Here is a 72,089-nt window from a genome sequence, read left to right as displayed (position 1 = left end):
TGTTCATTTAAGCAGAAGCTTTATTACTCAATCTCTCTTAACAAAATAAAAACAGCACAAAGAGTGCTCAGTTTATCAAAAAGCCTCTTGACCTCCTGATTTTCTCCCTCAGGTGGTGCCCCTGTGTCAGGGGAAGGGGTGTGGCATATGGGGCACTGACAGGGAAGAGTCAGAACCCTCAGATGCTATGTCTTATGCATCTTCCAGTTTCCAGGACAGTGTCCCACTGAATTTCTATCTTTCCTCCTGGCATTCATCGCTTAAGTGTAACTTTTGCCTTTTGCTCCCATCATTCCATGGAAACTGTCAAAATCACCAATGGCAGCCACATTGCTAACCCCAGTGGTTTATTCTCTGTCATTATTTATGTGACCTTCAGCAGTGTCTGTCGCAGTTGATTTCCCCTTCTCTTTGATGCTTTTCATTGATGTGGCTTCCAGACCTCCACATTCTCCTGGTTTTCCTCCTACACTCAGAAGATTCCTGTGTCAATCTGCTTGGACGGGTCCTAATTTTATTCCTGACCTCTTTCTACTGGATGCCCAGGTTGCTCTTCTGAAGTCCAGTCTCATATTTCTAATAGTTTACTTGACATCGCCACTTAAATGTCTGAGAGAAAACTCAAACCTACCCCAGCCCTGCATTACTTATAATGTTCCTCTTCTCAGCCAATGGCAACCTTATTATTCCAGTTGTTCAGGTAAAAAATCTTGGGGTCCTGAGGCTCTGCTAGTCCATGACCTTGTCTCCTGCCCAACAGGGAAGAAACATAGACCAGGATTTTTTGCCTCTGGGATTCACAGCACTTCCTCCTTTCTTTCTTCACAATGTCCACTCCGCTATAGCATCTAAGCAGTTTACAGTGTGCAAAATTGTCTTGAAATCTAGAATGCTAGGTAATCTTGGGGTAAACTTATATACAGCTTACAGTTAAATGTGAATTTTGTAGTCTGAGATGACCTGTTTCATTCAGAATCGATTATATGCATAAATTGTCTCTTACAGACTTGTGTAATAGTTTCAACTGGCCACATTTACTTGGCCTCCTTTTGGCCTTCTATGGGGTCACAAACTCAACAAGTTTAAGACATTATCTTTCCAATAAGGAACACCTATAGCTGTGTCTCACTTCTTCTGGAAATAGCACTTCTATGAGTTTGCCCCAGCTGGCCTCATTTGATTGGTTCAGGGATGTCAACGTTGCCCAGGCTAAACCAATCACAGGATTTCAAAACCGTAGTTACAAGTGGTCAGTCTATCGAGCTACGGGGTGGGTCATTTAGAAACGTTTAGAAGTTTTGAACTTGGAAGCACACAGAATATAAGCCAGAGAGTAAAACTGGTAACTCTCTGCACTTCCAAGTTCAAAAATAGAGAAGGAGCCAAGTTCAAAAGCAGGGAGAACTAAGTACAAAGATAGAGACGTAATCTATGAGAAGTAAAACTAGGAAGCTGTTGGCAGCCACATGTTCACCTATGTTTAAAAAAAGTACTCTGGTGATATTCTAGTCTCTGGATCTAGTTTTTCCTGAGGCCCAGTTGTATCTATAACCATCCAGCAGGTATTAATGAAAAATCTTTTACTTTATATTACAGAGACCCATTGTGAGCTAGCCTAATGGAGAGAAAGGAATTTATTTTCTTATACGGTTGGGAAGGATATTGAAGTAACTAATATGATCAAATAAATAAATGCATGAACCAGGCCCCTATTTATACCTGGAACCGACCCTTCAGAACTGCTAGCTCTCTCTTTTTATCCACCTCTCATCTCTGCTTATATCAGCTTTTGAGTCGGTTTCAACAAAGCAAAGGTGGACTGAGCCTGGACAGGTGGGTAGTTGATGGTCTGTAGACCTGAAAAAGTAGAAAAGTGAGCTCTTAATCCTGCTCCAAATCGGTTCCACTGCTTCACCAATCCATCTCTGCTAATGGTGACATTCTGGGAACATTTAAGCAATCTGTGCATCAAGGTCCTCATCTATAAAGTGAAGATGCTAACAACATCTAATAAGGTTATTATGAAGATTAAATGAGTTGGGTTTGGCAAAGGGCTTAGAATAATGCCTGGTATAATCATGAATCCCTGAAATAGTAGATAAGTATTTAAATAATTCTTCAGGCCAAAACCCTTCGAGTCAGCCTTGCTTCCATTATTTCTCTCATACCCTATTTCCAATTTGTCAGGGAAATAGTTTGAACTTGACTTTTAAAATACATATTTGTATCTGGCCTTGTCTTATCATCTCTACAGCAATCACCCTGGATCAAGCCTCCATCAACCCAATCTGAATGATTTGAGGGCCTGTTTTCCTGCTCTCACTCCCGCCAACCATCCCTGCCCCCCACCACCTGCAGTCAGTTCTTGAAATAACAACCAGAGTGAGCCTTTTTGATCATTTTTAGACCATGTACACTCCTCACCTTAAAACCCTCCAGGGCCTCCTCATTACCCTAGAAGTAAAAGCCAAAGTCTTTACAATGGTCTACAAGGCGTCGGCTCTCTCCTCTGGGTTCTCCTCTGACATCATCTTCTGTGACATTCCCTGAAATCAGTCTAGCAGTCCTCCCCATTCTAGAATGGAGTGAGACAGGGAGTGTAGCAGGCTTGCTAAAACAAGAATGGGTGAGAAAGCAAGAATGGACATAATGAATGCAATGGGTCCAGGAGCAGTGGGTAGAGTTCCAGTAGTCCAGAGCAAAAAAGCTAAGGGTCAGGTAGAGTAGGAGCAGGTCAGGAATTTTGTCCAAAGCAAACCAAGTAAGAATAAGATCTGTACCCAGCAACCTGGAAATGGGCCTGATACAGAGAAGGGAAGAACACTGCAGAGAACCTGGCAACCTTGAGTGCCCCTGAGTCTTACGTGGAAATGGGCCAAGTGTGGTCTGGCTTTGTTGTGGAAGTTAATGTTTGTTGGGAGCAGCTTGGATGAGGGCAGGGGTTAACATAGCAGAGAACTAAACTGTGGTGAACAGGGCCCTTGGGAGAATCAGCCTTGATCTAGCTGATGGATAATCGTCCTTTCTCTTCAGAGACAGAGAAGGCATAGCCCAAGAGCAGATATACTGAGTGTGCTCTTTAAAATATTGTCCTGATAGGGCCAGGATTATAAACCAAACAAGGAGATAAAAACAAAACAAATCCAAAACAAGTCTTTTGTTTGTCCAGTTTAAAAACACTGTACTAAGAGACAAAGCTCACAGCAAAATTTACTGGAATCCCACAACAAAATCAGTGTGGGATCACTGTTGTCCTAGAGCCTAGCCTCATCTCAGCCTCTTCCCTTTTTCTGGTACTGATCTCAGGCTGTTGTTTCTGTTCCAGTCTGTATATGTACATTTTATCTTTGCCTCTCAACCATAAGCTCATTGTTACTTGCTTGTTTCTAAGAAGCAATACTCCTTACTTAGCTGTGATTCATTACTTAATACCTGCTTTGCTCAGGTACCTATGCTTTAGGTACCTAAAGCATAAATATTATGGCTCTAGTATTGTAAATATTTCTCTTGCTGCCCCTTTGTCACCTGCATCTACCCCATGCTGGTTTCTTCCAGACCAGGTTACCTTCAGAGATACACCGCTGGAAACAGACTCTGTGCAGACATTTCATGAGAGGATAGAATATTCCATCACTGCACATCCAGTCACCAAACAAAAGATTCTGGAGTGCTGACAAGGTCGAAGCTTGGTCTTGCACAATGAAAACTTGGACTAGCTGAGAGCTCAGGACCTGGTGATGCATCGTTTCTACTCACATGTAGCTGATGTTGTTGGTTCCCCACAGCTCCTTGCGCAGCCTCTGTGTCCTTCCCCTAGCTGCTGAGAGTACAGAAGCTGAGGTGTAGAGCGACACAGCCTTCTCCAGATAGCTGCCCTTGGGGAGTGGGAGCTGCCTCAGCTAGAGGTACTTGGGAAATCACGCCTTCCTCCCCCCATCCATCTGTCTAACTTAGATTTAAAACTTCACTTTTTGTGTGGAATGGAGTTGGGTGGAAGGATGCTTCCCCCCACTAATCACTACACCTGGTTCTCTGAGAAAGGTTGTGGTATGAGTCTGTGATTTTGTGCTGAATGGGTGATGCCAATTAAAATGATCTTTCCTTCCATCTTTCAATAAAATCTACCTGGTGACTTGGAATTTTTAGCTAATTCAAGCAAGAAAATCTTCCTCCAACTCTGATTAGGGAATTATTTCCAGATGAGAGCTAGGATACATCTTCTTGGACAAGCTGTCAAACCCATACCTCATCAAGTGTGCCTTACTCCGGTAATGACTTGCATCCCTTTGAGGTAACTCATAAAATAAAGGTAGGAGGTAGTATGCTAGTTCCTCTCATCAAATTGCATTGACGTGAAGCTCTAGAGAGAGGTATGGGATTCTGTTGCTATAGCAACTGCTTCACTGCTCAAGGGGAAAACAGGACAGCAATTGAAGTCTGTGTTAATAGCAGTTCTAAAAATAATCAGTAATGTGTTGAAATCAGGTAAAAGGCCAGGAAGCAATAGGTAAAAATTATAACCATGCAGGGTGGGATTGAACAATGAGGTGCTGCACAAATATTATTATAACTATAATATACTTTAAGAATTACAGGAATGGTTGGTGACAAATATGTGTCTGAAGAGAATCAATTATTTTATTTGTTCATTCATTCAGGTGACTGTTGAATATGTATTATATGCCAGCCACGAGGTAAGACCTGGAGGTCAGAAATATCAGGACTGTCTCTATTTTCTAGGCTCTCATGGTTTTATGGGCAATGGAAAAAAATCCACCGTGCTTATAATGTTTGTTTTGTTTGCCTACCCAACACGATTCTATTTCCCTCTTTGTAGCAGTGAGGACATCAAGGATTTCTGTGGGGCTGATAGCACATCCAGCTCCAGGGACAATTCAAAATCGTTTACTACAGTTAGTAGTTCAGCAATGAGCAAGTAACTAAGGTGTGAACCTACATCACTTTCTTTTATCTATAGTGATTGTCTTTAGCACATACCTCAGAAGTCTTGTTTGGTGGTTGTGAGATGCTTACACTATTTTTTATCTAGACATGAAAGAGGGATCACATAGAGTCTGTTGCTTCTGGAAGCCACCTTGTGATTGGGAGGAAAGCCAGCCATCAGACAAGGGCACAGTCAAGAAGGACACAGAGAAATAAAGCCAGATGTGGCTGCCCTGCCCTGGAGCCTACTCTATCCCTGGGTGTTTTAGTAACACTGGCCACGACACTTTCTTTCTGTGGAAACAAATTGGAGTTTGAGTTGTTCCCTGAAACCAAAACAGGTGTTCAACTAATTATAAATGGCAATAGCATGGCATAAGTGAAATAATGTAAGTAAGCAGAGGGAATTATTGGATGTACAGAGGAAGAATACATCAGAGGGAAAAAGAGGAGATAACTACTAAATCTTGGAGAAAGGACTGTGGCAAAGGTCAAAGAATTTTCCTACATTGTGAGGCAGAGATTCAGCTTTTCTGTCAGCATAGCTCCTGATTGTCCAGCTCTAGGACTGCTGGCTATTGGAAAAATGGGTCTCTCTTAACCTCTGTGCACAGGTGGGTGTATCAGGTATCTAAAGAGGCTTATGCTCAAGTGCCCTTCACTTACACTTTGCTGGAGTGAAAGTAACAGCCCCAGTTGCACATAAGCAACCGGGCTGCCCTGGCTGGAATAGAGCCTGTTGGTATTTCTGGGCTGTGGGTAGAGTGAGGGCAGGCTCTTCATACTATTTCTACATTTTCCTGTTCTCCAGTTACCAGTCTGTGGTGGACCCCATCAAGTACCTAGATTTTACCTTTGACCCCAGTGATAAGGAGGTGAACTACTACTTGCTCTCATCTCTGCCTTGAACACTAAGACTTAGGCTTCATGTCTATCTAGCACTGCACATCCCCAGCCTGGAATAGTGCAGAAAACAGCTGAGACCTGGCTGAGCTAGACCAGCTTCAGCAGAAGGGGTGCGTGTTTGTGACTTATATCACAATGTATACAAAAAATCAAAGCATCATATTGTACCCTTTAAATATATACAATTTTATTTGATTATTATATCTCAAATACAGTTGGAAAAAATAGAAAAAAAAGAAATTATATGAATTACAAAATAATAATTGTTAAGTCTAAAGATGAAGGTGAAAATCTAAGGGTTTTGTGGCCTTAGCTGCAGGGCTGCAGGGCCAGTAAATAAAAATCCAAAACCCAAAACACCAAAACGAAAAAACAAAAACAAAGATGTGAAATACATGCTTCAATTGAAAGTTCAGCAACCTGAAATTTAGTTCCTCTTCTGCCTCTAACATTAAACAATCTGGAGCAAGTATTGACCTAGCATTATTTTTTTACACTGTCAAACTGTTTGGCAATATGGAAGTCAGCAAGAAAGATTTAAAAATAACTCAATTAAGAAAATCTATCTTTAAAATGATGGAATGATGTATATCATTTGGTAATCCTGCAGATATATAACAACACTAAATAAGAAAGTCTTAAACAAAATGAAAAGATCATTTAATTTGAATTCAAATTCTGATTCTGGCTATGACTTGTCCAACTTTCCTTAGCTCTCAAACTCCTTTCTCTATAAAATCAGTGTGTCATATTAATCCACCTCTCAGACTTCTGTTCCTACAATTCCACAATAAAATACAACTCCACTCCAATTATTCAAACTATATTGTTTCCTTTATGTTTGTATTAATCCTTTTTGGGTTTTGTAGGATTTCTTGCATCTGGAAAATTCTTGGCCATTTTTTTTTTCTTCAGATATCACCTTTGCCACATTCTCTCTCCTTTCTTTGAGTACCTCAAATTATACTTGTTTTGAACCTTCTTACCATGTTTGAGAAATCTCTTATGCTCTTTAACTGCCAGTGCTTTAGTTGCATGTTTTCTTCTGTCCTACCTTTCCATTTACAAATTCTCTTTTTAACTTTATCTATTTGGTTTTTAGTAAGCTGAATATGAGGCGTTTATTGATAGTTTATTTGACAGCTCTCTTGAGTTCAATGCTTTTTTGAATCTTTGGACTGACATCTTTGCCAGTTTGCAAATCCTCTGTCATTGTCTCTTCAAATACTGTTTCTGCCATATTGTATTTCTCTTTCCTCTGGATACCTAGTTACATGTTAGATCTTTGAACTGCTCTCATGTATTTCTTAAACACACAGTTTTTGTTTTACCCATTTTTCTTTCTGATTCTCAGCTTTTATGTTTCCTTGAATTTGTTTTTGTTTTCACAAAACTTGTTTTGCTTTGTCTAACCCACATTTAAAGCCAAATAAATAATTTTTATTTCAGATCTTTTAAAAAAATTGATTAACAGTGTCCATTTGATTCTTTTTTATAGTTTCCAATTTTCTGTAGAAATTCTCTCACTCATTTTTTTTGTTCATATATTGCTTTTCTCTTTTACTTATTCATCTTAGCATTTTGAAGTCTGAGTCACCTATGGATCTCTTTTTCTACCTCTCTTTTTAAAAAAATCACTTTTTATAGCTCATAAAACTAAGGCATTTCATGAAAAATGAAATCCATTGTACAATATGTAATATAGTCAAAAATCTTGAAATAGAATTTGTCTTTTTTTTTTTTTTGAGAGGACATCTCTCATATTTATTGATCAAATGGTTGTTAACAACAATAAAATTCTGTATAGGGGACTCAATGCACAAACATTAATCAACCCCAAGCCTAATTCTCAACAGTCTCCAATCTTCTGAAGCATAACAAACAAGTTCTTACATGGTGAACAAGTTCTTACAAAGTGAATAAGTTCTTACATGGTGAACAGTGCAAGGGCAGTCATATCACAGAAACTTTAGGTTTTGATCACGCATCATTAACTATGAACAATCAAGTCAGATATGCTTATCCATTTGATTTTTATACTTGATTTATATGTGAATACCACATTTCTCCCTTATTATTATTATTATTATTTAATAAAATGCTGAAGAGGTAGGTAGATGCAAGATAAAGGTAGAAAACATAATTTAGTGCTGTAAGAGGGGAAATGTAGATGATCAGGTCAGTGCCTATAGACTAAGTATTAATCCAAGCTAGACAAGGGCAACAAAACATCCACGGATGCAGATTTCTCTCAAAACAGGGGGGGTGAGGTTCTAAGCCTCACCTCTGTTGATCCCCAATTTCTCACCTGATGGCCCCCCTGCAACTGTGCCTGTCTTAGGTTGTTCCTCCCTTGAGGAATCTTACCCATCTCTGGCTAACCAGCCATCTTCCGGGGCCATTCTACAGGGAAATGTAAAGTTGGTAAGTGAGAGAGAACAATATTCTTTGTAAAGGTTAGCTTTATACTTCTTTGCAGATTTATGCCCTGTGGCTTCTATGCCCAGCAGTTGTCTTGAGGTATTTTTACCACTTGGAAAAATTATGATACTCAGTAATTTTCGATATGAGGCATGAATTCTACTAAAGGGATGTAATTAGGAAGGAAGAAGAAAAGCTATATAAGTAGCAGGCGGACGAAAACATGGGAAGATTGATTATTTCTTTGACATATTTTCTTGTAGAGTAACATAAGCATGCATAGGTTTTAAACTACTAATTAAATTGCGCACATACATTAACATAATAGGAATACAGCTACATAACAAAAGCATACCTACAATTACCAGCCATATCCAGTGAAACCAAGAAAACCAGTTAGATACCTAGGCATTTGTGAAAACTTATCAATAATATGGTGGATATTGTCTAACTTAATTTGAATAGTTTGAGAAAAATCAGACAAATTAAAACAACACATTCCTGGGAACTGTTCACATCCCCATATGTTCTTTTAACAATAGATAGTCTACAGTCACACGATTTTGGAGCACTGCAACTTGCACTTCTCCTAATTCTTGGTTGTGTTCTGACAATATAGATCCAGTCAAATTTGTTGTTTTACTGTATGCACAGGCCAGCTTAGATGTCTCCTTCTTCATTCCAATGGCAAGTCCAGGAACTGGTGGGATGAATGCAGCTACAACTGCAACAGTGCCAGGATCTTTGTTGAAGTTTTCTGATGATCATCTTCTGGAATGACTCTTCCAGAGGATGTTGATGTAGGATGTTCTTCATATCGTATCTTAATTCATTTTCTGGGTAGCCTAATTAGGCTTTGATCCTCTGTATAAACACAAACAAACCCTTTGTCCACACTTTGATATGACCTTTATACCATTGTGAAGAACCTATTGGAGACCACCACACAGGAACTGCTTTTTTTTTTTTAAGAGAAAGAAATATTATCAGAAAAATGTACTTCCATAGCTGATCATCCGCCCCCACCCCACCTTCGCGAGGTGCTGGGTTCTCGCAGGTGTGGATGTAGTCTGGCTGTTGTCCTGTGTCTTCTGGTCTCTCTTTTAGGGAAAGTTGTATTTGTTGTATTTTCAAATATATATGTGGTTTTGGGAGGAGATTTCCGCTGCTCTACTCACGCCGCCATCTTGGCTCTGTCCTAGAATTTGTCTTAACCAGCATTTCCCACATTAATAAATAAACATTACTCCTCTTTAGAGGACCTGAAAAGATTATCCATATTAAACATACTGAAAATAAACATTAAAAACCATTAAATGATGGGAAGTTCTAAATCTCTCTAACCTTTTTGGATTTATTAACTAGTACTCCAGAGTAAAAATAATTGTAGTTCCACATTTCTTTATTGACTAAAGTAGATTTCCAATTTTGGAAACAGATAAGAATTAACGTTATTTGGTTTTAAACAGAATTTTATCTTGATCATAAAGTTAAAGATGTAACAAGAAAATAATGACATTACCATCTGAAGGTTGCCTCAATCTACTGTTCACCATTGAGTCAGGCATTCTTAAAATATTTCTAGCAGAAAGTCTAAGGAAGTCATGGATTTTTTTCATAAGAACATCAGGAAATCACTAATACAATGAACAGAAGAACCATGGCAGAAGGATATCTCATTTATGTAGAAGTGGGAATCATTGTGAATTTCTTTTTCTTGTTTAGGTAACAAGATCATAATACTTTATAGTGTAGCATTCTGTAATGCTTAAAGAATAATATATGTAATCAGCATCACAGTACTCTTAAAATAAGAAAGACTGCTGTAACTCTAACAGGTACAAAGTTCATCCTTTCAAGCAAATCTAGTTAACTCTTTTTATTCACTAGGACTACTTCATATAGGCTCATGAATAAGCCACACTTTACAAAAGGCTCTTATCTACATCACATGTCTTAGGATAAGTGTGTTTATACTTTGAACAGTAATGTGAATACTATAAAGATATACTATGCTTGGTGAGATTTCCTGCCTGCCTTCATGATATCTTTAGTCTTTTCTTACAGTGAACAAATGGTGTTTTAAGAAGTCCGAATCTGTAAGTAATCTCCTGGCTAAACTTGGAGCACTTCATTAGCAGTTAAAAATCTGAGGAGCAGCCATCTTTTCCTGCCTTCTAATGCATGGTCCAAAGAAAATTATGCAAATGAAAGAGAAGGACAAAGTTTTCAAGTCTTATTTCATAGAACTGTGGGGATGCCAGCCAAGTGTCTTCTGCGAATAAATTTCTAGTTGTCATTGCAGGAGAAGCCACCAGTAGCCCACCACGTGGCCACTTCAGGACAGGAGGGCCGTGACTTGCACAGATGCACAGAAGACTGTGGTGGAGTGGTGGCCACCTGGGCATGGGAATCACCAGCGCCAGGAGCTCTAGTGGCACAGTGCCCAGAAGTTGGTCAGGCAGTCAAGGGGCATGTGAGGGCATAGGAAGTGGCACTGGACCAGGCTTCTCCAGAAGGCTAGAGCCGGCGGCACACCCAGCTCCTTACTGGCTTGGGGGATGTGCCTGGATCTCTTTCTTTCTTTCCTTTTCTCTTTTTATTGGTCATTTGCTTCTATTATTTTTAGCATGATTATAATTTTTAGTTGCTTTTCATATTATGGATGATAAACTGTAGATGCTCTGTATTATATTCTTCCAGAAAGGGTGAAGACTTTTAGTCATGAAGAGCTTCACTGAATGACCTTGACCCAGCCAAGACTCGGTTTTAAGCTTTGTTCTGCCTGACCTATTTTGGCTTTGCCTTGACTCCCAGGGGTGGCCAATAACCCTGGGAAGGCCCCTCCCCAGGTCTCAGGTCTGAGTGTCCTCCTTCTTGATTAACAATCTTTAACACCCCACTGCTGTATTCAGTTGCTGAAATCCAGTTTAACCCCTGAGTGTGTCTGCTGTTTACTTATCTCTTCAGGCTTGCCTTGCACATTCACAGCTCAGAAGCTGATCAGCAATTTGAAGGAAATTCGAATGCACATTTTTGGGCAGTCTTTCTGAAGTTCCTTTCTTTCCAATTTTTGCTCCTCAAATTTCACCTCCTTTGGCATCCCCAAACTCAGTCTCTGTCTCCCGGAACCTAGGAGACTGCTGTTTTCTTTTTGGGCCTTTTCATCCTGCTGCAATTTGGAAAATGCCCTCTGGAAAATTCTGAGGTAAATGTGGAGTACATCCCACGGGCTTCCTTTTCTCAAGGATTCTAGTTGCCCCTTGTTGGGTCAGAGACCCCAATTTTATCCACTGAATTTTAATTTCAACAGTTTGCTTTATCATTTCTGAATGTTATTTTAAAATTTAATTTTAATATGTACGCAATCATTTTGAATCCCTTCTTGTCGCGTGCATACTTTGTCTTCCTTTAAACATTTACATATGCCAAATTTATACTTGGATTCTGATAATACTAAAATTTCTCTTTTCCTCTCTTTTTTTTTCTCTTGTATACTTGGTGATATCTTATATTTACCTTATATAAACTGATATCAATTTATGGAAGTTTTACATTTGGAATCCTTTTTTGAGACCATGTAAAACAGTGGATTATATATGTTTTTCCTTATTTACCCATTTTTTTATCACAATTCTAATCTATATCACAAAATAAATATCCCTTATTTATCTGATTTTAAAGTAGGAGAATATGTAGCCTGACATACTGCTGAAGCAGAATTTATACATTTGAATTTTGAATTACACTTTCCATAGAAAACTTAGAAAATTAGTAAAAATGTGTAGTGATAGATTTAGATTCTCCAAATTTCTCGGACATGTAGAAGTTTTAGTTGCAGACATGCCAAACCCATTTTATTAAACTTTAAAAAGCTTATATATTTTAAAGGGAAAGTTGTACATCTGTTAGGTGAAATTCAACTACTTTTAAAGGATTTTTTTGTCTTAAGGAAAAGGAAAAGGTCTTTTCTTTTTTTCTTTTTTTTTTTTCCTGGACAAGGGAATAAGTGAAAATAGCTTTGGTTCAGTTTGAAACTTATGATGATGAATTGGTAGGTGAATTATTCATCAAACTAAAATGAATAATTTATAAAACGAATCAAACCAGTCTAGTACCATCATTTGGCAGATAACAAATTTGGCCTGATTAGAATTGTTATATTTGAGGCTGTGTGTAGGCACGACCTACCTAACTATATTGAGACAAGACAATTGGAAGAATTGAAATCTGAAACTAGGTGTGTCTCTTAGGTTTGGGCAGATTCTAAGGGTGGTAGCCAGGGAGGAAAGTGGAGAAGGGATTCAGCTCAAAGATTTAGAATGGCGTCCAGTCTGGAAGGTAGGATCCTCTCTGCAATTTGGCTGCTAGACCACTGAATATCTTCTTCACCGCTACATCCAAAGTGACTGGATAGTGCCTATCACATAGTAGCTACTCCAAAAATACTTTAAATTAAATAATAATAATAATAATAATATAGGAGTCTAAAGATGCAGCAACGAACATCTCAGTCTCTGATGACCCATTACAAGTCTCTCCACAACAGGGAAATACCTGCCAGGAGAACTGGTTAGCTAAATTTGCCAAGTAATTGGGTGACCTCTCCCCTGATTAGTGTGCAGATGGGCATAATGAACTCTGACTCTCTCTTTGTTCATAATGAATGAATATTTCTAAGGTCTATTTTTCCCCACCACAGAATCCCTATAATGACAAAATTAACTTTTTCTTATAAGGTGCAGGCTTTTATTTATGGATTCATCTACTCCTCACATGAACCCTATGAGGTGCTATTATTAAGAATAGTAAAACTAATATTAAACTATTATACTATTGTTGTCATCAGTCATTATTGTTCTGATAATATTACCAGAGGCCTAGGAGGAGTGTGTCCAACTAGCCCAAAGTTGTCAATTGTCTGAGGGGAAACACTTCAATGGGTGATCAATACTTAATACTTTATAAGACAAATGCCCTCGATTTCAGTTACATGGCCAAGGACCCCCCCCTTACTATAACCTTACAGTTATACAGACTAATTACATAGATCAATTCTAAATAGCAAAGCAAAAATGATGGAATATTTGAATCTAAAGTAGCATGCAGAGTGCACTACTGATTTGAAGTCCCTTGCTAAGCACAGGAGACAGTGAGCAAATTTTGGATAATTTGCTGCATTATTACCTTAGTAGACTATCAGGTAGTACCTTAGGTATCAAGACTGATAACTATTTCTTGAACCTGAAATTATGTGTTGATCAGTGTTTTACCCATCAGAGTTTTCTACGGTCTCGTTAGAGAGCGCCCATCCATTAGCATGAGCAAGCGAATGAGTCCTTACTTCTTACTGTGTAGTGAGCACTACGCGAAGTGCTCCACCTACAACATTCCATTTAATGCTTAGAACAGCCCTGTGAACTAGACATGATCATCTTCTCCAGGTGAGGAAACTGCAAAATGAAGTATCTCTGTGTCTCAGTGATTCAGGCTGCTGTCACAAACTACCATAAGACTGTGTGGCTTAAACAACAAAGTTTGTTCATCACAGATCTGAGCCTGGGCAGTCTGAGGTCAGGGTGCTGGCATGGCTGGGCTCTGCTGAGAGCCTTCTTCCATTCTTCTTTGCAGTGGCTGCCTTGTTGCTCTGTCCTCGCCTGGCAGAGAACAGAGAGAAGGGAAGCAGCTCTCATGTCTCTTCCTACAGGACACTCCTTCCACCATGAGGGCTCCTCCTCCATGACCTGATCACCTCCCACAGGCCCCGTCTCCTAATACCATCGCACTGGTGCTTAGAATTTCAACACAGAAATTTTGAGGGATATAAACATTCAGGCCACAACACTTGCCAAAGCACCTAGCTGAGATAAAAATATTTTGCTTACAAGTTCCTCAACTCAACTGAATGAAATGTAGATTTATTGTCATAAACTATATTGTCTGGCTATTTCCATATCATAAGCAATTAGTGCAAAGACAAAACAAGGAATATTGCCTCTGAGCTGGTGATTACCTCAATCAAGCTTGCTTCATTGCCCAAAGAATGGCAAAATTACATGCATTCTTAACCAAAGCATTGGTTATTTCCTGTGCAAAAATAATTGGGGTGTTATATTTAGGGAAATGACATCTCCATTCTTATATAAATATTTAATTTTCTTGTATGTGTGAGACTGCTTTGTAGCTACTCATCTTTTACATTTCAGAACCCATTCTAGGCTTCTTGGCAAAGCTTTTTGCCTTATAATTTTTGCCTATGTTACACGTTATGGGCATAGGAACCTGATGACTGCCTTTTGGAAAACTGATTTTACTATAAAAGTTACCTTCATGGGTGCAGAACTGGTGACAGTCTGTAGAGGATTTGACTTCTTCCTGCAATTTTCCTTAGACAGTCCCTCCACATTCAGCCACAAGTACTCCTGGTTTTCTTCCCATGGGTTGTGAATTGTAGTCTCTCTCAAATATCTTCTTTTCTTAATATCTACCTGCTATGGCCTTGCTTTGAGTAAGGGGCTAGAATCTGTAGGGCTGGATAGGTGAGGCTAGCTGGCTGGGTAGAGGATGTGATATTGGCAAATTGTGCATTTTCCAATCCAGTGGATGAACTGTCAAGGAAGAAATGGAGTCTCATAAAGAGGGAAAGGTATAGAATAACCTTATGTAAATCACAGGAAGATGGGCATTTTCCTATCTTCTTCTTGGCTTACCCCATTATTTTGGGGTACCTCAACTAGGGCAATGGTTCTTAAACTGTAGTATGCATCAGATTACCTGCAGGGCTTTTTACAATACAGATTGTGGAACCCTTTCTACAGAGTTTTAATTCAGTAGGTCAGGGGTAGGGTTCAATGATTTACATTTCTAGCAAATTCCCAGGTGAAGCTGATGTTGCTGGTCCAGGGCTACCCTCTGAGAACCAATGGTCTTGGGACTGTGTTTTATCATCTTGATATTTTCATTCATTCATTCGGTATTTATTGAGATGATACTGAGCCAGGCAATGCTTTAGACACTGCATACCCCCACAGACCCCTGCTTAGGTACTGGCATTTAGTAGATCTTAAGTAAATATTCATTGGCTGTGCAACCTAGAGTACCCTGAGTCTCACCAGCCTATGGGTACCAAGCAGTCTTCAGTGGGAATGACTCAGCTGCACTGACTCTTACCCTCTCCTGAGCAAAACAAGGCCCCCAGCACCTCACAAAAGGCCACACAATTATGCCACAGAGATGCGAGAGCTTGCCATCCAGTCAGCTCTACTTACCACAGGAGCCTCTCATTGATGTTTGCTCCTATTCAGCTACTTACCGGAGACTCCCCGCTGAGCCTGTAGCTGTTGCAGCTGCCTACTTTGGGAACCGTGAGGCCCACACCCGGGGTGCTGACCACCGGTGCTCCCCAAACTGCCAACTGAAAGTAGTGGGGAGAATGGGATGCTCATATTTCCTGTACCACAGTTCCTTGCCTGGAAATCAAAGTGTGCTGCTGTCTCATTATCTCACAGAATAATGCATGAAGACGCCACCATCGGCGTTTGCTTGTATTTCTTCCCTGGGGCTTGCATCTTAGGGCTGGGGGAGTGGGGCAATGGGCAGGTGGGCAGAGTATGTGATTTTAACACATGCTGTCTTTTCTAATCCAGGTTCCCTGTCAATTCATGAAACATGCACGTGTAGTTTCCACATCGACAACTTCTCAGACATGCTGCACTGGACCAAATCACAGTGGGGGACACAACTGAGTCTCAAAACTACCAGATACAAATGACAAAAGGACTGCACATTTCTTTTTCTACCTCCTTCTCCTGCACTTTTAAGGTGTTTGTTTATAACCCCAATGCATTTCTAATATGCTAGTTTTAATCTAGTCTAGCCAAGGGGCCTTCCTTCCTTCAAATGTACTCTGCAGCTTATTTTTTTACACATAGGTGAGGAGAGGAGATTATTTGTAGCTCTGCACTAGTTTTCTGCAAGGAGTCTAAGGATTGAGGCAACTTAATTCAATCTTACTCCTCTACCCGGGCTAAGAACCACCACTCTTGGGTGGCTGTTCCCCAGAATGACCCAGGGCTGGTGTGTCTGTCCTGCTTCTGTGTGTGTGTGTGGCCCGGGAGCAGGCCTGGCAGGCAGAGTATCAAGGCCTTCCACACTCACAGCTAAAATAAAGAACTTTGTCTAGATTGTCCGGGGGCTTTTAGAAGGAATTCAGGTAGTCTCCACCTCAACCTAATTCTCCTCTTACTCCCTGATAACTGTATGCACATCTGGACATTAGAACTATAAAACAAATACTAATTATTATAGCATGCATAAGTCACCTAATTATCCAGAGGTGAAATAAGAGTCATATAATTCAAACATATGTCAGTTGAATGTCAGACATTTGATCTGTTTCCTGTCTTAGGCTCTGTCCATGTGAATATTGCTCAGTTTTTTGGTCATGTGGCAGAACCATCCTCATATCCATGTCAGTTTATATAAAGGGAATGAACATTCTCAGGGAAATGAGGCTGATTTGGAATATTGCAGGAGGTTTCCACACAGGGAAATGGCAGGGAAGCTTCCCCCAGGTAAAATAGTAGAGAGAGGGGGGAATAGCCAATGTAGTGAAATCTCAGGCACTTCCTACCCTAGGAACCTGCCTATGTGGTTCTCTCTTGGTTATGGGAGAGATTAAGCTATGGCACTCAGTGTCAGATTTGTAAGGCTAGCTCTGCGGAGACAGGTGATTTTCTTTTAAAGTGCTTATCTGAACACAAGCAGATGTAGTCATATAGGTCACAGGAAGGATGTCCTTTGGAGTGAATAATTACATGTCAGATAAAGGTGCACACATTTCTATCAAATATAACACAATAACTATAGCTTCTTTTGCACATGGTTTTAAAGACATAATATAAAATATTTAAGGAACTACAAACTTCTTGGTACACATTAAACACCTTTATGACAAATTTTCAAAGACTATAATTTTTTCAGTGGCAGGATAGGCTAGCTTAGCATTGCCCAGGCCTGTTGATAGCAAAAGTATTAGCAAATTCCCTATGACAAGCAGGATAGAGGTTGTACCCAAGACCCTAGGCTAAAGTCAGGATTAGAGTTCTAGAAGGGCTATAGGTCCTATAGGTTAAGAGGGTGGTAAACAAGGGTTAGGGACACGGTGGAATGGTCTTGTCTACTCAGAGCCCAGAGCCAAGTGTCCATCTGCAGGTCTGTCATCTATGTAACAGCATGCATGGGTCAACAAGAGCAAGGAAAAGCTTACTATTGGTGATTCAGTGACTGGGGTCCTTACATACTCCTCTTAACTCTTCCTGTGGCTCTCAGATGGTGAGTCCACAGTAGCAGCAAATGGTGCACCAGACAGAAGGGGGAAATGTGAGCTCTGTGGGCTTGGAAATCTGGAGCCCGACTCACTGTATAATCTGGTCCTGGAGTTCTCCCAGACGGAAGGAGAAGCAGTCTTTAGTACAGCCGGATCCTACTATTGGAACACTGGAAAGATTTAAACATTAGTTCATTATCAGTGAAACCAAAGCCCTGGAAAAATGTGTTAATTTTCTTCTGAAACTATTAACATTTAGAGGAATGAATTATAATCCTGCACATTAGACATTTTTCAAACTATGGATTTCTGGGATCTACCTTATACCATTTAAATTAGAATCTCTGGAGAGGTGGATGGGGCCTAGGCATCTATATATTTTAAAAATGTTGATTGATTACATTGTTCTTTAATTTGTAAATGATGAGAGTATCATGAACTCTTCACTGTAAATTTAAAAAGATATAAAAAATTATTACTCTCCTAGTCCCTTTCTACATAAGGAATATAAAATGGGTAGGTGTTTACTTAGCACCCCTTTCAGTTTTATCAAAGTATATATTGTGCAAATCATAAGCACATAGCTAATGGATTATTCCCAGATAAACATCCTTTTGTAAATACCATCCAGGTCAAGAAATAGAGGAGACAGGTGATTTTCTTTTAAAGTGCTTATCTGAACACAAGCAGATGTAGTTGATAGATGACTACAAGATGCAGGCCCTACTCATGATCTTTGTCCATCATTTTCCTCTGCCTTCTCCATAAAGGTATGAAAAGATTTCCAGATAATCTTAATGAGTCACATCATTGTCTATTGTCTATTTTTCACTTTGTTTTCCTTGGAGAATTATATTTTTTTCTGGAAAGAAAATACTTCAGGTATGAGGACTATTGTATCAGTCTCTCTGGTCTAATAATATTAGTGGCAATAACAAGTATTTTGAGCATTTTATACACACACATGTTATTTATGAATGTTAACTTATGGCAAACAAATCTGCAAACCATTATTCATTCAAGGAATTTAGCTTTATTTTTCTTGGACTAAATCAGACTTCTTTCTTGGGCCCCATGATACTTGGTGTTAGAAAATACCTTTTTGTTCAGTTTCAACAGTGACAAACAGCAATACGGGCATCTGCCTCCCCATTCCAAAATGAGGTCCACCATGCGAAGAGAAGTAGGTTCCTGCATTGGGAAGTCTGAGGTTGCTGGGACAATGGAGGGTGTCTGTGGACCACTGGACCACTTGTGGGCCACGCATACAGGCGCACGTGAGAAAGCCAGCCAGTTAATCACCTTAAACGCTGCCCAAGAGAACAGCCTGAAGAAACAAGGTGACCTCAACACCCACACAGTCGGCTCTGCATCAACAGCCAGCCTGAGAGATAATAGTAGTGGTGTCTTTGAAGCTCCTGCAAAATGCCCACCAGAGGGTCAGCTTTATGAACCAGCTATGCCCAGAGAGCTTCTAAGCGACCTCACAACAATATCAGTGGAGTGGCAAGAACATTTCTGCTGCCAGTACTCTCTGTCCACCACTACCCTGCAGCCCTGGTGGTTAGTCAGAGCCAGATAAAGGGATGTGAGTGGGTGGGTGGATGGGGAATAGAAGATCCAGACAGGAAAAAACAGGCCCAGATGGCTCTCTCTCCTCCTTATCAGTAGGTTTTTGGCTGTTTTTGACAGACAGCTAACATCTGGGGAACAAAATGCTCAAAACTTAAAAAAAATTTGAAAATTTTGACTATTATATAGAATCAAGAATTTTGATGAGTTTATGTGAGTGTCTGTGACTAAAATGATTGGAGAAATTTTTAAAAATCTAAATGTGACTAGAAATATCATGCCCGAGTTTTTATCCAAGGGAGCTGGAAAGAGCTACTAGGCCACAGAGCAGGTTGGAATAGGCCGTGGGGAGAATGACTGCGATTGTTTTCTGATTCTATCTGCTGAGTGTTGTTGGTTATATCAATACTGGCTCCACCAACAATTCAATGAGTTTGCTCCTAATGCTACCACAATAGCTTCCCCCAGTGTAATGGTGACTCCCTGCTGGGCTATCTGGGCTGGGAGAAGGGCCTCTGAGAAGTTTATTTTAATAAAGTGTTGGGGGGGGATAAATACCCAGTGCCTAATATTTCAAATCATCATTCTGTCACCACTATCTAATTTAATCATCACAAGACACTGATGGGTAAGTGCTATTATTCTTCTCACAGAGGTGGAAATTGAGGCTAGAGAGGTTGCTAACTCGCCACAAGGGACCACAGCTGGGGAGTGAAGGAGGCTTGCTCCCTCTGGAGCCCATTCTCCAAACAGCACACCCTTTAGCCTCCACTAATGCTTCGTGTGACTAATAAGGGGAGGCAATGCATTGATCTTCTAATAAAGACACATTTTGCAGGGCAAATGGGGTGGTCAACCACCTCCTAACGCACACAACTCATCTACTTCCCAAACATTTCTCCACTAAAAATGTTGCTTTAGAAACAGCAAGCAGAGATGCCTGCTTATTACAACCTGGCTTTTGCCAAAGACTTGCTTGTAATTTTCAGTCAGGTTAGTTATTCTTCTTAATATATGAAAATAACAGATAGTTACACTATGCAGCCATGGTTCCCTTTCAAGAAGTTAGCACTTACCACCTAGAAAATAATTCTGTGCTTATGGACATAAGGTCTAAGAATTTGGAGAAAATTGCTTTGATGCTTGAATTCTGATGAACTTTAGTCAAAATCTACAGATACTTCAGGCCACTGACCATTTTGGAATTGTTTCTTCTTCTTCCTCCATGGGGCAGAATTTTTAGGGAGAGTGCTAAAGTAACAGTTCTATTATAATTTTTGGCATTTCATCACGTGGAAGTTTATTTTTTCCTTGTATATATTTTCCAGTTCTTTGATGTTTTCTGCACTGGAAAATGTAGTATTTTTAGGATTATACACCATACTCTAACCTCTTTCCGCCCCGCAGTATCCCAGACCTTTTTTCCAGTGGGGAATCAAACCCGTCCCCTTCCTGCCTCCTGTCTCTATTTGCCATCGAAGCGGAAAGAAAAGTCCAAGTGAGACCCAGAGGTCATCACTCCTTGCCTTTGTACCAGGATCTGCAAATCACTGAAGCCAAGTACTAACCTGTTTTTAAAAAAACCTTCAATCTGAGAGACTCCAAGACTTCTTCCTGTGAACTGTCGCACTGTGTGACTGAACACTGTAACTGTCTGTCCCTATCTATGTGCACACTTATCTCGCTGTTCTATTTTTTTCCTTATTTGTGTTAACCCTTTTGTACCTTTTTATGAACTTCTAGGCCTTCTCTTCTCAGAAGTCGTGAGCGACAAATGTTACTCTGTAAACAGTCAAGATGGTAAGGTGAGTCATAGTCCTTGGGAACCTGCGTGGTCTAATCCCAGGTTATGTGGGAGAGGCAGTGGGGGGATGGCATTCCTCATTTTATAAGGTATTTCTGTGGCTGCAGCTAAGCAAACACTGTCAATCCTTTTTAACACCATGAGACTGACATTTCTGAGTTTGTTTCCAGACAGAACACTAGAGGGCTCTCAGGGGTTAAAAATAGGTGGAAAATTATTTGAATGAAAACTGCCTCTGTACGGCATTTATTTTTTTCAGACTTTAAAATTGAAGTTTATTTTTTAAACTATTTAAAAAAACCGTACATGCCTGGGTTATCAACAACCAGTTTACAAGTAACCATTTTGCTTTGCAATCAGTAGTTTTCAAGGGAACTTTTAAAGCTGCACTGAAATATTTGAAATGTGGAACACTCTTGACCATGAAATATGCTCTACTTACATGCCTCCGCCTTTTAGAAGTTCTTTGCATTGGAGTCAGGAATTGCATTCTTCCTGGGGCCAAGCACGGGGCCAGCTGTGTAAGTAAGGTTGCTTACAAGTTCTTCTGTTTAATAATGTGAAGAAAATAGAGCTAGAGATTCTTTTATTTTCATTCAGCTGTCTTTGGTGGAAAGAAAAGGAATAAAAAGCAGTCAGATTTGTGTTTTGTGTTTGTGTCTCTGTATGTGTGTGACTGCATAAATATAAATTCTTCCTAGGTATGCGGGCATTTATGCCTTTATGTTATAATAACTCTTAGTGTAAGATAAAGGAGCATACTGTGAAGAAAAAAATCGTACCACCAGATTAAGAGAATATGTTTCTGAATTTGAATGTTAATACTTGGTACTGCTGCCTAATTAGTTAATGTGGGGCTTTTAAAAGTAAATATGGGATAGCTACAGATTTTTTAAAACCAAAACCAACTATTTAATGTCAGATTATTTTTAAGTGGAAAGCCTGGCTTTGTAAAATGTTAATACTTTTCCTTCAGCATAAAATTAAATAACTTTAGCTACAAGTTATAAAATATTCTTGGATTTTTGTGGTTTGTTTTCACTAATTTAAACTGAATATTAAATCTACACATACATCTTGTTTCTATTCTTTAAGCTTCCTTTTGAAAAAACATTTAGTGGCCATATTTATGAAAGGAAAGGGTTACTTTTTCTCTTGACTCTTGTAGAGGAACTGAACTAGTTTGAAATTGTGACTCAGTTAACTCTGTTTCCATTCATTCCCAGAAACAAGCCACACTTCTCCTTGGGGAGGCTAATAGGAGTTTAAAAGGTTTGTTGTGGCAAGCGTCAGAACTATTCCCAACTCCATCACCCACCGTTCACTTGCACCTCTACGCACAGGAGACCACTTACACACTTAAGCAGAGGCGACAGCTGAATTCAGGAGACCATGCATCATGTCAGCAGGAGCAGACTTCAGGCTTTAAACTCTGTTCAACATGTGGATAAGGCAGAGAAATGACCTGTCCAGACAAGCCAGGGAAACTCATAAACTGGTTCATCTGCTCCCTGTGCATCCCACGAGTGCGTAAACTGTGGAGCTGCCGGCGCCCAAGGACCCGGAGGAACCTCCTGCTGGGCACTGCCTGTGCCATATACCTGGGCTTCCTGGTGAGCCAGGTGGGGCGCACCTCTTTCCAGCATGGACGGGCCGCTGAAAAGAGACTGCCCCAGAGCCGCGACACCACTGAGGCACCCTTCCCTGAGATACCCTTGGATGGGACCCTGGCCCCTCCCGAATCCCAGGGCAATGGGACCACGCTGCAGCTCAATGTGGTGTACATTACCCTACGCTCCAAGCGCAGCAAGCCCGCCAACATCCGTGGCACAGTAAAACCTAAGCGCAGGAAGAAGCATGCACTGGCATCTTCAGCCCCGGGCCAGGAGGCTTTGGTAGGACCATCTCTTCAGCTGCAGGAAGTTGCAGAAGCAACTGATGCTAAAGTGCCTGGTTATGTCCAGGGAGGAAACATGGCTAAGGTTGGGGAAAGACCCTGGAGGTTGACACGAGTGTCGGTAGTGCAAGGTTGGGGCTCTGATTTCCAGCTGAGCAAGACCAGGGAGAGCAACATCAGGATCTACAGCGAGAGCGCCCCCTCGTGGATGAGCAAAGAGGACATCCGCAGAATGCGTCTGTTGGCCGATGGCGCAGTGGCGGGCATCCAGCCTGTGTCCTCGCAGAGCCCAGCCCGCTTGCTGCTGCTGGAGCGGAGCGCCGCTGGCTCCGCGCCGGGCTGCGGCCCCAGCCCCTGTGGGCTGCTCAAGCAGCCTCTGGACATGAGTGAGGTGTTCGCCTTCCACCTGGACAGAATCCTGGGGCTCAACAGGACCCTGCCGTCTGTGAGCAGGAAATCAGAGTTCATCCAAGGTAACAGCTTCACATGCTTCGTTATTTGCAGCTGTTGGGGATTCGGACTGATTTTCTCTTTTCCCTCACTCTCTTTTTCTAAATGATTTCTCCACCCACGTTTCACATTTGGACAGCAGCAGCATGTGTTTCTGTACGCTTGGCATTCTTCATTTCCCCAGCTCTGGGAGGATGTGGGAGCTCCGGGGAAATGCTGTAGCCGGCATGCACGAGTAAGCCCACACTGTGCTATCGGCCCTCCATTTCCCTCGCTGCACTTCCAGTGGCTTATTAAATCTAATTAAAGCCAGTGGCAGTTTGCATGATGAGGAGAGGAAGCCAGGGTGGAGGCAAAGAACTTGCTGACAGTCAGGCGTATTATTAGAGAGGTTACTGTGGAAGTAGAATTTCATTCCTTAGACGTTTTTAAAAGTAAAGGGGGTGGGGTAGGAGTGAGCTATCTTTCTTCAGCAGATGGAACCTTTTTATGAGGCCAGCCAGACTATATTAGATTCAACCCCTTGATTCTTTTACAGTGGATTTAACTGCCTTATTTTACAAAGGAAATGAAGCAAAGATAGGTAATTTGTTTAATATATATATACTAACTAGCCATTTGGTTTCCTCAAGAGCATGACTATGGTCTCACTGACCTGATTGCCAAGATTCAGGGGTCAGGAGTTCTGGCAGATTCTAGGGGGACTGGTCTGTAGTGGTGCTAATGCCATATAAAGGATATTCTTTGAACTATCAGTGTATTGCCTCTGAATTTGAATACAAAGTAGGGGTGGTGTTTGTCAGTTGGCTGTGTTTGAAAGCAGAAGTTGCCCCTGTAAATCCAGGCTCACCCAAACAGTTTAAAAGGATCCCAGAGAGATTACAAACTCAAAGGGTATTCCCTTACTACCTGTCACCATAACACTGAGCATTTTAGTGAGATTACCATTGAATTTGGACTGGAATGGATTAAAACTCTTTGGAGTGGCTGAGAACTAAACTGTATTTCCAGTGGCTTTAGGATTATAATTCAGTTTTAGAATGGGCACTTTTTGAAGTACCAGTGATTTACTTAGAAAGATTTGGCATTCTTTACTTATCCTGGACCATGTCTAAGTGCTTCAGATTCACAGGTATGCTTTGATGTTTAAAAGTCACAAAGTAGTCCACCATGATTATACTGATGTGCAAGAGACTCAAATATTTAATCAACAGTTGGTAAAAGCTAATTTTTATTGGGTGCTTATGGTTTTCTAAGCACTACACTAATTGATTCATATAGCCCATACATGCATTGACTCCTGTGTTTCTCACAATGCTGTAAGGTAGGTACTGTTATTATTTCCATTTAGTAGATGAGAAAATTGAGCCTTATTTGGGCAAAGTGAATGACCTCAATTCCCACAGCTAGGAGATGGCTCAGCTGGGTTTCAGACACAGGCCCAGCAAACTTCAGAAAATAAGCTGTTACCCACTCAGTTTAGGTAACTGTATATCTTATTATCCAAACTGGAATACTCTGGAGAGAGAGAAAATATTGGTGGGCATTGAAACAACAGGCATACACCGAGGCTGTCCTGGACAAAGCAGGGCATAGAATCATCCTTTTTACACTACATTGTCGTTCATTTTTATGTCATAAAGCCCCCCAGGGGAGTTGAACTCTTGAATATACCCTGAGGCACGGTGCTTTGATGTCCTTTGAGCTTCCCTGGGATGCTCTTAGATGGAAGTTGGCAGAATAAAGTAGTGGGTAGAAGTCTGGGTTCTGGAGCCGGGCTTCCAGGGTTTGAATTTACCAGCTATGTCCTGGAGATGTTACAGTATCTCTCTGTGCCTCAGTTTCCTCAGCCATGGCATGACAATAGTACCTACCTCATGAGGCTATTGTTAGTTAATACCTGGAAAACACACAGAACCAGCGCCTGTCACACAGTACACCTTCACTGGATATTGGCTACTACACTGTGCACATGAGGCCCCAAGCTCACTGAGTTCTTCACATAGCCTCTGAGCCTCACATATTATTTCTTTATGTGACAGGACTAGGACTAAAACCTGGGTCTCTAGACTGCTTAGGTAGACTTTCTGACACCAGGATTTCTCTTAAATATTTCATTCTGGGCTCTGAACATCCAGCATCTTTGGAAATAAGAGGGCAGTTGCATTCAATCTGAAGGAGGGGCTTATAATCTCAGTATAGCCTGGTGTCTTCTCTGGTTTCAGAAGTAAGTGGGGATGGCAAACACCCAACAAAATTGTATCTCCACAACTCTCAGGGTTATGAGCTCAGTACCTAAGGTTTTATATCAGCCCTTTCTTTGATACCTTCTCCTTATGTAGTTATTAGAGTCATAAATCAGGCCAATTTCCTTGGACACTTATGAAATTATTTAAATATAGTTATGAGCACTCTAAACAATATAATTTTACTTATGTAGACTATTTTACTGATGTAAAGTATATAAACAGATCATTTCTGCTCATGGTGGGAGCTATATAAACAGTTTTAGTTGTTGATATCTCTCTCCACCTATTTCTATTTTCCTGAGTTATGTCTTTCTTACCCTGATTTCCACAGAAGTGTATATTTTCTTTCTAAGGTCTTCTTATTATCTTGCTCCAAGCTTAGCTTTATTTGAGCCTCGCTGTCCATCTAAGGAGGTGAAAGATCTTGTCTAGTTACCCAGCACCTATTTCTGGCACATTGTGTATCATTGCTTCACATTACAGTTGCTTGTTTAATCTTAACGCTCCTACTCACTAGTCTGTGAAGGCAGAGATATTTTGTCTCTTGTTTATTGTGGCAGTAAAGAGTGTGACACATAATAGGTGTTCAATACATATTTTTGAATGAATTCAGGAATGCATTCTTGACCTGTTCTACTGACTCTAAAGAGTATATCTGTATTTGCCTCCAGCTTCGAATAATCAGGACAAGTGCTACCGTTTTTAGTCCTAAATCCTCCTGGAGGATATTATAAAAAGCTCATTGAAAAAATAATAAAAAATGTCCTTGGCAGCTCTGTATTATGCAAATAATAAGGTTCACAGAGCTCATTCTTGTGAGGATGTTCAACCATGGTCTGCTGGTCTCACACTAGAATATAATTTGATCATGACGTTTCTATAGGAGGAACTATTGGATTTAGTTTAGGTATATATTTCTCTGATGATACGACTTGATCTAGGAGTAGATATTTTAATATTTAGGAGAGTGAGTAGCCAGCAAATCCTATCAGTAATCTGCCCTAAGGGTTGTTTCTGTTCCCTGACTTTTGATTTGTGTTTGTGAAAATAAATTCATGCTCAGCACCAAGAACATAACTAGTCTGTATTGTGAGTTGAATATAGATGTTTGGCTTATCTCAGTTAAATTTTCCAAGAAACCTATGCAGTAGGCATTTTTTTTTTAACCTTAATTTTGAGTTGAAAGGCAGTAAGAAGACTGCTCAAGGCCATGCAATGAGTTCGTTGTCAGAAAGAATTCAAACCCTGGTCTTCTACCTTTAAATCTTTCCTCTTTTCATCAGTCTGCTTCCCTAACAAATCCTTTAAAGGGCTTTATCGTATATCTTTCTCTTTCTTTCTCCATCACCACAACATATTACTATATCTAGTTATTTAATATGGTGAAACAGATGACTTATACACTGATGCACATATACAGGCTTTGGGAAACTCTTTTGTCACAAGGACACAGCAAACTTAACAATAGCAAAAGTAATATTAAGGTGACTATATACCAGGTACTGTTTTAAGTACTGTGCATGAATTATCTCATTAAATCCTCATACAAAATTTATGAGGTATGTACTCTATGCGAGACATTTTGTGGGTAGGCAAGCAGAGGACCAGAGTAATAAAGCACCTTTCTCAAAGTCATACAAATGGCCTGGATATAAAAAGGGTACAAGAGATGCAAGGGGATAAGTTAAAGAGAATCAAATGCCATGATCAAATGATCTGCCTGTCACCAGCCTCTCAGATGAGGCTTCTGTTAATTCAGTCCAAAGACAAAAAGTCCCATTAAAAAGGCTTTGTATTTTTTTTGTTTAAGTAGTAAAACTGATGTGAGTGGTCCTGTCAGCACAGAGCCACTGGCTCAGGTAAGTCTGGGACAGGTTCTTGGTTGTATAACTTGATGAACTCTAGGTGATTCTCCTAGAATTAAAAAAAATAAAGAAAGAAAGAAAAAAAATATATATGTATGTATATGTAGAATTAGCAGACTCACCAACCTTGCACTGTACCTCAGACCACTTTCTGACAGGTGTTACCCCACAGACAGCCCAGGAAATGGGAAGGGTGTACGTACTTGGCAAGGGTGGGCTGTAGGTAGGCAGGGAGAGCCAGTGTGTGCCACCTGACCCAGGCCAGCAGTCACCACTGGAGAGGAGCCTCTCCTATGCCTGTCTGTGTGGGAAATGCAAAACTGGATTGAAATATAGTATCAAAGGGCTTTTAAAAATCTATTTTTGCCAAATGAAATCTTCAGCTGTGAATTCATAAAGCATCTAGGGTAGGCACTGCACAGTGCCTGTTCTACGTTGCTGTCATTTGTCTACTGCACCACTAACAATTCTGTGCAGCAATTAGCATTAATACTTTAAATCTGGGAATTCTGAGGCTCAGCAAGCTTATGAAACCTGCCCAAAGACACACAGCTGGGGAGCAGAGAACTGAAATCTGTAACCGATTCTGTCTGATACTAAAGCCTCCTCACGTGGCTTCTCTTAGCCCATACCACCTCTTAAATATAACTTGGTATAATTATGGAATAGTAACAAAAATGTGCAAATTGAGCATGGTGATCCCTGATCTATTGCTATGCGAACATTTCTATTTAATTCCTTTTTTCAATTCAACAGTTTAACACTGGTAATATTTTTACACAAAGGAAGTTTGACATACTGCTCTGAATACTGCTGCATGATTTGTTTGTTTTTTAAATGCAAGCCATTGCTTACCAGATTTTCTTGTTTAACCATAAACAATCATATGTAGGCAAATGGCACTGGACAGATTAGTGTGTTTTTGCCAAACTATCCTTGGAAAAGTCGTAAATCATTACAAAGGTCAGATACAGTGTGGTATTGATAACATTTAATTTTTTAAACAAAATATTTAAAAATATTTGCCTAAAATAAGACAAGCAGACTATGTCCATGTAGAAGTTGAGTGCAGAAGAAAGCCCAGCACCCTTCTGTGATCTTTAGTTCAGCAGCTTTGCCAAAGCTTCCCTGGCAGTATGCACAGTAATGTGAATGAATCCCAAGGGACACCATATTGGTAGCATGTAATCATTGTACTATTTTTCATGCCCAGCATGGAAGATGCATTATGTATGCTTTATTTTTAGGATGCTGCTATATTGCCACAGCGCTGTCTTACTGAATTAAGGTAGGCTAGTTCCAGGAATTCTCTACGTCAAGGCTGCTTAGATGACAAACTGCAGGCACCCCACCAAATTCTATTTAAATTCATTGTGAATCCCAGGTTGCTCACTGTTTTCAAACTTGTATTGCCTCGTCTTATTATAAAGTAGGAGAAATACACTGGGGGTTTTCCACTCTTTTCGAGTCCTTGCAAACAGCAAGCATTGTGATTTGCTGGGTGATGGTGTGGCTGGCAGAGCAGGGAGATGGCCGCCGCACATTTCATGTAGTCTTAGTCTCTCTGGAATGGACAGAGGCATTTTGCAGGGAGTTATGAGAATAACTCAGATGCCCCTGTAACCTGAAAACACAGTGACTTAAACACCTAGAAATCTTAGACGTAATGTGCAAACTTTCTTAAAATATTTATTTGGCAACGTAAAAATTACATTTTATTTTTAAAAGTCTGGATTGAAAGCCCATTGTGTTCTTTATGAGAAAAGCCCTAAGGGTATTTAGCAGTCAGATTGAACTGGTTAACTTAATACTTTCATTCATAAGCGAACACAGGGTACTGAGCATCCCTCCAAGCACACTATGCTCCAGTGGCCTCTTGTTCGCCCACTACATACCTGCGTAGAACAGTGGGGGAACCACATGACCTTCTCTGCCAGGCCTCTGGAACTTGTGCCTCGCTCCTACCCCTGGCTGGGATAGAAGGAACAATGAAGGGCTGCCAGTGCTCACAGCATGTAAGATGCATGTGCCTCTGCTCCATGCAGTCTGTTCCCTTCCATAGCACTACATTTACCTTCTCTTTTAAGAAATATTTATTGAGTGTCTGCTCTGGGCCTGCCACTCTTCTAGTCCTTGGGGATTACATCAGGGACTGAAACGGTAAGAACCCCTGCCTCCATGGAGCTGACAGTTGGTGGGCCACGTGAATGCCCAGGCATAGGGAATCTTCCTATGTCCCTGATTTCAGGATTCACTCAGCACCTTCCTGAGCTCAAGGTTGTGACCTTTCCATTAGGACTGCCTCTGTTAATGAGCAAATATTGAAGATTCGGTCGAATTCAGTTGTAATTGATAGCATTTATTTCCTACGTGTGAGGCACTGTCCTAAGCATGGGGAAGAAGCCCTGTGGTCTCTGATTCAAATAGCTTTGCAGTGGGAGTGTGGCTGGAGTATTAGTCTGTGAGGGCTGCCGTCACAGAACACCACAGACTGGGGAGTTTAAACAACATAAATTCATTTGCTCACAATTCTGGAGGCTGAAAGTCCAAGATCCAGATGTCTGAAGGGTTTATTTTCCTCTAAGGCCCTTTCCTTGGTTTGCAGCTAGCTGCTTTCTCTCTGTGCATGGGCATCCCTAGTGTCCCTCTGGGTCCTAATCTCCTCTTTTTATAGAGACACCAATCACTGGATTAAGGCCTACCATTTTGGTGTCATTTTAAGTTAATTATCTCTTTAACGGCCCTATCAGCAAAAACAGTCAATTCTGAGGTACTTAGGGGTGATAACTTCAACACATAAATTTTGGCAGCTGGGGGTGGGGGTGGGGGCACAATTTGACTCATTGCACAATTTGGGCAATCTGGATGACCTGAGTTTGAATCTTGATTCTCCCACTTGCTAGCTGTGTGACCATAGATAACTTTATCTCTTTGTAATTTATTTCTTCATTAGTATAATAGAGATGATGATAATAAACATATGATGGTGACAGTACTTGCCCCATAGACTTGTTGGGACACTTGAACTGATGCGCATTAAGTATCTCTAGCAGCCCTAACACACTGTGACACACTGTAGCACTCAATGAATGTTACCTTTTGATCTCATCCAGTTTCTAAGGTGATTTAGCTCTTTGCATTGTGTTTCCTTAGATAGTCTTAGTTTGTTTATCTAGATTGATGTTTATTTGAACTAAGTAAACAGGCACCAGAGCTGTCATTTCAAGAAAGTGCTTGGAGTTGATAACAGCATCTCTCATTTGTGGCACTCATACAGTAAACACTGTACATTCCTTATCTCACAAAATTTCACAGCAGCCCCATCCAGCAGACATTCTGGGATGGATTCTCACGGGGAAAATGAGGCTCAAGGAATAACACATGTCCTCCAAAGGCCCATGGGGCCCGTGAAGCGGGGTTGGGATGTAGACATGGGCTGGCAGAGCTCCAAGCCCTGTTCTTAGTTCTCAGTGCCAATGGCTTCCCATTATCCCTTCACGTGGAGTTTAAGCCACGGGCGTGTCCTGGGGCTCGTCCAGTCGGTCCTACATCCAGGTTGTCATCTGCCTTTCCGGCTGCCTCCTGCTCTGATCCTGAATGCCACCGTGATGCCTTCCTTAGTGGTTCCCCTTCCCATTGCAGTGATTTGGGGTCAGGAGGAGAGAGACTGTGGTGTTTCTAACACCCCTGTTTTCATCATTCCAGTGTCTCATAGAATTACGTAGACATGGGAGTGGATGGCTAAGTGTAAGCTGGACGGAACCAGGGCATGGAACCTCTCCACATGCCCACCTCTATTTCTCAAGTCTCTCTCTAATCTTTCTCAACTCATTTAGAGTGAGAACAATGAAATCACAGCTTACTACAAGGATATCACACCAACCAAACTTTTATCCTGGGCACACTGACTATTCCTTAGAATCTAAGAAACTATGAGTAAAAACTGGGGAATTCTGAAAAATTAGTTAATTCATTCATCAATATTTTTGAATGCTTGATCAGACATTATGTCAGGAGTTGGAGTCCAAAGGTGATTAAGAAATAGTCTCTGTTCTCGCAGAGCTCTCAGTTTGGAGGGTAGGAGACAGCTAAGTAAACCCACCATACCAAAGACATGTTAAAGACTTCAATGGAGATATTTTTAGAAGGCCCTGCAAAGCCCAGAGAGGGGGAATTTAGCACAGAATGTGTTGGGGGGAGGCCAGGGGGGTTGTAAAATCCTTTAGCAGAGGGACTGTTAGAACTTGTTCTTAAAAGTCACTGTGGGTGGAGTGAGAGATGGTGGGTGTAGAAGGGGAGAGAGAATAGGTGTGTGAAAAGCTCGTGAAGGCAGACATGCTTTGGAGACTGCAGATAGTCTTAAAAAGGCTACTGCTCAGGAATTCATGGCTCCTTTATCTACATTCGTGAGCACTCAGTGGCCCGGGACTGGGTCATCCTGGTGTGACTAAGGCTTTGTAAGATGTGATTGTTTGTGGAGCCTGACACACGGGTCACATCATTGCCACTCTGCAGTAAGGTTTGATTCCTGTTTTTTTTAATGGAATATTCAGGCAGGAATTGTCTGGGGGTTTCCATTTATATAGTGGAAGTCCAAGACAGACCTAGAAAGCAGAAGTTCCTGTCCATTAGTCTAGGGCTCAGAACAAAGACAGACCATTAGTCAGAGGTCCAGAACAAACAGTTTTTCAAGTAGAACGGATGATAGATTGTTTCAGTAGTTTGTGATGGGGGAAGTCACAGGACATTCTCCTTCCCTGCTACCTCAGCTTCATACTTAGCTAACTCAGCCCAACCCAGAGAAAACAAGTTATGAAATGAAAAACAGTTACCTAAGTAAATGAATACTTTTTTTTTGAAGAAATGTATTCTAAATTAACCAGAAATCTATTTCAAAGACAAGACCTTAGATCCAGCACTTGATCAGCTGTGTAAAATCTATACTTATGAAATCTATAGAATTCTGCCTCTCTACCATCTGTTGTTTTTTTAAGTCATAAAATCTTAACATAGGTTTGGTTCTTTTTAATATTTGACAGTGTTGTAGTTTCAGTAGTTCACTGGATTCTCACACAAACCTTCAGATAGATGTGGAAGGGAAACTTCTCGCACTGTGAGGAACTCTGTGCTTCAGCCAAGGTCGCTGAGGGACTGACTCAAGTCCTGTGGACACCAGTGATGGAATCCAGCACAGAATCAACATTTATGGCTTCTTTTTCTACCCCACCCCCCATGTTATCAGCTTCTTTTCAGTGAAGGTTCTTATTAACCACAGCATTTTATCATATGGCTATTCTGGGGCTTCATTTCTTGGCTTTACGTTGAGAGCTCAGTCTTTATCCACTTTACTTGGTTATCTTCATGTGAGCACACTTGTCTGTTTCTACTGAACTCCAGGCTGTCTAAGGCCAGGGCCTCCTCTGGGACTGGGATCCTGTAAGGTCTCCATTTTCGATATGTCTCACTCTGTTCTTTCTATGTGAAGCATGGGAAACAAGAGATCCTTTGGAGGATACCTGAAGGATGATTGCAAATACTTGCTTTTTGAGTCAGAAAACTAACAATATTTAAACCCTTGAGCAGAAGTCAAATTTCATCTAATCCTTCAAATTTCCTCCTCCCTCAAGGCTGTCCCAGAATTTTGTATTCTTACTTTGCTTCCGTCACACTTACCAATTTGTTCACCTTCACTGACTATCAACCAAGAGATCTTACCTACATTGCCACCTCAATCTAATACTTTTAATTGCCAGAACACTACTGTGTTAGGCATTGTAGAAAAATAGAGCAGATAGTACTTACGGGATCATTATCAACTAGACACCTGCTATACACCATCACTGAAGTTGCCCCAACACCTACAGCTGCCTTCAGTGTTTAGAAGTCTTTAGAATTCAGGTTTTCCTATAGTATGACCTCAGCAGTCATGATGGAACCTGACAGACTTTTTTTCCTCTAACAAAGATGAGCCTCAGGTGTTGATTGGCCTTTGTTTGCTTTCCTAGGTTTTGTAGAATTGTATTTAATGAAGGGCTTTGAATTGAAAAGTCACTTTCCGTTTTTGTCTTGCTTATGAGGAACTTAGCCCAAGAAATAGAAAGGACTTTAGATTTCAGAATTCAGGACATTCTTACTTATTTTTGCACAGTGGCAGGTGCAGACAGACACTCACAGCCCCACCTCACATGCTTAGCATTCACCTACAGCTCCACAGAACCAGTCAGTGTTCAAAGTGAGGGGCAAAGGGGATTGTGTATCGTATTCATTCTCACTGAATTTTCATGTTCGTCTTCTCTAAAGAATGTCTTCTTGGTACTTTTGAATGAAGAATGACGTGGGAGGACATCAAAATTCAAGGAAAATATTCAGATATTGGAAAAAATAAGTTTTACTGGCAAGTCTTATTTTTTAAGACAGCTGAATAACCTTTAATTCACATGAACACCCACATATCTTTTAAAACCTGCTTCCTCACCACTCTGACAGAATTTTATCTCTTCACTGTTAAGATTTCAGAGAGTACAGTACTGCATCATTCTGACAAACCTGAATGTGAAGAGATGAATGCTCCTCATCTCTGAAACACTTCAGGGTAAGTTGCTTTAACCAGCTTCCTGTTTTCAGAGGCTATTTTTCTGTCATCCCTTCAGATCTATCAATATTCATTTAATTTTTTTTAACAGCCATATTTTATAAAAAGTGAAATTCTCCTCACAGTAGGACTGAGCTCTGCAACCTGGAGCCATACCGATTACTCTTATCTTGAGGGCTGTGTGTGCTGATACGTAGAAAGAAGACCTGTATGTTCAGGATCCACAACCACCCGTGTCCAGCCTGAGAAGCACTGCTTTCTTACTTTTAAAATAAGAAACAAATTATTTCTAAAGGAAAAGAAAAACAGCTCAGAAGGTTGTTAACTGTTTCAGTTGTTTATGTAGATCATTTCTTTGTTTCTCTGAGGTCCCTGTGTGAATCACTAGCAAACTGCTGGTCTGTCTGTCTTGCTTATTGATTGAAGTTCAGTACTAGGTTTCAACTCCCTCCGCATGCTTCCTAGCCCTAGAACGCAAAGTGCTATCGTGTATCTCTGTGGTGAAAGACCCTGAGGGACAGGGGGTCTCAGTGTTTATCTTCAGAAGGCTGAAGTACACATCTTTGAAAGCTGTGTTGTTTCTTCTACGTGCATTTGGTTACACTGGTCTGCATGTGTGTCCCACCTCATGACAGACTGCTTTTACCTGGAATTGACTGTTATTATTTGAATTTTCATAGTATTTGGAGTACACGCATTTAAAATTATATTTATCTTATGTCTAAAAAGATAATTAGGTCCCAGCAGCCCCAAATCATTCAGCAAAATGGAATAAATGGAAAGGAGAATGTTAAAAAGGAAGTTCTTTAGTTACAGCCCATGCTGTATTCTCTATTTTTCTCTTAATTGTGTGTCAATGACTGGCATATTTTCCACAATCTGAAGAATTTTCCACATGCCGTGCTCTAAATTGCAAGGCTAAAGGAGAAAGGTTTTCTTTTTTTTTTTGAACAAAACTGAAATGCAGGTGATTAGAAATGATTAAGTGAATGCTGTTAACATTAGTGAGGTCACTGTAACACCAAATATAGGACTGGTTAGAGAAGCAGTTTCCTGTGTTAAAGATCAGAGGTTGAACTCTACAGGAAGGCAGACGGGCAAGGTGATAAAGTAAAAGTCTTTAGCAAAAATAAATACATTCATAGATTAAGAACCTCTCAGGTTATTTAAAAGGGCTCTTAAAAAATTCCTGTAATGTGTTCAGGCATTCCAGTCACAATTTCAGAGGCTTCTATTGTCCAGGTCTGTTAGAATGAGTTAAGAGGGCTTTTTCAGATCTTTGTGACTTAGTTGTCCTTTTTTTTTCCCCATGAGCATCGTTCTGATTTTTAAGTTATAAGCAAAGCTGTTTGACATCATCTGTCAGTGACTTTGTCTGGTAGGAGTGGGGGATTGAAAGTGACATTATTGGTTTTAAGTGTGAAGTGTCATTTAATGTACTCCTCATGGTCTTCCCTGTTTCTGATGACTTCACCCAGCCTCATCATTCTTTAGACAGGTTAGCAATGAAATTTCTGAACCACATGAGTGAGACAAAACAATCTGAGTGACAGATTTCTTGAAAAGTGACAGATTGCTTGAAAAAAATCATCTATGCACCTTCAATCGAAGAAATGACATTTACTTACATACGCTTTGTAAGGCTTTGTGTGAGTAAATGATCCATTACTAAGAGTGTTGCTGTTTCCCTCAAAAAAGAAAAAAACCTTCTGCTGCTTTTTTCTTTCTTTGCAGATTATAGTGACTGCTGTGAACCATACAATTTCACTTTTAAATTTGTGACTTCTAAAATTTCTTTTTCTTCTTGACATCATGATGTGGCCTCAGAAAAATCAGACAGTTGTTATTGCAAATAGAGAGCTGCTCCACTCAGACACTGAAGAGACAGACAATTATAAATGCCTGGATTCTTTTTCTTTTTCATGGTGGCTGCTTTTAGATGTGGAAGAAAACTACATTCACCAGAGGTCATTGTTACTGGTGATTAGGGACCCATTCCTAATACATCTGTGAAATACCTTATTGAAAATTTTTTTTCTTTCATTGCCATAACAACAAATTTCTGTTTTATAAAAGACTTACATCAGGAAGTATCATTGAGGCATAAGACTATTTAAAACTTCAGAAGACAAAGGGACTGTATAATATCATCTAATCAAACTCGGGAATGTAACAGGTTGGAGAGGAACACCCCAGGGCACACACTGAGCTCATAGCATGCTAAAAGCATGTCTGTGTTTTTTTTTTTTTGGATTCTGTAGATGGCCGCCCATGTCCTCTCATTCTCTGGGACTCATCTTTATCTCCAACAAGTAATGAGACCCATTCTTCTGTTAAGCTCACCTGGGGAACTTACCAGCAGTTATTGAAACAGAAGTGCTGGCAGAACGGCCGACTACCCAAACCTGAATGGGGTTGCACTGAAATACATCACCATGAGTGGCCCAAGATGGCACTCTTTGACTTTTTGCTACAGGTAAGTTTATCAAGTCAAGTAAGTGGTTATCTCAGACTGGCACTAAATTACATTAAGTCTGACACTAAGGAGTTTTTTGCTCTTTGAGTTTTTATGAAGTCAGAGTTTAAGTTCTGTAATGCTCTGTTTGGCAAGTGTAGTACCAACATTACAAAATTTTATATCCTTTTAGGAGATATCCAGAAATGTCCCTCAGTCCTTTAATTAATTTCTGAAGAAGTAATTCTTTGGCACTTTAGTCACACAATAGTCATACTCATCACAGTTACAGTTTAATGAGATAAATTATTAAATTTATCAACAACTCAACATCAACAACTCTTCAACATAGACAGTCTTATCGCATTTGGGAGGTGAATAAACTAAAGTTTGCTGAGGTTAAGGAACTCACTGAAGTTCTGACGACTACTAAAAGCTGGAGTTGTGATTCCTTAGGATCTGTTGATGGTAATAGTTTGTCTTTTTCCATCATTCTACACTGAGTTTCAGTGGTCACTTGACCTCAAAGCATGTAGCCACAATTTCTCTTGTTTTCTTTCCATTATTTTTTTGTAAATATCTTATTAAGATTAGACATTGGAGAATAATAAATATTGATTATCTATATAACTGAGTGACTTGACACTTTATAGGTTTCTTACAATTCTTACCTTCTTTTGATAAACATCTCATGATTCTCTCTGCCCTCTCATTTTGATTACTGCCTTTCCCTTCCTCCATTTTAGAAAAACTGGTTTTCCATTGTTTTCTTAGTAATTAGTATTTTGTGGAAATTAAGGACTGTGTCAGCACATTTGCAAAATGTTCTCCTGTTAATTCCTTTTGTGTATGTGTGACATTTTAGAAAGGGACTAGAGAAGGAGAAAAATGTAGGAAGAAAACCAGTTTAATGCAGAGTCACATTCAAGGGATTAGGAACTGTCAAAAGTAGAGAATTATCTATGGCGTCAGCACCACAGAGCCACCAGTGAGAACTGAGCTGGACAGCAGACTATTTGGTTTGGTGAAGGGACCATCAGGAGTCCCCAAGTACTGCTGAAGAATCCATCTATGAGGCTTAGGCTGGTTTTAAATGTTGTGCATATATTATCTCATTCCACTAATTAACATAGTAACTCTGTGAGGTAGGCACCCTATCTCCATTTCACAGGTAAGGAAACTGAAGCATAAGGAGGTTGTTATTAAGAAGTGTGAAAAGTTTGAGATCTTACCCTTTTTGTAAGCTAGCAAGTTACCCAGCTACATGTTCATAGATGTGCAGAAGACAAACGATGCTGGGACTAGAGACAAATGACTTCATTACTCATGGTACAGCAGGTGACTTGAGCTTCATATTTCTCTGCTCCTCAAGTCCTGTTTGGGTGATACAGAGTGGCCCCTGTGGATGCTGCATAGAGTGGGTTTGTGTCACTGTGGAGGAACTCTTAAGTTTGGCAAATGCCCAGTCTTATGAGAGGCTGCTGGCAAACCTGCCCAACATTTGCCTAGAAGGAGACATCTTTATTATCTTGATCAGGAAACAAATCTGCCTTCCACCCCAGAAAGAGATACTCTTTGTATCTTCCAAGGCTACTTGCTATCCTAATATCCTTGAAGGGATAGTGCAGAACAAAACCTTACAGAAGATGTGTAGAAATGCCATATATAAGTGTCTCTCTCCCTACAGTTACTTAACTTGCTTAGTATTACATAGCTAGCAAGTTTGGTGAACTCTAGATTCCATATTTTTAAGCATTATTGTATGAGAACTACCACATTATCCTTGGGTTACTGAAAGAAGTTGGTAGGATACATTGTATTAGCAATAAAATGGAGATTTCTAGGGTTAAGTAGGTAAAGGTACTCACCATAAGGCCAGATGTTTGTGGGGTGGTTAGCATAGGTGTTGAAGTTCCTGATGATGATGACTAGGGGTAGATGGAGAGGAAATCCATGAGCTTAGGAGTGAAGACTATGAGAAAGGAATGACCTTGAGATTTGTAACTGATGAACATAAGAGCTAACCTATAATTAACAGAAGGCAAATCCTTTTAGATGTTGTCTCTAGTGACATTTAATTCTGGAATCTTCAACTAAATCTCAACCTACCCTCTGTTTTTATCATTCCCCTTTCTATTGAGGTACTCTACAATATTATTAAATGAATAAAAGTGTATTTATGTAACCTCTATGGTGCATTATACTGTAGAAAACAACCACAGGGGTAGCAAAGTAGTAAAAAATAGTTATCCCCACTATCCCACCCAAAGTTTTTTGTTTTTTGTTTTAATTAGGAAAATATAGTGTATGAAACAGATCCATGTAGGAATGGCTATCTGAAAGTTCTTATTGTTCTGGGGTCAAAAGAGGAAGAGCACTTTGCCATAAAATAGATAGTAACGGATGAAGGAAATGGGATTGGTAGTATTCCTATCACATTTAGGTCCTCCTATGTACACCAGATGTCTGAAGCAGAGTTTCCTAGGGAAGTAGTGCTACTCCCTGCTCATAAGAGATGTGGTAGAATATGGAGGAAGAGAGCTGTTTCACAAGATGTGTGTTCACTTTGTAGCTCTCTGTTCATTACTCTGACTGAGCATGAACAAATTCCATCTGAGCCAATCTCCTGCTGAGTGCATCGGTAGTTTTTACATCATTATATCTGTTGTTTATATTTTTTAGGATGCATCTGGGCACATTAAATCACTATTACAAATTTTCAACAAAGATAAATATTTCATATCCTTACACTAATACTATTAATAGTCTAACAATCATATAATACTCACTATATACCTAGCTCTGTTCTAAGCACTTGCTACTAAACCCTGAGGTTAATGTATCTACTCTTCACATTAACCCTATTAAGATGATATTATTATTATTATTTGTATTTAAAGAAATCAAGACAGAGAAACAAAGTAACTTGGCCAGAGTTACATATCTGGTATGCAATAGAACCTGAAGTCAAACTGAGGGGGTCCAAGCTTCTGAACAGTGCTTTCTCCTATCCATTTTATGGGGGAATGAGACCATCATCATCCAGTTTTCCAAGTCTTAAAATTGGGAGTCATCTAGGCACTCTGTGATGCTTACCCTCACAATGATACAGTGGCCAAATCCTTGATATCCCTCAAACCCATCTTTTAGGTTAGCTTGGGCTCCTATCTTCCTTCAGCCTTGGTCACTTATTACCTGGATGACTGACTCCCTCCAACCCACTCAAACTGTATTAGCCAAGATGACCTTTGGCTTGAGGTAATGGGCATCAGGCTGCTGTTACCTCTGCAGGAACTGATTCTGTGGTAGGTCAGTTCTATCTATTCCTTCTGCCTGTGGGAGGGTAGGAGGGTTTTTCCTGTTCTTAACAATCCGTGCCAATGAGATCTCTGAAAGACTTTACTGGAATCTGTCCAAGTTAGGACACCAAGTTGCAGTTTCTAATTTTGGCTCTGGCTAACACAGTGATTCTAAAAGTCAGAATCCAAGTGTTAAGAGTTATTTTGGTAGGTGTTTATAAAAGTATATAAAATTATTTATATGAGGATGACATCTGTGAGAATGGACATTTTTTTCATTCATGCAACATTTATTTAATGTCCTCAGTACAATAGACACTGATTTCTTCTAGATGATGCAACATTTTACAATTTCACCATTTAATGTATGAGGGTGCTATTTCCCTTTCTCTTGCCAACTTTATGAAGAGGAAAACTAGCTAATACGTTGCTGGTTTCATAGAAGATAATGGCATCTTGTTTATATTTCCAGTTTTTCATTATGAGTGAGATTGAGGATATCATATTTTAAAATATTGGTTATTTGTATTTTGTTTTCTATGACTTGCCTATTCAAATCATTGCCCTTTTTATTTCATTCTTCAACTTTTTCTTATTGATCTATAACAACATTTTGTATATTATGAAAATTAGCCTTTATCAATCCTGTATGTCTCAGTTTTTCTCACTTTGTTGTTTTAGTTTTCACTTTGGTCATAGTAGATTTTATACCAGAGAAATTGAACATTTTTGAATAAGATCATATCTTAATTGATCTTTTTATTTTCTATATTTAGCTTCATGCAATGTTTATTTAAAATGTTTACTGAACAAATAAATGAGCAGATGAACAAACTTAGTTCATTTTTCATGAGTACCATAATAATTATCTTTCACATAATAATCCTTCTCATCAATTACACTGACATATTTATTTTAAAGTCGAATATATACCTATTTAAATGCTGCTTGGAAATGTGTTGCAGTGAATTGAATGGATTTTGTGAAGAATCTTAGAAAATTATGCCTGAAGCAAATAAAAAGCACTTGCTCTATGATGCTACAGCAAGACCAAAGGAATACAGAACCCAGTTGTTAATTTTCTATACACAACAATCTTTTTGTTTGGCCCAATTAACAAATCTACATTCATAAAGGCTATGCCATTTTACTGGGCCTGTAAAATGTGATCAAGGCACAAGTAACCTTTTATTCTTAATGCGTGGGGATATGAACTGTGCAGACAAAAATCCACCTCCATTAGGATGACAAAGATTAGTATTCTAGACAGCATTTGAGTTTCTGAGATTTGCTCAAATTTCTTTCAAAAGATTACATAAAATAACAGAAGATTTAGGATGTAGAAAACTTACTTTTGACTTCAGAGATTGTCTGTGTAATGGTTATGAATTGAGATTCTGGAACCAGTCTGATCAATTGGAATCCCAATGTCTGTACTGATGTTTTTTAACATTTAGAAGTTACTTAACCTCTCTCTCTGCCTCAGTTTCCTCATCTTTATAATATGAATAATAATATTGTTTATCCAGAGGGCTGTTGAAAGAATTCTTTTATACAATAAAGGATTTAGAATAATGCTGGTACTCAGTGACTATTATATATTTAAAAAATTGATCATCCAGAAATAATGGTAGAAGTAAATATCCATATAAGAATTAAACTATTTTGTTATTCATTAAACTGTAAGTCATTCCCAAATTATTTGATTTTTTTTCCTATTCTTATATATTTTCATACCCCTATTATAGATCTTAGCCTATTAAGTTTAATTATTTTTGACTAATCTGTCTTCTTTAATAAGCTGTGAATTTCTCAAGGGCAAGTCCCTGTCCTATTCAATTTTGTCACCTTTCAATCAGCAGCAAAGTATCTGAAAATGTTGTAGTTATTCAGGGTATTATTATTATTATTTTTTTTTGAGAGGGCATATCTTATATTTATTGATCAAATGGTTATTAACAACAATAAAATTCTGTATAGGGGACTCAATGCACAATCATTAATCAACCCCAATCCTAATTCTCAACAGTCTCCAATCTTCTAAAGTATAACAAACAAGTTCTTACATGGTGAACAAATTCTTACATAGTGAATAAGTTCTTACATGGTGAACAGTGCAAGGGCAGTCATCACAGAAACTTTTGGTTTTGATCACGCATCATGAACTATAAACAATCAGGTCAAATATGAATATTCGTTTGATTTTTATACTTGATTTATATGTGGATCCCACATTTCTCCCTTTATTATTATTATTATTTTTAATAAAATGCTGAAGTGGTAGGTAGATGTAAGATAAAGGTAGAAAACTTAGTTTAGTGTTGTAAGAGAGCAAATGTAGATGATCAGGTGTGTGCCTGTAGACTATGTGTTAATCCAAGCTAGACAAGGGCAATAAAACATCCACGGATGCAGAAGATTTCTCTCAAAACAGGGGGAGAGAGGTTCTAAGCCTCACCTCTGTTGATCCCCAATTTCTCACCTGGTGGCCCCCCTGCGACTGTGCCTGTCTTAGGTTGTTCCTCCCTTGAGGAATCTTACCCGTCTCTGGCTAACCAGTCATCTTCCGGGGCCATACAGGGAGATGTGAAGTTGGTAAGTGAGAGAGAAGCAGGGCATTATTTTTTTGATCAAAGAAAACTACCTGCTTATATTAAAATACTAAATCATAAGTGTCAAATTAAAAATATTAAAAGTGAAAGAAAAAAGTTCTACTTGCAATAAAGGAATACACTTTTATTAAAGGAAAGGAATTAGAACCTCAAAAAATGGAAAATCAAATTAATAAAAATATTTAATATTTTTATTATTTAATGGAGTTCTTCCTGTGCTTACATTTTTTAAGAATAACTTTATTTGATGAGACGTTAAGGGGTATTTACACTGAGGGGGACCAACAGAGATGTGTCTTGGGACATGCTTGGTTCCACCAGTGGCAAAATAAATTACACATACTTTTTCCACTTGGATACGACAGACGTTTTCTGAGCTGTTCTCTGTTGCAGATACTGAGCAGGTGATCAGGTGATGCAAAGGTGGATGAGCTCGTCTCCCTGCCCTCAAGGGTTCTGCAATCTAATAGAAGAGGTGAATATTTACAGCAGAAAATAATCAAGTATCATAATTGAGTTCAGCTTAACATTCTATGCAAAAATATCAGATGCTATTAATTCTCTTGGATTTGGAGGTGAGAGAGCGCAGATGGAGTGCAGATTTAATTTAGGAACTGAAGAACTTGGAGAAATCAGGTGAGTGTAAGAGGCAAGAAGAGCATTTCAGAGAAAGGGATTCTAACAAGGGTCAAAAATGTGAATATGTTCTGAGTGGGAAAAATGGTGCTTACAGAAACTTTTGTGCCATTAAGGGAGTTTTCTCCCAGGTGGCTTTGAGCAATAAACTTAAGTTCCTAGGATCAACAAGCAGCAACAATATGAACTGGTATGCCTGGCCCACCAGGGCTGTCTCTCTTCAGTTAACTCTCCTGAAACTCTTACCTCGCTTCTAATGATTTAGGTCCTGAACATGGTGAATTAGAAGGTGTTACTCTTTGACCTATTGTCTCCTCTATACTCAGTGCAGCATTTTTTTCCACTTAATGGTGTGATGATAGTGAGAGTAAAAACTCCAACCATCATCTAAATAAGAGGAAATGCTACTTTTCACTACAAGAAAATTTGTTTCTGCAGGAATATCCCATATGCTAGACAAAGAAAGGTTCTCACTCCAGCCTCTATGGTAAAACAAGAGGGTCTTCCTCTCTGTCTTTTCCTACTATTCAATGATCAAGGGTCTCACCTCCAAATTTCAGAGGTCAGTATGGAAAAACAGTCACTGACAGGTGCCTTAACATCAGGAAGCCTAGTGATCCGGGGTACTGGACACTGGGGTTTCAAAGAGTTCGAGTCAAATTTTCTTGTTTTGGAGAATTAGCAACTGGCAGTCTAAATAGCCTCTAGCCATGTATTTATTGGTAATTCTAAGAGAGCAGATGGTATAGCTTCTTGTTCACTTGCTAGCAAACAATGAGGGATGATGTAGCCAGATACTGTCTTGGCTTCAAGTAGCAAAGAAAGTCTGGGGTTAGCTCTGGCATTATTGGTTGGCATGCTGAATTGGCTGGGACCTAGGGGCAAAGATTGCCAAGGATCATAAGGTTTAGAGAACAATATAGTCCTGCATTTTATTGTTTACTGAAAAATCTTTACAATACGCTTTTTATGATGAGAATCACAGTGGTTCACTTCATTCCAGAATGTCACTTACAAGGTAAAGAACATGGGGAGTGTCATTCTCGGCGTTACAAATAACAAACTCCAAACTTTGCATGTAATGACATGCCTAGCATTGGCTCTACATATCTTCATACTTTGTCACAGATTTGTTTCTGATATCAAAGAACATAGAGAGTTTGCAGAGAAAAAGGTGTAAATGAAATGGCTAAACAGTGTCCAAAAAGTAAGGGTTTTGGCTATCTTAATAGTTCAAAGACATTTGACTTACAATTTTTATTAAATTTTTTTATTTTACAACTTTAACATAACTGTTTTTAAATAAGTCATCACAGCTAGGGAAAGAGCACAGAGGACATCATTTTTATTGCATATGTAGCTTAAACAATAATTTACTAACAGCAACTTGTCATTTCAGCCTCTCAAACTTGGTATCAAGAAGCAAATTTGTTAATTCATCCCCTAGAAGTTTGCAGTCTTGACTTACCCATTTCTATGCATGATATTACTATTTTTAATATCAGCTGGGTTTGAAACTTTTGAGTTGTTTTTGATCCTCCTTTGCTTAGTGCCTCATATTTGTGTCACACTGAACATTGACAGTTCCTTAAGTTCACTCCAATTATATTTTCTTTTTCAGTCCTATTATCAATGCCCTATCAGACTCATGAATATAGGTCAAGATGTTGCAAGAGAACCATAGCTGATCTTGTGTCTAGTCTTCCCCAGCTGCAATTTGGTGTGCACATCATTGCTGAATTTCTCTCTCCTACTTCTCTACTATTCATATTGCTTCTTGCAAACAAAAAAAAATCTGTAAGACTTCCATAATGGAAAAATTAATTTTAAGTGTCTTAATGTACTTAAGTTTTCACTATGGAAAAAATTAAACATTTACAAAAGTAAATAGAATATTATAATGTACCCTCATGCACCTACAAAATGCAACTATTAATCAACTCATGACCAGTCTTGTTTCATCTATCCTTCTCTAATTGCCATGACCACACTCATTGGCAACAAATCCCAGATATCATATTCTTTCATCTGCAAATATTTCAGTATTGCCAGTAGAAGAGTAAACACAAACACATAACCAATATCACCTCAAAGGTATAATTAGCAGTAGTTTCAGTCAGATTTGTGGTCAAATTTTCATTGTCTTGTATTTGTTTATTTATTACTTCATAGTTTGTTTATTTGAGTCAGGATTCATAAGGGAGCCTAGACTTTGTGATTGATTGGTATGTCTATTTTAATCTATAGACTCAACCTCTATCTCTTCTTTTTTTCCTGTCAATTTACTTACTGAAGAAGCCAGGCCATTTGTTTTGCAGAGCGCTAGATTCTGGAGTGTGCTGTTTGCACTTCTATTGTGACTTTATTTGTCCTCCTGTCTTGTCTATTCCAGAGACTTTATCAGATTTAGGTTTAATTTATTTTGTCAAGCCTACTTTATAGATAGTGGTGTTTTCTTCTGCTGGGAGACACTTAATATCTAATTAGTCCTTCTTTTCATGATAGGACTTACTGATGCTGAATTTTGATCCATCAGTTTACTAGGCATTGAGAATGGCGACACTCAAATTCTATCCTTACTTCTTCATTTATTAGTTGGCCTACCTCTTTAGAGTAATTTCCCTTCATTTCTTATCTAGTTATCTAGTGGTACAGTTTATGTAGGAAAAAATTAGCATTGCTTTTAAACACCATGACCTGACCTAACTTCCTGTCCTTTCCTATCTGCTATGATTCTCTTGTAGAGTACTGATGGTTGGGATCAGTGCCCTTGTAAATGAGTTCCAACAGAGCTAGCTGGTCCCTTCTCCTAGGTGAGGACAGAGCTAGAAGCTGGTCTGCAACCAGGAAGGGGGCCTTCTCCAGAAAACAGCTATGCTGGCACATTGATCTCAGACTTCTAGCCTCCAGAACTGTGAGAATAAATGTTTGTTGCTTATAATCCATCCAGTCTGTGGTATTTTATCATAGCAACCTGAATGGACTAAGACACTGACAGATACAAGTACTAATAGATTAGCATAGTGATCACCTGGAAACATGCCGTTTGTAAGGATTTGAATGTATATAAGTGTTTATATGTATATGTAGCTATGATTTTGTGAATCTCCAAATACTGAAAACCTTTAGTGGTCAGGATCATGTCCATATTCCTTCTAGTTTTCTGCAGTGCAGTGTAGAGTTTCTCATTGTAGCATTTGATGCAGTAGGAAACTATGAGATCATGTAAGGCAGTTTCCATGGACCTGTCATTCAGGTCAAGTTATTATAAGAGGCTGTCAATGTAATGTAGTTGAGAGGAACTGCAGAGAACACCTCCTTATGTATTTGTTAACTTCAGGGTTCTCAGTCTACAGAATTTGGGTAGCTAATTCTAGTTTATTCTCAACTTTGGCTCTCAAGGTCTCCATTCCCTTTATTGAGACAAAAAAAAAAAATCCCAAAGAACAAAGACTAGCATAATCCATATCATGCTTTCACCTTCTAGAATTATCTCCTCAAATTTTTTTTTGAATATTTGCTTTCAGAACTTACTTAAGAGATATTTACACATTAAAAAGAAGTTCAAGTCCTCTTTAACCATCTTCTCATGTCCCCTGCCTGCACTTACTAACCAGAGGCCATCACTCTTGTGAGATTAGTGTGCATCTTCCCAGCACACTTTAAACGTAAAATTTAAAGATCATTTTACATGCTTAATAAGTGAATATCTGTGTGAGTGTTTGTGTGTGTGTGTATGTGTTTTAAACTTACAAACTATAGCAGTTGACCACATTGCATTTTTCTACAACTTACTATTCCTGTACTTTGAACAATTAGTGAGGGGCTGGGTTTGTGGTTTTATTATGTCAGAAATAAGGGTGTAGTGGAGATGGATATTAGGGAGTGTCTGTTCCTAAGAACATAGGCCTACAAGGCAGCAGCCAAGAAATTTTCTCTAGATTAGAACCACAATCATTAGATGACAAATGCCACAGAACTTATATTTGTTGCTTTTGGCCACTTTAACATCCTATGAAAGGCTTTGCTTGGCTTCATAGGTGTTTTATTTAAATAGCTTACTTTATAACTGTTTGTTCTCTTTTTTCTGTTAGCATAGCTTGGGAGCTTGGGACTTTTTATTTTACTTTATTAAAAAACCCAGGAATTATAAGCATACAGGATACCACTTACAGGGTTGGATTAAATTCAACAAACTTGAACTGAGGGATTTTTATATTCTGTCTAGACAATTCCCAGTAAGTCCGTGGGCTTCAGTCATCATTTGAGATTTTGTGATTTGGCTCTTGAATCTGACACAATATCATTTCCATGCCTGGGAACTATTGTCCTCTTGTTTCTCAGTACGATTCCTTTCCAAATATCCTCTAGGTTGACCCACTTAACCAATTCCCCTCTGACTATTCATGGAATACATCCCATTTACACATGCTGGTTCCTGCAGAATCCTCTTTTAAAAGAACCTGATCTAGGAAGTCTGTAAAATTTCCCCTTGCATCAGTTCGCCTGCTAGATTGTACCTGATCCTGGGAAGTGAGGCCTTCTCAGTACCTTGGGGAGATGAGGAAACCAACAGTAGATGATACACTTCAAAAGGCAAGCAGTCTCACTCTTTACGGCCCTTCGATGGAATGTATTTCTGCTGCTAAAACTTCTCTTGTAGAGAAGTTCTGTCTTCTTCATCCTGAAGAAGGTATATGGAAGGCACTGACTGATCTATGGGTCTCTCTTTTGGGCTTTGACATCATTGCTATAAAGGAGACCTGACTTTTAGAGACCGCATTTCTCACTTCACAAAATTTAAGCTATTTGTATTATTTTTCATGAAGGCAATTTTGAACTGAAAGAGTTCTCTAACCACACTGACTCTGGTTCATCACAGAGGCATAACTTACTAGCCACCTGGCTTCTACAACAAGAACTCATTTCTCTGAATCCTAGCCCACTTCCTGTGAAGAGTTCTTTGTGTCTCAAAGCATATCCCTCCTATTAAGGAGCACACAGATTCCTCAGTTGTCTGTTTCCAACTTAAGAGCCTTTAAAGTTTTATTATTTTCCCCACCTCCTGTTCAGCATTTATTCTCAGCGATTTCTGGCATTGATTATGCTAAAAGATCATATGCATAAAATGTGGACTAGGAAATTGGTTGACATAGGTCTTTGCTCTTGTGTCTGAATCAAAGGGGAAAATGTCTAGTCAAATAAATTATATTCATAAACCTCATATTGCTAAGTGATAACCAACTGAGCATTTCTGGGTCAATTCTAATTATTAATAAGAAATGGAGTATGTTATTTAATTATATGTCATTTTTCTTATTTCAACCCTTGCTATGGTATTTTTAGACTATGCTGAAATGGATCAGTGCATAAACAGTACGTTTCAATCCTAAGTCTTGTTGTATACATAGCTGGGCTGGAGGGAATCAGAGATTTGAGGAAGCCTTGGTGAGTCCATGAATAACCTTTTGGTATTCAAAGATTATTTAGTGCACTGTTTGAGCTAGCTTTTGGTATTGGCTTCCGCATAAGATATGGTTTCCCCATAATCTTATGCCATTGAACCGTAGACAGTTTGAAACCAGCCTTAACTGCTGTGTTCCAGGGAAACAGGACATTTAATCATTGGATCTCTGGATAAATCTGGCAAGAAGCAAGTAAGAAAATCATGGAAAAGTTAACACAATAGTATATCCACATGCATACCTGGGATGGCAGGAGATATTCATCTGACTCAATATACATATATTTGTATATAATTAGTTTTAAAAGATTTATGGTTCATTTTGCCCAATGAAGTAGTGTCAGAGAGGATTGAGTGAGTGCTGGTTCATGAGGATTCTATTAGTTCCATGTTCTTCCAAGTTGTTATTATGGACTTAGATAACTAAGAGATAAATGAAACTTCAAAATATTATCGCTGTTGTCTAGTCAAATTGGGTGGGACTGTTTGGGTCCGTGGCTTTTCTGCAGCCCTTTCAGAGGGTAGTTCCATAATAATATTGAGACCATTTTTGCTTTTACACTCTGTTGATATTTGCAGTAGTAGGTGAATCTCTTGGTGCCTTAGCATGAATCAAAACTGGCGCCAAACTACCAAGAATTGTTTTCCTTTTCATTACCCCTGTGTTCACATAATAAAAACACATGGAATAAGTGCATGATTTACTTAAAAATGTCCTTGATGAAGCCATAGTAAAAACTTTCTTTGTCTTAAACCTCTACCAGTAAGTGTACATCTTTTTAATATTCTGTGTGCAACATGGAAAGAATGCATAAAGCACTCCTGTGCATCCCACAGTACAGTGGTTGTCTTGAGGAAAATCATTTATGTAGTTGCTTGAATCGTGAGCTGAAGTAGCTGCTTTTTTATTAAATAAGATTTTAACTTGAAAGAACAATCCCATTAATCTTATTATTTTTTTGAAAGGATATAAAAATATATTATGTTAACATATATTGGGTCTATCAGTGTTATTTGTAAATGGATGAATATATAACTATGTAAAATTTTTTCAATTTTAATTTCTATATGGTAAATAACTCACATAAATTAATCCTTTCTGGGATCTTTGATAATTTTAAGAGTGTCAAAGGGTTCTAGAAGAAGAAAGTTTGAGAACCATGGCTCTAGGGTAATTTTCCTAAAATACTTCTCCCTTTGTCTAGTACCTAGTAACTTCAAGGTATTACATCTCTGTGTTTCTGGGATTCTGGGATTCTAATTTTAAGATTCTGAGAGTAGACAATGGGCAGAAAAAAACATGGAGGTCTGGCCTAATTAGAGGTCTTTTGCAGTAGGTGAGCTGAGGAGAGCTGACATTCATTCCTTCATTTTTTTTTTTAGCAAACATCTATTGAGTCTGTGCACACAGTGCACAATATGATGTTGAGCGATGTGGAGGATACACTGTGAATCATGCTTAGAGGCATTAGTTTGTAATCTCCATGAAAGCAAGAATCTGTTTTTTTCTACCTCTGGAGGCAGTGTGGTGAGTCAGGCAGGAGTTAATAGAAATCTGTATCACTCACTATTTGTGTCTCCTTGGACAGATTCCTTACCCTCTTAGAGCTTTTTTATTTATTGGTAATAAGGGGGAAAAAATGATACATATCCTTTCGGATTATTTTGAAAACTAGAAACTTCACGATGTAAAGTGCTTTAGTGGTATCCTGGGATATTGTATCCAAGCTACAGAAAAGGTTTTATTTTACAGTTTTTTGTTAACCCAAAGAGCATAGAAACAAATCCATTTTCAAGTGGGAGATTCTATATGTTCATGTAACAATAGTCTTTGAAAACTTAATTTAGTAAAGCAGAATTTTCTCTCTCCCCCAACTTTATGGAGGTAGTTGACAAATACAATTGTATAGACTTACCGTGTACAATGCAATGATATGATGTATGTATACACTGTGAAATATTTACCATAGTCAAGCTAATTAACATGTCTGTCACCTCACATTGTGTGTGTGTGTGTGTGTGTGTGTGTGTGTGTGTGTGTGTGTGTGTGGTGACAATGCTTAAGATATACTCTGTTAGCAAGTTTGAATTATACAAGATAATATTAACTATACTCTGATCCACAAAACTTATTTATCTTATAACTGAGAGTTCTTACCCTTTGTTCAGCATCTCTCCAATCAATCTCTCCACTTACTGTGCTTTCTAGCCCCTGGCAACCACCACTCTATTCTCAAGCAGTATTTATTTGTAAATAACCGTAAAATAATCAGTTCATCAGAGGTAATTAACTTTTTATAAAGAGAACCAGTTTCCATTAAAAATGAGTTTCAATAGCTTTGGATATGTTACATTAGGTTTTGTTAATCATTGTTAGAGAAAAGCTATTCACTGGATTTGTTAAAGATGGTAAGGCAGACCTTATTTGGGACCATCCTGATGGGTATAGGGGGCACTGTGATTGGATTTTAAAATGAGAGAAAGAGATTGGGCTCAACCCTCAATACTGCATGTGCAAGTGGGAATTTATAGCCACATACAGGGTAGCAGACAGTGTTTGTTAAATTAGTAATAAGAGGATGCATCAGGGGTAACAGGAGTTCTGGGTAAACTGGCCTAACCAGATTCTTGCCAGAGACAAGGCTGTGTGGTCAGACATCACCTGGGGGGATGGTGGAGGATAAGGACCCCCATTAGATATTGAGAATGATCAGATACCAACTGAGAGGGGTTCTGGTTAAAGTGACTTGGCCAGGTACTTGCTAAAACTAGATTTTATGAGTAAGTGTGCAGACAGGTGGTTCAGAAGGCTGATGAAAGTTTGGTCAAGCACAGAATCTTTGTCACCAAAATCATAATTGTGTTTTATTATAGTCCTTTCATTTGTCTTTATTTTTGTCAGTTTTGTTATTATAAAATATCACATTACACAGGAAAATAAAATTGGAAGAAATCCTATAATATTACTAAATATTAATACATATCAAACCAAACAAAGGAAAAGTTTTCACTGACAATATTCCCTCAGATTTTAAGGTTATTTACAACCCTGATTCAGGATTTCATTTCATTGACAGTAAACATTTTTAAAAAATCTTACTTATATTAAATTAATTTTGTTTCTATTTTAAATTCCCTTGCTTAATATAAGTCTATTCTATAAATCAGAATTCATAAAATGTAAGCACTACTGTTTTTCTTAACCTGAGTGCTGTCTGTAAGTCTTCACAGGAAAGTGGGTGTGCCTTTGACAGAGGCTATTTTCATGAAGCTCTGCTTGTGCAAATTATAGAACATGAATTTTCTTCCTCTAAAAATAAATTGTCACTTGCCTGGTGACTCTTTCTTGGTGCAGCAGAATGAAGGTTGACTTCTGGTAGTCAGAAGTGCAGTATATGGATTCTAAACATCACATCTATAGAAACATCCAAAATATTAAAGCATTAAAAAGATTTTTACTTCTCTGTAAAGAAATACTATTATGTCTATACTTAGAATCCATATGTGGAAGCAGCTAGAGATTCTGCATGGAATTGGTTCACATTGGTAATGTGGAATTCTAGAGTATAGGTGATGTAGAGCCATAACTACTACTTACAGAGGCAGGGGCACAAGGGAGCCTGTGCCCACTGTTAGATGTATATATTGCAAACTGTTTTTACTTTTCTTATTGTTTATGAACTGCTCTGCTAGTCACATTTGCATGCATACTAATTTGACAGGCTCCTGTTGCCATGGCAGCACAGAACACAAGTGAAGTCTATTATTTTTTGAGGTGAGAGTTCCCAAGTGATGCAGGTGCAGCTTAGTGAGAACCCTTTTGCTTTTGCTCTGCACAGCTCCCCAGGTAAGAGGCGAGGTCTGCATTAACAAGTAGTGTGGGGACTCTGGGATTTATGTGACATTGCTCTTCTCTGTGGTCTGGCCTACCTTCAGCTGTGGTAGGCTATGGGGACCCAGCTCCAGTTCACTGGTAACCTGGCAGCCATGCACTAGTCAATGTCAAGGCAAATTCATGCAGAAGGATTTTCCAGTGTGAGTTATTAGCTGATAAATAAGTCTGTATGTTTGTTTCTTTGCACCTTGGATGGAGCTGATAATGGTATCAATTCTTGCTGTCATTTTGCCTCTTTGAAATAAGGTAATTGTTGAAAATGGGACTTTTTTTTCCCGTGAAAATTGTGGAAACAAGTGAGATGTCTAATGAGATAACTGGGATTCAAAGGAACTTTCCAGAAAACTTCTAATTTTAGCACAGAATGTCCTATTGTTATTTCTGCCACATCTGCTTGTTGTGTATTTATTGAAAGCCTATTGCATGCTGGGTGTTAAGACAGACTTATAATGTGGGATCTGAGTTCATGATCCATGGTTTGTGGAACTGAACCCACAATAAAGAAGCCAACCAAGAGCAAATGACAAGCACAGGCAGTCCCACTGTCTGCTCCCATCCCATTCGTCCTCCCTCCATTCACTGAATGCTACTTTAAAGAGACCCATGTCTTCCTGTGCCATCATTATTTTATTTGACTCTACCAAAAGAAGACAGTGTTATGGAGGAGCTTTGTAAAACGCCAGCAGTTTTTTTAAAAATGGTAAAAACAAATAGCTTGAAAGGAGATAGTAAGACTCTTAAGATACTGACCCACCAAACTACACACACTCAGGTGCTTCAAGAAGTGTGAGAAAGCAGGTAGAAAAATATACAAGTTTATGTACTTTAACTAAAAGAATCGAATGAAAAAGTATCTGGATAAGGGGACTTCCTGATGTAGGTTAGAAAGAACATCTTCATTTCCTCCCTCTTCAGTTTCCAAGTAAATTCTGCCTTGGTTCCCTTCAGTTTTTGTTTTTAACCTTTTCATGGGATGCCCTGCTCTCTTGCCTTGTACCTTTCTTCCACCTTTGCATGAGAAAATGATAGTGACACTTGCAGGCAAGTAAGAATTTTTAGCTCTCCCTTATAGGCCTAATGCTCTTATTCACCTTTTGCTCTGACTACCTGCTGTCACGTTCTCCCTATCCTAGATTGTGTGGTCACGTGCCGTGCTACTCAAAATGTGACTTAAAGACCTGTGCCAATTTATACTGGTCCCTGATGATGTAAGGACAAAAATTACAAAAAGGCAATTAGAAATTTTGACAGCAATTTGGCAATTTTGTCTGTTGAATCTAACTAAATATTTGGCTGACATTTTGCATTTTTAAAAATTTCATTCTCTAGTAATAAATCATTATCTTTCTGTCCATCCCACAGTCCACATGGATTGTAGAGCTGGAGAAGAAACAAAAACACTTGGTATCTCACTACAGACAGTTTGCTCTAATGTACTCTATTTCTCTAATAATTTCCTCCCTTAATGCCTTTGCTTATTTTTAGGCTAATTCTGCTTCTCTCTTAAAACCCAATGGTACTAACCTCTCTTTCATGAGTTTTTCCCGAGACTCCTACACTGAAGTTCTTTGCATTTCTGCTGAAACCTTTTAACCAGGGCTTACTGAATGTGGTATCATTTAACACTCTATCCAAATGCACTTGCTTCTTTGCAGTGCCATCTTGGAGGCTGTGCCACCCAATACAATCACGGTGGATAAGAGCATGGGTTTTGAAGTCATAGATATTTGCGTTAGAATTCTGAATTCTGTCATTTATGAGGTGGCAAACTTTGGGTTTGTCAGCTAGTCTCTTTGTGCCTCCACTTCCTCATTTTTCAGATGGCGCTATTGGTAGGACCTATGTCTTTAGGTTGCTCTGAGGATTAAATGAAATGGTATGTGCAAAACATTAAGTGTACAGTTCCTGGTGCATACTAACCACCCAATAAATAACTGGTAATATGTTTTCCATTGGTAATATTAGCAACACTTTTAGAATATTTTTTTAATGCTTTTGTTCAGGCATTGCCTGAAATAGTCATTTAGTTACATTGTTTTGAGGAAATAGAAGATATGAAGAAACACCACAACTGTTTTGATAGACTCACATTTTGATGACACATCTAGAACAGATGCTGTGCAAAATGGTGGAAAGTCATTTCTGTAGATTTCTGATGGTTTGGAGAGCTCATTAGTGTGGCAGAGGCATCCTTATTTCAGCTCTGTGAGCATAAGTGACTCACTTGTAGGATATTTTTTCATACAGGCAAAACTAACACTACCAAAAGGAAAATGGAATTAAAAAAAGAAACTTCATAAGAAGGCAATATCTCTAAAAATAAACCCCACCAGTAAAATATTTGGCTGGAACACCTGGATTTTTCTGAGTATAATTTTAGTTAGGTAAACATTGAAAAGATATATTTCCCTAAAAGAAGAAAGAGTAATTTTATGGAAAATGATGGTTAGCAGTACTCTTCAAATTCAAAAGATCAATTTTGCAAAATGTTTTCTTTGTTTTAAAGAATGAGATGTGATTTTAAACCAGCTGAAATAATGATCAACAGTCACAGTCACTTAACTGACAAAATCTTAATCCAGAGTCTTTGTAAGATAATTATCTAAGAACAGGGACACCTAGATGTGTCTGTGATGAACACCACTGCTAAATCATATGATAGTTAAATGATTGTTTTCATGTGTGCACTAAACAAGTTTATTAAAACCATATTATGGATTCATAGCTATCCAGAATATACTTTATTAGGCATTAAAAAATAGGTGAACTCTCTTTAAAGTAAGCATAAATATATTCAATATATAGCTAAGTTAAATGCCAAGCAAAATGGCACTGAATTTAAAGGAGTGGATTATGGTATATTGAATGTGAATCAAAAGGAAGACTGTAAACAAAATTCTGAGAAGAGCTAGGGAACAAGATTTAAGTGCTACTTAAGCCCTTACTAGACAAAGGCAATAATACAAAGACATAATTTACTATAGTTGGAGGATTTGAAAAACAAAGCAAAACCCAGGTATTTAAGACCTTCCGATCTGATTCTAAATGTGTGTATGTACATACATACACTCAACAGGTCTTTGCATACCCACTGAATATATGCATAGATCTGAATAAAAAGAGTGGTAAGCATTTTCTGAGAGGGCAGTTGAGCTGAACATACAGCCATTTTCAATAATAAAATCTGTTAGACTTGAATGGCATAATGGTCTATTGGGGAAGTGGTGAGATCATCACAGATAGTTGAGTGATTCAAAATTAGATCAGACAAAGCACTTTAAAAATACTCTGTAGGAAACAATCTAATTTTGGGAAAGCAATAAAAACGATGACCCAAATCAGTATTTTCCATCTCTAACTTTTAGTACTTTCTTGTAGCTTAAAAACAGAAAAACATAATACAGAAGTACTGAAAGATAGAGTCTAAACCCTTTAAATGCTTATAATTTCACATGAATATGTATGATACTCATGGTTTTGCTATAAAAACAACAGAAATGTATTATTATGTCTCAGCCCATGCCTTACTACTATGAAATCCACAATGATGAAAGGATTCAGAGCATTATATAAGAAGTGTTTGGTAGATTTGTCCTTCAAAATTAACTTTTAAACACATTTATCCAATATAATAGACCTTGATGTTGTGGTCAATATCAGATAGGATCTAGTTTCCATATATAATGTCATTATAACTGGATATAAACATATGATGATGATAGAACAATGGTATAGAGATTCATTGAGAATTATTTGCTAATATATATTTAAAAGGAGAGACTGGATGAGAAGGAGTTTCTGGAAGAGTTATTTTCATGTTCTACCTGATCCTCTGATCTTAATTTAAATAATGGGCAATCTGATGCAATCTCTTATATCATTTAGTTCTCTTATAATCAAAGGCAGTCAAGAAACTACATAAAATGAATGAAATTGAGGAGAAAGGGCTCAACATCCTTTTCTAATAGTTTCTGAACTGTGCTTTTTTCAATCTAACCAGTAGTGATTGGCTTGGGCACCGATGCTCACCTTCGGGAAACTTGCCTATCCTCATGTCAAATAAATGCACTTTAACCAGCAGTGGGAACTTATTGTTCCCTGGAGTCACCCTCTGTAACCAGATAAACCACTGGTTAAACTTCTGGCTCCATGGATCAGCTGCCTGGAGCCAATCCTGGCAGAGGCCTGCCTTATCTGTAGACTGTTTCTAGACCAGCAGTATGCTGTCAGAGCTCTCCTACCGCTTGGTGGTCACTGACTACCCCTGCCGCATGTGACTGGTTTTACATAAACTACATAGAAAATCAACTTATGCTCACCTCTTGTATAATCACTGTTTCTCAAAGTATGCTTTTTGATGCAAAGTCCACTTACATGCAGAAAACAGAGAGGAAGTTCACTTGTCCAGTTCTTAAAGTTTACTGTGGTAGTGAGGCTCCATTAAGTGACCACTTCATCTTCCTATGGACATAGTTGTGGTGGAGAGGTGCTGCCAATGGGCAACATTTGCCTTGGTGCCCAGCCCACTGATAGGTGGTAGATGTTTAATAAATATTTGTTGGATGAATGAATAAATGATTATTTCAAAGTGGGCTAGATTTTTTTACAGCCCCACAAGATTTGGAAAAACACAGGAGGATGAAAAAGGATGGGAATTAAGTGCCAAAAGAATAGAAGTGACAGTCTACAACTAGTCATTTTTTGAATCATGAACAGATGTACAATCTTTGACAAGCCTTAGACCATTCAATGAGGTATTGGGGAAAAAATCTTGGAATTTTGGAGATAAACACAACTGTGTCTGAATCTTAACTTTGCTACTTACTTCTGTTCTACCCAGAGCAGATTATTTAACCTCTCTGAGGCTTAGTTTTCCTTCACTAAAATGGAGAAATTACTTTTGCCTTGGGAGCTTGTTTTGAGGTAAGTCATTTCATAAAGTGTGGATGTGTGTGTCTCAACAATAGTAATAACTATAGAAATATAATATTCTATATTTCTAGGAAAATAGAAAAATATTTTTCATTTTTTGAGTATCTTCTAGAAGACTTCGTCAGGGCTGGAAGGTGTAAAAGCATTTTCATTAATCTTCCCACTAACTGTGCAAGGTGAATAGTAGCATTCCCATGATGCAAGTAATTAAATTGAGAGTTAGTGATATAAAGGATGTACACAAGACCACAGAGCTAACAAGTGTGAGAGCAGAGATTTTACATTAAATTTCTTCTCTAATTCCTGGAGCTTACCTGATTAATAAATGTTTCTTTCTTTGACCCAAAGAAATGGAAATATACACAATTCTGCCTTTTCTAATTCATCTCTTTTTACCTCCTATTATAGGGTGTTACCCTATTCCCCATAATAACCCCCAATAGGTTCAATGGTTTTGTTCATTCTGCTCCCTTATTTATAATCTAGCTGTGGACTCCATATGTGCAACATCATTGGATCACATACCTTTTCAGTAGGTTTGTTCTATGTTATTTTGGGAGGTCAGATACCTAACACTGAAGTCCAGAGAGGTTAGGGGATGCAGTACACTTTCAGAGCCATTGAGATAACTCAAATTTTCTGTAACCCAACCTAAGGGAGAAAACAAGATATAGCCTTCTAAGTATGTCAGAGGATAACAGTTTTTACCTTCTGACATGAATAGAGTGAGAGATTCTTTGGCCATGATATATATGTGATGTCAGTGGGAACTTTGAATATTAAGGGTGGAGATGCCTAACTTGGATGACTTGAGAGCTGTTAGCAGAAGCTGGAAATGCTTATAACCATAGCTGAGTCAGAAGGATGTGAGCCGTGGACTTATGCTGACAGTTGCCTTTAATTAAAGGAGCCTGGCCCTATTAGATTCTGGCAAGTCAGCCTTTTAGAAAGTACCCGTTCTTTGGAAATCTAACTTTCCCAAGTTTTGTTTTTACTCAGCATCTTGGATTTTGTTTTTGTTTCCGATTTTCAGATTTATAATCGCTTAGATACAAATTGCTGTGGATTCAGACCTCGAAAGGAAGATTCCTGTGTACAGAATGGACTGAGGCCAAAATGTGACAGCCAAGATTCCGTGACTCTAGCACACATTATCCAGCGAAAGCATGACCCAAGGCATTTGGTCTTTATAGACAACAAGGGTTTCTTTGACAGAAGTGAAGATAACTTAAACTTCAAATTGTTAGAAGGCATCAAAGAGTAAGTCTTATGATGTAGTAACATCTGCAGGGCATCACATTTCTATTAAATAACTAGTAAGGTTTTGAGAAAACTCACATCCTATATCTGACTGAAGAATCCTTGGGAGGAATTGTGGATGTGCAATCCAATAATGGAGCCCCAGAAGAAGGAGACAAACCCACGAGTGCGGCCAGGTTGCACCCTCACCAGCCCACAAAACTCCCTCCACATTTCACATCCATCCTGTGGGTTAGGTTGGACGCATGCAGGGATCTCTGCAATGGGAACTGGCAGAGTAGGAATTAGCAGGGGGCAGACATTCTGTCGTTAGGGCATGGGATAGAGGATATAACACACGTGCGGGTACTGACATGGCAGAATGTCCAAAGGCATAATTAACTAAAGTGACTCTCCTGAATGTGGTGGACGATTAGAGCCGATCTGCTGAGGAGAAGGCAGTATCAGAGGGCAGTGGCTGTTTAATTCAGGTAGGAGGGGTTTGAACATTTGGAAATCCTTCCAGTAGACATACATTGTGAGAAAAAGTATCTTGAGGTTACATCTAGTTGGAAATAAAGGAAATTAAGACACTCAACAGTGGCAGGAACTAATAGTGGCAGAAGCCTGCTGTTGAGTCTGAGGTGTTGTTCAACTCCAGCTATGGAGATGGAGGCTAGTTTTTAGGGTCCAGCTCACAGCCATTCTTAATAGTTTTCCTACCTTAGTTGAAAATCAGAGTGATAAGAAATTGGGGTGTGTTTGAGACTTGAAAATAGAGGGGTGCTTTAGTAAAATAATTAACAAGCTGAGTGACTGCTGGACAGTATATATGTAAATCTAAAATTGGGGGTAGAGCCCAGGTCTTCCAAATCCAAGTCCAATAACTTTTCTGCAATAATTTGTGGTGTTCATGCTGTTACTATTGCTCATGTTAGTAATACTCTAAAGTATATTTCAATAGCTCTTCCTAGCACTGTAAGAAATTATGTAATGTGGATTTTTATGTACTTTCAACACTAGAGAAAATACTGTTCCTGTGAGTTTCATGAACCCCAATTTTATGATATATTTTGCATATCTTGCCTGTTAATACTCCTTCCTCACATGTCTTGGTGAAGAATTGAAGGTAGAATATATGGCAGAGTCTCTTTTAAGTCTCTAAGCAAAGCAGATTTTTATGTGTAGGAAAATTTACATACCTAAAACATCACTTACTGAGTTCATATTATGCGATCTTCTTAAATGCCTATATTTCCTCTTAGAATTAAAAATGCCCAGAGAATACAATCCATCCATTGCATACACTCATGTAAATGTGAGTATTATTTTAGTTACGCTTGCAAAGAAGATTTAATTTTAAATGCATTGTGAGGAGTAATGAGTTTAAAGTTAAATCCTCTTTGGATATCTAATTCACATGCTGTAAAGTAAAAATGAAGACTTTGCTAACCCAGATTTATGCATAGAATATTCCTATTAATCAATATAATGCAAAGACAGGTAATATTTTGATTTTACTTTATGAAAAGGATTAATCGCTAAAGAGATCCACAATTTTAATAGTTTCATCTCATTCTGCCACAGCTAAATTAGTTGAAAGGCATAGAATTTATAAATCATGGATTGTTAATACTTCATAGAGCAAAAATGCTTGCTTAATTAATATTATGGCCACTAAATTGTATAGTACATGTCTTCAGGGAGCTCAGAGCATCTTCCCAGTGTTATTTAATTCTACACTTCCTCAGACCCTGAGGCCTTTGGTATTTCCTCAGCATCAGAAGTGTTGCACACCTGGATCCCTTGTGTTTGTGCCCTCAAGTGCTGTCCTCAGCTTGCTACACTGAAATTAGGAAAAATACTTAGAAGGCCTGAACCTTCTGGCAAACTGTACTCTTCAAGCAAATATATGTTCTTAAGTTCTTATGCTCATTTCTAAGGAACAGCTATGTTTACATGAAAATTACTATTAACCTCCAATATTTTTCCTTCGCTTTCATCAGCATATTAAGGAAAGCTGGAAGAAGCCAAAGCAAAACATGACTTAGGAGAATGAACCATAAATTTATTAAGTCTTTCAGATAATGTTTGTGCTTTATACTTTCTGAATGAAGAGCAGAATGCACAATGCACTCTCTTAAGGTAATTCAGCAAGGACCCTTCTAAAATGGGCCTCAGGTTTTCCAGAGAGATGATTCCTTATGGAATGCCTCGGCTCTCTATCTTCAGTTTTGCAACATCTATTTGAAAGCAATTCAGTCTTCCAGTTTAATAAAATGCTTCCAGATCCTTAGGATTCCTGAAGTATTATCTGAATCAAAAGCAATTCTTTGTTTATTTGGGCATTTTGGAATGGTTCCTTTCTCTTTTTTTACTACATACATTTGGGATTATTTCACATTAACTTTAGTCATGCAGCTTCTACTCAAAGAGAATACTTTACTGAAAATGTCAGCATTTTGCTTCTCATATTTTCTTACATAAAACCCCACATTGACACTTACGAGGACACTATTCTACTCGACAGATTAAAATGGTTTCTGTGGCTGAAATGGAGCTGAAAACTGAGGAAAGTATTTCTGCCAGCCTAATAGGATCTTTTTATTCCTGTGTCTCTCTTTGCATACATGCAATGACGTTAAGTAAAATGTTAGTATGACAAGTTCTCAATGGTACTGAAAATTCAGTTCCCTTGAAACATGGTCTTCTAATTTATTATTATTAAGAGAAGTGTCAGCTTGACAGTGACAAAAATGTTTTGATTCTCAAAGTGCTATTTGATAGTGTGATTTATGACAGATTAATGAAGAGCAGAACAATTGGGTAAGGCATAATATTTCCTAGCAATTGCTAAGAATGAACTCTCATTTTATCTTCTCAGGTTTCCTGAATCTGCAGTTTCTGTTTTGAAGAGCCAACACTTACGGCAGAAGCTCCTTCAGTCTCTATTTCTTGATAAAGTTTATTGGGAAAGTCAAGGAGGCAGACAAGGAATTGAAAAGCTCATTGATGTAATAGAGCAGAGAGCTAAAATCCTTCTCACCTACATCAATGCCCATGGGGCCAAAGTGCTACCTATGAATGAATAACAAAACGGTCTTCTGGATAGAAAACTTGATATATGTACACATTCATGTTTGTGTTTTCAAATCAAGTATACACACCTCAAGTCCTTTCAGGAATAAGGCAGTGTACATGAATACATAAGATAAATGAATTTCACCAACTATGTATGATGGGCCTGAGCACTGTAAACAGACTTAAAAAGTTTTTATAAAAACATACTGCTCAAGAAATGTTTCTGTTTTTCTCTAACATCATGTCATGTTGAGTCTCACTAGTTGATTACAAAATGGTAGCAGTCATTATTCCAGTTAGCTTTGTTGAAATATTTGTCATGTCATTGAATAGAACAGTGTAAACCAGAGGTGCAGACTCCTTTGATAAACTATTTCATGCCTTTTGACTGGTTGACCAAATTCTAATGGGAATGATGCTTGACCTAATTCTGTTGCTGAAAGTTAAAACAAAGCAGCCCTAATGCTACCCAGAGGCAAGTCTACTCTGGAAGACTCAGACATGTGAGTTGCAAAAATATGAGCACATACCATAATTCTAAATAGAAGTGGTAGATTATTTGCTAAGCCACCAGTATATTATCTTTTGCATCTAAATATGATAAGCCATCTCTGAATCTGAGCAGCAAGAATCATATTTTCTATTCCTTTTTAGAAACTTTTTTGGTTATATAGAAATCATACAAATCTGACAGTTTAAACATTAGGTAGTTTTGCTCTCTCAAGTTTGGTCCAATTTATGTCTAGTAGCTTAGAAATTAAATAGTTTTAAGGCATGAAGTTACCTATTTGAAGATGTAGTTGTAGAGTGTCTTTTTTGTAATGGATGCTCTTTTTCAAAACTTTGTCATTTCTACAAAGGATATGTTATCATTTCTGTGTCTTTTGTCAGTAAATTGTGGATTTCTTCAAATTTGTTCTGTGTAATTATATTCAAACTGATTTAATTGATATGGCCTAGATATTGACAATAGGACCAGATAATGAGTGTATCTAAATATATTGTTTGGCTTATGCCAAATAAATTAAATTAAAACCTGATTCTGGCCAGTTCTCCTCAGTGAAGCAAATGACTAGAACTAAAACAGTGAATTTGGACAATATTAAGCCCCATTTTCTGTGTTCCCTTCAAGGGTAACTCAATATCATTGTAAATTAGAACTATCAAAAACATTTCAATAAAACTAAGTTTTCAAAAAGAGCATATCTATAAATTCCAGCTTATACAAACGTATAGGGAAGAAATGTCAAAATTACATAGTAAGTACAAGAGAAGATAGATCAAGGAAAAGCAGATCATTTGATCCCTAATTATAACTTCTCTAGGCCCGCAGTCAAGTACTACTTTTAGTGCCCTCATCTGCGGCCCCGACCCTGGGAGAGTTGGTCCTCAGACCGTTCTCTTTGTTTCCCCTCCATGTCCCTGAGTGCCTCCCTCCAGTCCCACACATTCAGAATTCTCTGTCCTGCATCTCCACTTTTACAGGCTGTATTTGGGCTTTTTGTGAACCCCCTTTCTCTCATTAATTGGCATATTAGTGAAAAGTTGCCCTAAAAAATGTTTGGAGACCAAAAGCCAAAAGGTTTAGAGCCGCTGATTTTAAGTGACTCTATGTCAAGTTGCCTACACTTTGTCTTATCAAGGGACATATGTGCATTTTAAGTATGCTTTTTTGGACTATATCATCTTTATCCAAACCTCTGATATTGGTGGTGGGAATTCCAGGTGCCTTAGAAGCGAGCTTTAGTTCTGTGTCTCCAGCCACACTGTTACGGGGCAGCTTGGTCCTCCCGTCTGTGGGCCGGACTTTTATTTGCCTCCAGGCAGTCCGAAATGCTTAATATTAAACAAAAGGTCCAGGAACACATTTTTATTTTAGTCACCTTTGCTTTTTAACAATGTACTCTGTAACCAGTGAATAAGTCATGCTGTATTATTTTTGAATAATGGATAGCTGAAGGCCTGGCTTTTAATTCTAATAAGCCATGCTCCTCTTTTCTCTTACTGAAACAGTGAGAATACTCTGTGCCTTTCACATGTACTCAAGATTATGCTGTGGTTTGGTTCACATAAGCACATTATGTGGTGTATTTATAACTTGATAAATTTAAAATAGAACAATTTATCTTGGCAGACATGCAAAAGCCTATTCTTGTGTGATTTATTTTCTTTAAGCTGATGATATGAAAATAATGACATATCTTAAAAATCCATAATAAAAATATAAGATGTGTGCTTTTGAATTATAGATGGGTTCATTTTTTTTTGTAGATGTGTTATTTTTCAGAAGTTAATAAATAGGGGAAAGTTTGCTATCTTCATCCATGATAAAAATTGCATAGTCAAGAATCATATTGGATTGTTTATGTATGTATGGATTTTATGTTATTAGTGATATTTTGCTTTCTTGGTGTACATGTAGCATTGTTTTATGTGGTATGTATATTAGTCAACATATCATAAACAAAATATTTAATATTTGGTTTTCTTTGCTTGGAATGAATCTTACAATTATGTTTAAGTTTTCTTCATAGCATTCACATTTATTAAGTTTGTTAGGTATCCAGAGAGTTTATTGAAAAACAAACTACTTAGACTTATGCTTAAAATATTTATAATTTCTAAACTTGTGTAATAGCTTTTTATTCCATTGTACCTTTAAGTATACATTAACCTGGGTATAAATTCGTCTACACACTGTCTTAAATTCTAATGTTTATCTTAGCACAAAATAGTGTAAGGCACATTTAGGGCACTAGTCTGAAAATATGATATGGAAATTGTATATGGGTCAAATAAAGATGATAAAGACCTCCCCCTAAAAACTAAATAGCATCATCAAGAATTAAGTACCTTTATTCATAAAAGATAATTCAACTTGTCAGAAAAGTTGTCTGGCACTTGGAAATTGCCAGAAGAGATTTTTGAATGTTGTTTCAGTGCACTGCTGGCCTTGCTTTTGTATTGAATAGGCTGTTTAACAGTGTTGTGGGGCAGAGGTTAACTTGTAGATTTTTATCCCTCAGAGATGCAAGTAATTTCTTTCTGGTGAAAAAGCCCTAATGATTTTATAGTTTATTACCCTGTTGGACATTAACCAGTTAATATCTAGTACAGCAATCTTATTCTAACATTGCCTGAATATATTTAGCTTTTGAAATATTCTTTGAAATGGTTTTACCATCTTACTGGTTCCCTTGTTAATTAGCTATTTGAATAAAACCTTTGATGTATGTTCATTGTACATTTACATAAGAGTTGCGGTGTTATCCTTTTGATAATTTTGCTTTAATAAACATTTGATGGCAGAGTCATATAATTTTACTTGCTTAAGAGTCATGATTTTGAATTTTTGAGAATTTTACTTTAACAGACTCCGAAAACACAGTTATATAATTTAAGAAATGAATAGTACTATGCGATCAGCATCTTGGGTATTTACATTTAATCCTTTAATTATTAAAGATTGTCAGTTGATTACTTACTTGAAAGGTTGGAACTCAGTAAGGTTGCTGACAGACTCTGTTTTACAACCTAAAAATGCATATGGTAAATGAATGAAGCCACAGTAATCCTTTCTTACAGCAGCATTGCATATGGTTAATTTAGTTCAACATTGTTTTTCTTCTTAAAAAGGTACCTTTTTACCCTCATGATTCCAAAGTTCATTTGAGTTTGTTGATAAAAATGTGCACAATTATGCGCACATTAAGAAATCTCTAGGCATTTTCTTTGTAAAAATGTAATCTGTGTTTCTTAACTGTACTTGTCAAGATTTCTAAAGCTTTTGGGAGAAAGAGCTAAAAACTAAAGAAAACCTCCCTTGTCAGTGGCTTTAGTCACATGCTGCCAAATAGCTGGCTGTGCTATATTTCAAAAAGCAAACTGGGCTGCAGAGAGTGGGACCAGTCACTAAATGAGACTGAAACAGCTGTGATTTTGCAAGATGTGCAAACATTTTCCTTAGCTACAGGACACCAGACTTTATTTGGCTTATAAAGTACCCTATGTTATTGGCTCAGCTTCTGTTTAGGAGAACAAGCGATCTGGTTATGTAGCCTTGTTTCAGGCCCTTAAGAGTATTAAAAACTGAGGTCAACATTTTTTTTTACCTCATAGTACCCTAGAAAGAAATACATGATTCAGGTATCCTCTCTAATTTTGTGAGATGCCTAACATTAAGCTTGCAAGATTCAGGTCTTACTAGAATGATAAAATAATTTATAGCTTCTCCTAGGAGTCAGTCTTCCTCTCTTTCAATAAGGTAACAAGTGCCAGTTAAAATATAGGACTTTCCGACGTTTCAGCAACTATTAGCACAATGCTTTTAGCTCTTGGTGTGTCATTTCCTTTGTCTCACTCTTAAATTGTTGGCTGCAATAGAGATAATATGTTGTGTTTAAAGAGGAGTAACATGGCAGCATTGGGTAACAAATTCCTAATTAAAGACAAATTTCTAAGTAAATCTTGATGTTAGCCCAGGTTACCTCCTAGACACCAGTAGTAACACAACCAAAAATGTCTCCAAAGATTGCAAAAGAAGAAAAACAAATGCTACATGAGGAAGCCTGGGCTCCGGAATAAAATTTCTAAGTGGTGAATAAATGTACATGCATATGACAGATTAAATATCAGGAATGGGTGGTGGCTGCAGATATAAGTGTTGAAAATCTATGATTTACCTTCCTCTTTCCTAGGACCCAATATCTTATATTCTTTGAGAAGATCGCTAGAATATAAAGAAGCCGTACACTCATCAAGGACCCAAGAGCCCTGTGGGAACTGCCTCTGACAGAGGGTCAAAAGAAGTGGAGGGATTTTTCTTAAGAGCAGTAGAGGAAGAAGAGTAGCAAGTGCATTGAAGTGTAATTGTTTGGCTAATACAGCAGCCAATGCACAGGGCAGAATCATAGCGCAGGGGTGGGGGAACAGAGGAGAAGGATGGACTACCAGCAGTGCAGGCTAAATGTTGCAGTAAGAAATGCCATCAAATTTCAGTGGTTTAAAACAAAAAAGGTAGATTCCTCACAGTATCTGTCCATCACCGCTCGGCAGGAGGGCATTGCTTTGCATAAACACCTAGAGGCCCACGCTGATGAGGCAGCCTGGATGTTTCCATTTCTGTGCCTGAGTGAAAGTTGCATTTCTAGTCACAACTCACAGGGCAAAAGCTGTCTGGCAAGTGGGGAAACTTGAACTATCTGGTAACATTGGTAACTGTAGCCAACGGTAAAAGCCACAGGGTGTGGTCCTGATTGTATTTAGGTCAAATTTAGCCTAAATTTGTTATTATGTAGTCTTCTGGGGTCCATATCCCATCCCATCTCAGTGCACTTTGGCCTGGGTATCCAGGTTGCAGTTGATAGGTGACTTAAGCTGGGGCAATCACAGTCTCTGTATTCAGCTCTATTTCCTGTCATAATTGGTTCAGAATTGAACACCTGACTTAACTGGGTCAATCAGAAAACTTGCCTCAGAATTTTGGAACTGAAAAAGACAAAAAAGAGAGGAAAGACATAAGCAGAACCCGCAGAGGTGCTGACGGGGAGGTGGCGAGGTCTGGCGCCTCTGGATGCCTTTGCCCTAGTTGCTCTGGAGGCCCGGTCCAAGTCTGGTTGCCTGGAAATGACTCAATATCCTTTTCAAATTCACCTCTTTGCTTCAACTTACTCTAGGTTGATTGTTTTTTCTGATACTTGAAAGGAATGGAAAGTCTGTAACTGGTTTCTGAGGAATTAGGTCTCTTTCTAACTTACCCGTTTTAGAGAGCATATCATGGTTTCTTTCCATAAGAATTAAGTTCATGCTCTTAAATTTTCATCCCCCACTTTTTCCCTCACAACCTACTTCTAAAATATTTATTATCATGCTTGCATTGTCCATCTTCTTCATACTGACCGCTTGGCTTCCACATTGTCCCAGGTGCCTCAGTTCCGTGTTCATATGGATTTCCTGCCCACCATCAATTAGTTTCCTTTGTCCTGGGGTGTTTGTGTTTGTTTTTCCTCATTCTACTCGGCTGACTGGCTTTATCATCAAGGATGATAGAATAAGTTCCATATTCGCTGAGTCTCCTCATTTGGGAATAGCGTTTTGTTTTGTTTATGTACATAAATTACAGCTTGGTGGTATAAAATTTGGATTCCATACATTTTTTTCTTTTCAAAACAAAATGCGTTTGCAAGTCCCATTGTAACACTGACATTAGGCATTGAACATTGCAGGTTAGATTTCAGAGGCCAGCCTGCATTTTTTTTCCTTCTAACTAGTAGGTGATTTGCTTTTGTACTTTTCATGCACATTGCGTTCTTTCTTTATTTTTTAATTTTAATAAATTTTCAGGACATGTCTTAAAATTGGTCAACAAAGTTTCCTGGAACACAACATGGAATCAACATGTTTATACTTTCCTTCATTTCAGGAAGACTTTTATAATATATATTTGAATATTTTTTTCATTCTGATTGCTCTCTTTTCATGTAAAAACATATTTAGTATACATTTTTTGTACCCTGCCTCTTAATTGTTGTATATTCCTTATTTGTTTACTTTCTGTATTTTTTCTTCACAAAATGTACTGTTAAGTGTTTTCTTTATATCGTTACTTTATTTCAGCAGCATCTATTCTACTTCCTACTGTTTCTAATTAGTCTCAATTTCTCTAATGATTTTATTATCAAATTTCTTTTTAGAAAGCTCAGATTTCATCTTTCACTGCTTTATTAACTCTTTATTGATATTTCATTTTTCATGCTTTTTATTTGAAATAGTTTTTCAAAACGTTTTTGAAAAAAATTTATTTGAGACTGTAAGGAATAGTTTCTGAAACTCTTCAAATTAATAAAGTTAAAAGTTCATTTCCTCAGTCACACTTGAAACATTTCAAATGTTCATTTGCCACATGTGTTTAATGGATACTGTATCGTATAGGCCCAGATACAGAACAATCTCCATCCTTGTAGAAAAGCCTATTGCCCAGTGTTGTGCAGAAGACTGATCTCTGTGTATTGTGTGCGGCAGGGTTTGTATTTTCTGTTCTCAGCAACAGTTGATGATGTTTCCCCACTTCTCCCCTCTCTTATCTGCCAGGCAGCATATCTGGGTAGCTTGGGCCACCGTAACAAAGTACCGTGTCCTAGGTGGTGTTGAACAACAGGAATTTATTTTACACAGTGCTGGAGACTGGGAGTTCAAGATCAAGATGCAGGCAGGGCTAGTGCCTGGGGTGGGCTCTCTCTTGAGGTGGCAGAGGGCCATTTTCTTACTGTGTCTTCACGTGGCCTTTCCTTGAAGTATGCAGATGGAGAGAAAGGGAGCAAGCTCTTGGGCATCTCCTCTTGTAAGGGCAGTAATACCACCAGGAGGGCTCCACCTTCACGATTTCAGCTAAACCTCTCAAAGGCCCCATCTCCTAATACCATCACACCGAGGTTAGAGCTTCCATACATGAACTCTGGGGTGACACAATTCAGTCCATAGCACTAGCCCTTCATAATTCATGTCCTCTAGTGTGAAATACATTAGTTCCATGTAAATAGTCCAAAAAGTCTTAACTTGTTCCAGTGTCAACTCTAAAGCCTAACATCCAAAGTCTTATATAAATATCTAAATTGCATGTGGGGCAGACTTGAGACACGATTCATCCTGAAGCAAAGTTCCTCACCAGTTGTGACCCTGTAAAAACAGACAAGTTATGTGCTTTCAAAATACAATGGTGGGACAGGCGTAGGATAAACATTCCCATTCTGAAAGGGAAATACAGCAAAAAAGGAAGGGGGGACGGGTCCCACATAAATCCAAAACAAAGAGAGGCAAATCTCACTGCTTGTAAGTCTGGAGAATAACCCTCTGATTTCACGTCCCACCTCCCAGGCCCACTGGGGTAGAAACCTCACCCCTGCAGCTCTGTGGACTGGCCCTACCCCTTCAGTCTGCCCCTGCCTGTATGGCTCTCGGTGAGGGTCCTACTTCTCCCCTGAAGCAGGGGCTGGGGAACCGTGAGAAACCGGGTGGAGCCGGTTCTGCTCCATGGGCCTGTAGTGGAGGGGGCAGCCTTAATGGTCACTGACTCACCTTTGGCATGATTCTCACCTTTCCTTGAGGACACACATGCATTTACAGCAAAGAATTTATTTATTAACTCTTTTTTGATTTTGTCCCGTCTTGGAGAATCACACAGCTGTGAAGGCTAAGAAGCCTCATGATCTGTAGTCAGCAAGTTTGGCAGCTTTCCTCCACTCTGTCCTGCTTTCTCTGTCCCTTTTGTTCAAACTATCAGTGTCTTTGGTATAATCCCATTTTCTCTTTATTAGCTCTCTTAGAAACCTATCATTTATTTTCAAAGAAATCTACACAACGCTTTCTGTTTTGGGTAATAGTCATCTTATAGCTTTATACTAGATACATCATTCCTTCCCATATTTTCATCTTCTTTATCCATTTCAGTGGTTTCCAAAGAACAATTGTGTCTTTTTTCCCTCTGCCATGTTTTACTGAGAGGCTATTATAAGTTCTTAAGAAAGGGGCCATGTGATACAAGTATTTGCTAGAGTGGATTGGAGTGTGTTGGGGTAGAGGATGAGGAAGACAGAAAAGTGATTTAGGAAGTTCTAGAAATTACTTAGGTATAAGATAATCAAAGGATGAGGTAAGATGGGACTAATTTTGAAGTGTTTTTCGTACATAATTGTGGGCCATTACATATTTTAAGATTCAAAGAAATAACTAACCATTCTGAGAAAAATATCATTGTTAACAGGAGACAACTTGAAAAGATATTCTATGTAAAACAGACTGCTTCAGGCTTTAGATATATATTTTAGAAGTAGTCATCACACCAGTAGCCTTTTCTAAAGAGACCTTTCTAAACCAGAGGTCACCTGAGTTTGCATCAGTGAGAAAGATTCAGAAGGATGGATGCCCCCCCCTGCCACACACATACCTGTGCACTTAGGGAACAATAAATCCAGAGAAGGAGCTAGATTGCTTTCTTTGTCTTTTTTCATAATGAACAGGTTGGTTGTGTTTCACAGTTGATTGTAAACCAAATTACTTAGTATTACCAGGGTTGAAGTTCTGAACTCAGGTTGGGGTGTCCCAAACCATGGAGCTAAATCCATATTTCAGGATTTTCTGGCACAATTAGCTCTCAGCTGGTGATGGCAGAATTTATTTGCTAACAACTACTTGTTGAGTGCCAACTATGTGCCTGGCACTGCTTTAGGTCTTGGAATATAGCAAGGAAAAGTAAGTGAGCATATTCATCTTTAGCCGCTTCCTTTCTTCAAATATTTGGTTACTAAACTGTAAAATTTACTATCTGTATATATGTGGTACAATGGAAATCAGAGGATTAGCCAACATTTTTTTCATACATAAGAAAAACTTTTTATAGTTTCTTTAACCTTCCCTTTTTGTTCTTCAAATGTTCCTATTTTAAAAAGAAACACTATTTTCCAGATATATTTGTGCACATAATCAGAATCTCTTTAGGAATATCTCAAATATCCTTCACAATAGCTCCAACCAATGCATTTTATTATCCGGGATTGTGTGTTTTGTGCAGTTTACATTCTGGTCTTCTTCTATTTTGTCTTTGGTAGAAAAAAGCTACCCTATAAATCATGAAAAAGCCTTCAGAAAGAGATAGTTTGGATTTTTGCCAATCATGTAGTATACTTTCAAATCAAGGAAATGTTCTAAAATCAATATTAAATAGTGTATTTGGCAAAATATTCTGCCCCTAAAGAAATGGGTAACTTTGTTGAAGAGGAAAAGTAATGAGAACCGGACAGCCGAGTTCAGGAGGCCGTCCTCCCATCGGCCTGCCTCCTCTTGCTGCAGTGTAGTCCCCTTCAAGGGCCTTCAGCATCCTAGGTCTTTTTCTCTGTCATCAGCAGTCTTCTTTCCTTGTTTGGTTTTTAAGTGCACTGTAGAACTGTTACCTCTGTTTTATGTTTTCTAGAAGCCTCCTCAATGCAATTTACTATTGAAATAACTTTCTGTAATAAATAGCCATTTTATCTTTGTAACATCTCCTGTGCTTCCCTTTTTTGCTAATGCTGATTTGTCCCCTCTTTCTCTGGGATGAAGAAATACAGCCTTTGCCATTCTGTCCTGTTTTCATACTTCCCTGGCTTCCTCTAAGTCTCTGTCAACTTTTCCCCTCATATGTCATTGCTCTCAAGAAATTCATAGCTTTGTGTCTACTGCTTAGGCAAATGACAGCTAAATTGGCTTTGCCCTTACTGAATATCTCCATAATCTTCTTGCTCATCTTACCTTTCAACTCTTTAAAAGTTTCTTTTATAAGCCTTGAACACCACCTAAATCAACTGAAAGAACACTAGATAAAACAAAAGGAAAATAATGGACAGAATGATATAGTTGGAAATCTGGTCATTAACTAGGCTATTTTAGTACAAAATTTCACTTGCAATTTGAAAATG

At 38.5% G+C, this 72,089-nt stretch overlaps 1 protein-coding gene and 1 long non-coding RNA gene across 2 annotated transcripts; one reads left to right on the top strand and one right to left on the bottom strand.

The window, feature by feature from the left end:
• Nucleotides 1–13,549: 13,549 nt before the first annotated feature.
• LOC130682568 (uncharacterized) lies at nucleotides 13,550–22,464 on the bottom strand. The gene is made up of 3 exons (XR_008995789.1): nucleotides 22,331–22,464; nucleotides 21,418–21,579; nucleotides 13,550–13,928 (listed from the first exon to the last, which is right to left on the bottom strand). It is a non-coding gene; the product is annotated as an uncharacterized LOC130682568 (long non-coding RNA).
• GASK1B (golgi associated kinase 1B) lies at nucleotides 22,436–62,747 on the top strand. The gene is made up of 4 exons (XM_036887853.2): nucleotides 22,436–23,345; nucleotides 36,290–36,504; nucleotides 58,355–58,581; nucleotides 61,445–62,747. The coding sequence occupies exons 1-4, from the start codon at nucleotides 22,436–22,438 to the stop codon at nucleotides 61,650–61,652; spliced, it is 1,560 nt and encodes a 519-aa protein (XP_036743748.2). The 3' UTR covers nucleotides 61,653–62,747.
• The last annotated feature ends 9,342 nt before the right edge of the window (nucleotides 62,748–72,089 follow it).

The sequence above is a fragment of the Manis pentadactyla genome, chromosome 1 (genome assembly GCF_030020395.1).
Source record: "Manis pentadactyla isolate mManPen7 chromosome 1, mManPen7.hap1, whole genome shotgun sequence".
Taxonomy (NCBI): domain Eukaryota; kingdom Metazoa; phylum Chordata; class Mammalia; order Pholidota; family Manidae; genus Manis; species Manis pentadactyla.
The sequence above is the reverse complement of the archived record's forward strand: the minus strand, read 5'-3'. Positions and strand labels throughout refer to the sequence as shown.

What these genes read in the sequence shown, in the direction of transcription:
- GASK1B (XM_036887853.2), top strand. Translation starts at nt 22,436, where the DNA reads ATGACCTGTCCAGACAAGCCAGGGAAACTCATAAACTGGTTCATCTGC. An exon ending in GAAATCAGAGTTCATCCAAG is followed by an intron (nt 23,346 to 36,289) that starts GTAACAGCTTCA and finishes TGGATTCTGTAG; the next exon opens with ATGGCCGCCCATGTCCTCTC. An exon ending in TTGTTAGAAGGCATCAAAGA is followed by an intron (nt 58,582 to 61,444) that starts GTAAGTCTTATG and finishes TTATCTTCTCAG; the next exon opens with GTTTCCTGAATCTGCAGTTT.